We start from the raw sequence: 72089 nt of genomic DNA, 5'->3' as shown, positions 1-72089 counted from the left end.
CCTGGGTCATGCGCTAACTGCATTTTTAAGATTTTTATGAATTGCTAAACTGTTTTCCAAAGTGGCTGCTCCATTTTACACTTTTACCATCAGTGCATGAGTGTTCAAATTTTGTCCACATCTTCACTGACAGTTGCTATTTGCTAATCTTTTTTTATTATGGCCATCCTAATAGGTATAAAAATAGCATCTCATTGTTTTGATTCACATTTCCTTATGACTGATGACATTGTACATCTTCTGTGTGTTTATTGGCCAACTGTAGATCTTGTTTGGATAATGTGCATTCAAATCCTTGGCCCATTTTTAAATTGGTTTGTTTGTCTTTATATTATTGAGTTGTAGGTGTCCTTTATATATTCTACAAACACGTCTCTTATCAGATATATGATTTGCACAAATTTTCTCCTAAACTGTAGGTTGTCTTTTCACACTTTTGATAGTGTCCTTTGAAGCATAATTTTTAAATCAAGCCCAATTTCTGTTTTTCTTGTTTGTTTTGTTTTTGTCACTTACGTTTTTGTCATGATATCAAAGAAACCATTGTCTAACCCAAGGTCACAAAGTGATGCCTATGTTATCCTCAAAGAGTTTCATCATTTTAGCTCTTAAATTTAGGTCTTTGCTCCATTTTGATTCAATTTTTTGGATGGCGTGATGTAGAAATCCAGATTCATTCTTTTGCATGAATATTAACATTACCACTATTTATTGCAAAGACTTTCCTTTCCCCATTGAAGTGTCCTGGAACTCTTGCCAAAACATCAATTGAATGTAAATATATGATTGTTTATAGAATTTCAACCCTAGTCCATTGATTTATGTCTATTCTTATGCCTGTATGTCTTGATTATTGTAGCTTTGCAGTAGGTTTTAAAATAAGCATAGATAAGATCTCTAATTTTGTTCTTCTCTTCTAAGATCATTCTGGCTATTCTGGGTCCCTTGCATTCATGTATAAATTTTAGGATCAGCTTGTCTATTTCTAGAAAAATAAACAAAGCACCAGCTTAGATTTTGATAGGGGAACATATTGGTCTATCTTTGGAGAGTATAGTAGTCTTCCCTTATCTGTATTAGGGCTGCCATAATAAATAACCAAAAACTTAGAGACTTAAAACCACAGAAATTTACTCTCTCACAGTCCTAAATGAGAGAAGTCTGAAATAAAGGTGTAAACAGGGCCATACTTTCACTGGTAGTTTCTAAATGATTCATGGGAATGTTTGGGGTTCCTGGGCTTGAAGCTGCACAACTCCAGTGTCTGCCTCGATTGTCACATGGCGATCGTGTGTGTGTGTGTGTGTGCGTGTCTATGTGACTTCATGTGGTGTTCCGCTCTTTATGTGTATATGTATCCATTTCTCTTCTACTCTTATTTATAAGGACACCAGTTATATTGAATTAAGGGCTCATCCTTCTTCAGCAGGATCTCAACTTACATTTTAATTATATTTTCAAAGACCCTAGTTCCATATACAGTCACATGCATAGGTTCTAGAAATTCGAATTTCAATATATCATTTTTGGCATAAACAAATCAATCCTCAATACTTCCCATCATATTGGATTTTTTATCAATATATAGAAATAAAAGTAATGTTCCATCTTGATCTTCAACCCTGCGTCCTTATTGAATACGTATAATAGTTCCAATGTTTTTTAGTGGATTTCTTTATGGTTTTCTATGTACAAGATCATATGATCTGCTAATATAGTTTTACTTCTTCCTTTCTTGTCTATATGCTTTGTTATTTTATTTTCTTTCCTAACTGTCCTGAATAGAAACTCTAGTAAAATGTGGAATTAGAAGTGACAAGAGTATATATTCTTGTCTTGTTCCTGATCTTAGGGGGAAGATTCCAGTCTTTCATCATTGGGTCTGATGTTGGCTGTATTTTCTAAATGCTTATTATGATATTGAGTCAGTTCCTGTCTATTCCTAGTTTTTTAACGGTTTTTTGTTTTGTTTTGTTTTGTTTTAAGGAGATAGAGCCTTTAAGGAGGTAATTAAGGTTAAATGAAGGCATAAGGGTGGGCTGTAAACCCATAGTACTGGTGTCCTTCAAAGAAGAAGAGACAAGAGAAATCTCTCTCCCTCCCTCCCTCCCTCCCTTCCTCCCTCCCTCCCTCCCTCCCTCCACAGAGGAAAAGCCATGTGAGAATACAGTGAGAAGGTGATCAACTACAAGTCAGGAGGAGAACCCTCACCAGAAACTGAATTTGTTGGCACCTTGATCATGGACTTTTAGCTTTCAGAACTGTGAGAAAATGTCTATTTTTTAAGCTAATCAGTCATGTGAGCCCGAGTGGAGTAAAACATATGGTGTATTGCATTAGTTAATGCTTAGATTTTAAACCATCTTTGCATTCCTGTGATAAATGCCACTTGGTCATGGCAATTGATTCTTTTATATATTGCTGGATTCAGTTGGCTGGTATGTTATGAGGATTTTGTACCTATATTTATATGGGTAGCTTGATCCTTAGTTTTCTGTCTTGTAATTTCTTTGTCTGGGTTTGGTATCAGAGTAACACTAACCTCATAGAATAATTTGGAATATGTTCACTCATCTTTTATTTTTTGGAAGAGTTTGTGTAGGATTGCTGTTAATTCTTCTTTGAAGATTTGGAGCAATTCACTAATGAAGGATCTGGAATTAGAATTTTCTTTGTTGGATGGATTTTGATTATTTATTCAGTCTCTTTACTTGTTTCAGGTCTATTCCGATTTTTTATTTCTTCTTCAGTCAGTTTTGAGAGCTTGTATCTTTCTATAAATTTTGTCCCATTTGATCTAAATTATCTAATTTGTTGATTGTTGATGGTACAGCAGTCCTGCCCTTATTTGTCATTTCACTTTCCATAGTTCCAGTTACCTGCAGTAAATTGCAGTCCAAAAATATTAAATAGAAAACACCAGAAATAAACAATTCATAAATTTTAAATTGCACACCATTCTAAGTAGTGTGATAAAATCTCATGTCATCCTGCCTCACTTTTTTTTTTTTAATAGAGACAGGGTCTCACTGGAGTGCAGTAGTGCAATCATAACTCACTGCAGCCTTGAACTATTGGGCTCAAGTGATCCTCCAACCTTAGCCTCCCCAGTAGCTGGGACTACAAATGTGTGTCATCACACCTAGTCAATCCCGCTTCATCTTGCCCAGGACATAAATCATCCCCTGTGCTGCATATTATACCCACACATTAGTCAATTAGTTGCTGTCTTGCTTATCAGATCATCCTGACATCCAACCATTGATATTGTCGTGGCTCAGTGATCTGAGATAACCCAAAGCACATGGTCCTTCTAACATTACCAGAGGATCTGTAGTAGCCTAACACTATGCCACAACACACAAGTCATTCACCTCATTTTCTCTCAGTGGGTAGGCAGCTCATCATCTTGCATTATCACAAGAAGAATAAAGGCAAGTACAGCACAATAAGATATTTTGAGGGAGAGAAACAGACTATATTTGCATATTTTTGTTACAGTATATTTCTATAATTATTCTGTTTTTATTAGTTATTGTTAATCTCATGCCGAGCCAAATTGATAAATCTATCACAGGTATGTATAATAAGGAAAAAATATAGTATATGAAGAGTTCAATATTATCTGTGGTTTCAAGCATCCACTTGGGATTTTGGAACATATCTCCCACAGATAAGTCGTTACTACTACATTTCTTTAAATCTTTTAATTTCAGCAGTAATGTCCCCTCCATTCCTGATGTTATTAACATACTTATTCTCTCTCTCTCTCTTTTGTTTCATCAGTCTAGTAAAAGGTTCTTCAACCTTATTGGTCTTTTTCAAAGAAACAACTTTTTGTTTCACTGATTTTTATCTATTGTTTTACTATTCTTTATTTCATTAATTTCAACACTAATATTTATTATTTTTAATCTGCTTGCTTTGTGTTCAATTTGCTCTTCTTTTAGTGTCTCAAGATGGAATATTGGTCCATCAATTTAAGAACTTTTAAAAAATACAGTATTTTACACTTATAAATTTCCCACTAAGCTGTATGCCTGTTTTTAGCTGCATATTAAGTTTTGGTGTGTTTTATATTTATTTTCATTTATCTTAAAGCATTTTCTAATTCTCTTTGTGATTTCTTCTTTTACCCACTGGTTATTTAGCAGTGTGTTCTTGAATTTCAATATATTTGCGAGTTTCTCAAATTTCTTTCTGTCATTGAATTCTAGTTTCAGCCCATTCTGCTTGGTGAATATGCTTTGTTATTTCTATCCTTTTAAATTTTCTAAGATTGGTTTTATAACTTAGCCTATGGAATCCTGAAAGATCTTCCATGTCTGCTTGAAAAGAATATGTATTCTGCTGCTTTTGTGTATTTTATCTGTGTATGTGAAGTCTATTCAGTTTATAGTTTGCATAAGTTTTATATTTTCTTGTTGGTCTTCTGCTGATTTGTTCTATCCATTATTGAATGTGTAGTACTAAAGTCTATGACATGTTGAATTGTCTATTTTTTTCTTTCACTTTTGTCAGTTTTTCTTTTGTGTATTATAGGGCTCTATGGTTAGGTGTACATATGTTTACAATTGTTATATCTTTCTGATGGATTGACCCTTTCTCAATATAAAATAACCCTCCTTATCCTTGGTAATATTTTATTTTTACAATCTATCCTGCCTGTCTTAATTTTATATTGGTACTATAACAAATTTTTTAAGATTTTGTGGCTTAAAATATCAATTCATTCTCTTACTTCTCTTACTTGTCTGCAGTCAGATATCAAAAATCAGTTTCATGAGCTAAATTCAAGATATTGGTAGGCTGGTTCCCCTGCAAACTCTGAGAGAATTAGTTCACTTGCCTTTTTTAAGCTTCTAGTAACTGCCTGCATTTCTCGGTTTGTAATTCCTTCCTCATATCTCTACAATCTCTTGCTTCTGTTGTTGTATCTCTAACTTATCACTTTGACATCCTGGTACCCTCATAATGACTCTTGTTACTACATGAAGCTCACTTGATAATCCAGCATAATCTCCCCATCTCATCTGGGGAATATTCAGCCATCCTACCACTGTGTCTGATAGAAGTATGGCCACTTAAGTTTTCTTATAGTTACTGTTTGCATTTGTTATATCATTTACCATTATTCTACTTTAAACCTATTTGTATCTTTCAATATAAAGTATGTCCTCTAGAGAGTACATTGCTGAATCCGATTGCCCACGCTAATTGATTGTCAGCGATCTCTGACTTTAAATTGGACTATTTAATCCATTTGCATTTAATGTTATCATTTGGTATAGTTATATTTATGTCTGCCATTTTAGTTTTTGTTTTCTACATGTCTCATATCTTTTATTTTCTCTATTTCTCCTTTACTGCTTTACTTTGCATTAATGTTTTTGAGTGTAGCATTATTTAATTCAATTCCTTTAATAATTTTTTCACTATGTATATATTTTTTCACTATATTTACTATATTAATATACATATATATTTCTTTTAAACCGGGTTGACCAAGCTGGAGGGCAATGGCACAATCATTGCTCACTGCAGCCTCAAATTCCTGAGCTCAAGCCATCCTCTTGCTTCAGCCTCCTGAGTAGCTTGGACTACAGGTGTACACCACCTCACCAAGCAAATTTTATTTATTTATTTATTTTTGTAGAAAATGGGGACTTGCTATTGCCCAGGTTTTTCTCAAACTCCTGGCCTCAATTCACCATCTTGCCTTAGCCTCTCAAAGGGCTAGAGGAGCTACCACACCTGGCCTCACAATATATTTTTAAGTGATTTCCTTATTGGTTTCTCTAAGACTTACCATACTTATCATAGCTTATCAGAATCTACTTGAAATTTATACTAACTTAATTCCAGTGAGATACAGGAATGTAACTTCTACATAGCTCTCTTCCCTCTTTCCTCTTTTGATGATATTGTTATACATGTAAACATCTATGCATATTATAAAACCAAAACCAAAATAAATTCTTATAATTTTACTTATACAATTTTTATATTTACTAAGGAGACTTAGGGATAAAAGCAAAGCAAGTATATTTATAGAGTTTGTTATAATAGTCTTCTTACTTACCATTTTAGGTCCACTTTTTTTTCCCTGTGGATTCAAGTTACTATCTGACGTCATTTCATTATTCCATGGCAGCTTTCCTCCTACCCACTTCCTTTGTTTTTATCATCAAATTACATATTTATTTGTTGTAGACTGAATAATACAATTATGCATATATATTTTATGCAAGTTATTTACATAATTTAAGAAAAAGAGAAGAAATATGCAAGTATACTGTCTTTTCTAATTACATAATTATCTTTACCAGTGCTTTCTGTTTTTTTGTGTGTGGATTCAAATTACCATATATGATTACTTACTTTCAGTGTGAATGACTTCCTTTAGTATTTCTCGCAAGGTGGGTCCTGCTCACAAAAATTATGTTCTTGTTTCTAGGAATATTTTGTTTCATGTTCATTTCTGAAAGTTTTGTTGAATATAAGATGTTGTTTGACAGTTCTCTTTCAGTACTTTGAATATTTAATACCACTACTTTCTGTCTTCCTCTAATCAATTCTGAAGATTAGTCAGCTGTTAATCTTATTGGGGATTTCTTTATACATGATGAGTTGTTCTACTCTTGCTGCGTTCAATATTTTCTCTCTTGTTTTTCAGCATTTTTCCTTTGCTGTTTCTAGGTATGGATCACTTTGTGCTCATCCTACTTGGAGTTCCTTGATCTTGGGTGTATAGATTGATGTTTTTTATCAAATTTGGGGAATTTTTGGTCATTATTTCTTTGGATATTTTTTCTGCTCTTTTCTCTCCTCTCTTTCTGGCACTACCATTATGCGCATGTTGGTGCAGTTCTTTGAGGCTCTGCTCATTTTTCTTCACTCTTCTTTGATCTCTGTGTTTCAGATTGCCTAGCCTTGATCAAGTTTATATAAACTTTATGAAGTCGATATTCAAGTTTGCTGATTACTTCTGCCAGTTTGATTCTGCTGTTAAGCCTGTTTAGTGAATTTTTCATTTCAGTGATTGTGCCTTTCAACATCAGAATTTCCAGTTAGTTCATTATTTAAAATAATTTCTACCTCTTTTGATACTTCTCTGATGAGACAAACAGAGACAGTTTGATGTAAAACCGTTTGATGTAAAAACTCTTTTTACAAAAAGGAAATTATCCCATGCCATAGCCATCTTCCAAGTGTTTACTTTGCTCTAGAATATGACTGTAAAACTGGAGTATCTATAGCATTTAAATTGATCCAAGACACATACATTTAAACACTGCTGACAAACTGTCTTTTTTTCCTTATGACTGGATTAAAGAACCAGGTAAACAAAAGTTGAATGTGCATTTATCCATAATGTACTACAATGAGCATTCTTATTCAAAGTAAATTCATATATTTTAAAGAAAACATCCTATACTTTTGATCGACCTTATGGGAATCTAAAATGCTTTTGATTTCTATATACTTGGAATCATAGAAAGCCCTTGCTAGGCCAGGCACGGTGGCTCATGCCTGTAATCCCAACACTTTGGGAGGCTGAGGTAGGCGGATCATGAGGTCAGGAGATCGAGACCATCCTGGCTAACATGGTGAAACCCCGTCTCTACTAAAATACAAAAAATTAGCTGGGCAAGGTGGCAGGCGCCTGTAGTCCCAGCTACTAGGGAGGCTGAGGCAGGAGAATGGCGTGAACCCAGGAGGCAGAGCTTGCAGCGAGCCGAGATTGCGCCACTGCACTCCAGCCTGGGTGACAGGGCGAGGCTCCATCTCAAAAAAAAAAAAAAAAAAAAAAAGAAAGCCCTTGCTGGATGCGGCCACTACAACCAACTGAGCCAAACGCCCACTTTTCACAAGGCCCTGAAAGGTGAAATATCATCCCAAGGTCACACAACTTCTTAAATTACAGAAGAAAGAATCACTTTCAATAGCAGTTCAATCATATTTACAAGCTCATTAAATAAAATGAGACTTTTTATGAGAAAACTGTGACATTTGATAGAAATATAAACCACATTTGTAGGCAAAAAATAAACGTTTTATATAGCTTGACTTTAAATTGTTAACCGCGTCACTATTTTGACAATCCAAAAAGAAGGAGGAAAATATAAGGCTCTTTCACCACATGCTATATTTAACTTTCTCATTTTATATGTGGAACAGTGAAGATTAGATTGCAGGCTCTTTAATTTCAGGGTTCCTCTGTGTAAAGTATACTTGTTGACATCTTACAAGGTAATTCTAATCTAATCTAATATTCAGCTTGTCTTCCTCTTATTGGACCTAAGAAGCACAGCACCTTTGGTGAAAGAGTCCAGTGATATTCAAAGGAACCATGTAATGCTACCGGACGGACTATAGGCCTCAGCTTTCTCCAAAATGCTGCTGATGATCGAGGCACTCCTACCATGCCCCTCACTTCTCTCTGAATCCATACCAGAAGCCCAGTTAATGTCCACATTGCTACCAACAGTCTCTTTAAGGCAATCTACACTTTTCATAGTACATTTCTCAAAATTCTTCTAGCCCTATTCACTAACTCCAAAGCTATTTCCCCATTTCCTCTACCAAAATCTGTATTATCTCCCTATGAAAGCCATAATAAATTACCACAATCATGGAAGATTAAAACAATGGGGATTCATTCTCTGGTCATTCTGGAGGTCCCAAGTCTGAAATTAAGCACCAGCAGGACCACCCCCTCCAAAGGCTTCTGGGGAGGAGTCTTTCCTTGCTTCTAGTTTCTGTGGCTGCTGGTGTTCCTTGGCTTCCTTGTCTCTTGGTCTCATCACTGCTGTCTCCACCTCCATCTTCACATATCCTTCTCCTCTCTGTGTGTGTCAAATCTCCCTCTGCCTCTCTCTTATGGCAGTTATGATTGGATTAAGAGCCTACCCAGATAGTCCAGGATAATCTTCCCAAGTCAAGAACCTTAATTTAGTCACATCTGCAAAATATTTTTCCTTACAAGGTAACATACAGATTCCAGGGATTAGAACCAGCTACCTTAGAGCCATTATCCAGCCAATACAGAAACTAAAGAGATTTCATAACTAAATGCAACTTGTGGTTTGAAACTCAGTCCTTTTAATATAAAGGACATTATCGAGATAATTAGCAAGACTTGAAAGGGATCTTAGGGATCAAGAAATTATTTGTTAACTTCTTGATTGTAATGGTTGCATTATGAATGTATAGCATATTTTTAGTAAATACACATGGAAATATTCACAGGTGATGGTGCATTAGTTCAGGAACTTATTTTCAAAATGATTTAAAAATAATTCTTTTACTGTACTTCCAACTTTCTGTAAGTTTGTGATTATTAAAAACAGTAACAACAATAAAAAATGTGAATGGAGAAAAAAAGAAAGAAGAGGGACCGGATTGAGGGACTACTAATATCTCCAGAGGAAGAAGTAAGAGGTTCAAGCAGAAAGGGAAATTCAACAAAATGCTATAGTACTGTTTAATCCCAAGGCAGATCAAAAAGTGTGCTCCTTTCTGAGCTGCATTGTAATCTAAGCCTATATTTTCCTCACATTCCAGTATTCCTACTCCCTTGTATTTTTTTCCATCTCTTAGTAGGAGATAGCACATTTTGCTAAAATGACTTTCTTCTGAAAAATTCTCCATGATTTGCCTTTTCTCTCTTCCGGTTTTACTCACATAAATAAGAATTAGAGGGCAATGAATTATTCATTAATATGTTTTCTTGAATTTGAGGCTCTAAGCATAAATAATGATTCTAATAAGGGAAATAAATTGCACTATTAGAACAAAAATGGTTTATGTTTTAGATTAGCTACTCCCCTTATAAAATGGAACACAAATCATTGTTATTAAACATATATATTCCAAATATAAGGTAAAATTTGCACATGGAAAAATTTGAATTCTCCTTCCCTTCAAAAAAGCCTTCTATTGTTTTTCTTTTAAGTGAAAAACAGCATAAAACATTATTTTGGCCACCTACCCCAACTACCTTGTATTCCAATAAACAAAATGTCATGTAAACCAACCTTTAATGATTGCATTTTAATTATTAACATGATTGTTTTAATTACATGTTTGTGTTTTAATGATAAGTGTAACCATCACCTTGTACTGCATTATCACCTTTACGATTACCTTGAGTTTAATACCCAGATTAATCCAACTACATACTGCAGCCTTTACAAGCTTGTGGGGTGCACAATGATGCAAATGGAGACTACTGAAAGTTCTAGAGCTTTCCACTCCTGCAGAAAGTGACTTTGGAGTGCAAATGTATTTAAATATTAATATATTTCCATCAATATCATTATGTAGTGGAATATTTTCTGTATGCCAGGAATTTTTTCATTCATTAAATGTTTATTGAATGTCAGCTATGTGTCAAAGGCATTGGTCTTTCCATTGAGGAAAGAGTATTGCGCCCACCTTCACAAAATTTGTAATCTATTGGGTGAAACTCTATACTTGGTGTCTGTGTGTCTATAACTCAAGGTGTTAATGACTAGTTAATGACTAATGGCAGGATATCCAAATATAGGTAATGGTGAAATACAGAAATAGACTGGGAGGGATGGCAGGCTTGAAAAACTATTAAATCATATAAACAGAACAAAAGACAAAAACCACATGATTATCTCAATAGATGCAGAAAAGGCCTTTGACAAAATTCAACAACACTTCATGCTAAAAACTCAATAAATTAGGTATTGATGGGACGTATCTCAAAATAATAAGAGCTATCTATGACAAACCCACAGCCAATATCATACTGAATGGGCAAAAACTGGAAGCATTCCCTTGGGAAACTGGCACAAGACAGGGATGCCCTCTCTCACCACTCCTATTCAACATAGTGTTGGAAGTTCTGGCCAGGGCAATCAGGCAGGAGAAGGAAATAAAGAGTATTCAATTAGGAAACGAGGAAGTCAAATTATCCCTGTTTGCAGATGACATGATTGTATATCTAGAAAACCCCATTGTCTCAGCCCAAAATCTCCTTAAGCTGATAAGCAGGTTCAGCAAAGTCTCAGGATACAAAATCAATGTACAAAAATCACAAGCATTCTTATACACCAATAACAGACAGAGAGCCAAATCATAAGTGAACTACCATTCACAATTGCTTCAAAGAGAATAAAATACCTAGGAATCCAACTTACAAGGGATGTGAAGGACCTCTTCAAGGAGAACTACAAACCACTGCTCAATGAAATAAAAGAGGATACAAAGAAATGGAAGAACATTCCATGCTCATGGGTAGGAAGAATCAATATCGTGAAAATGGCCATACTGCCCAAGGTAATTTATAGATTCAATGCCATCCCCATCAAGCTACAAATGACTTTCTTCACAGAATTGGAAAAAACTACTTTAAAGTTCATATGGAACCAAAAAAGAGCCCGCATCACCAAGTCAATCCTAAGCCAAAAGAACAAAGCTGGAGGCATCACACTACCTGACTTCAAACTATACTACAAGGCTACAGTAACCAAAACAGCATGGTACTGGTACCAAAACAGAGATATAGATCAATGGAACAGAACAGAGCCCTCAGAAATAACGCCGCATATCTACAACCATCTGATCTTTGACAAACCTGACAAAAACAAGCAATGGGGAAAGGATTCCCTATTTAATAAATGGTGCTGGGAAAACTGGCTAGCCATATGTAGAAAGCTGAAACTGGATCCCTTCCTTACACCTTATACAAAAATCAATTCAAGATGGATTAAAGACTTAAACGTTAGACCTAAAACCATAAAAACCCTAGAAGAAAACCTAGGCATTACCATTCAGGACATAGGCATGGGCAAGGACTTCATGTCTAAAACACCAAAAGCAATGGCAACAAAAGACAAAATTGACAAATGGGATCTAATTAAACTAAAGAGCTTCTGCACAGCAAAAGAAACTACCATCAGAGTGAACAGGCAACCTATAAAATGGGAGAAAATTTTCGCAACCTACTCATCTGACAAATGGCTAATATCCAGAATCTACAATGAACTCAAACAAATATACAAGAAGAAAACAAACAACCCCATCGAAAAGTGGGCGAAGGACATGAACAGACACTTCTCAAAAGAAGACATTCATGCAGTCAAAAAACACATGAAAAAATGCTCACCATCACTGGCCGTCAGAGAAATGCAAATCAAAACCACAATGAGATACCATCTCACACCAGTTAGAATGGCAATCATTAAAAAGTCAGGAAACAACAGGTGCTGGAGAGGACGTGGAGAAATAGGAACACTTTTACACTGTTGGTGGGACTGTAAACTAGTTCAACCATTGTGGAAATCAGTGTGGCGATTCCTCAGGGATCTAGAACTAGAAATACCATTTGACCCAGCCATCCCATTACTGGGTATATACCCAAAGGACTATAAATCATGCTGCTATAAAGACACATGCACATGTATGTTTATTGCGGCATTATTCACAATAGCAAAGACTTGGAACCAACCCAAATGTCCAACAATGATAGACTGGATTAAGAAAATGTGGCACATATACACCATGGAATACTATGCAGCCATAAAAAATGATGAGTTCATGTCCTTTGTAGGGACATGGATGAAATTGGAAACCATCATTCTCAGTAAACTATCGCAAGGACAAAAAACCAAACACCGCATATTCTCACTCATAGGTGGGAATTGAACAATGAGAACACATGGACACAGGAAGGGGAACATCACACTCTGGGGACTGTTGTGGGGTAGGGGGAGGGGGGAGGGATAGCATTAGGAGATATACCTAATGCCAAATGACGAGTTGATGGGTGCGGCACACCAGCATGGCACATGTATGCATATGTAACTAACCTGCACATTGTGCGTATGTACCCTAAAACTTAAAGTATAATAATAATAAAATAATAAAAAAAGAAAAACTATTAAATCAGCTCTCATTCATCTCCAGGGCCACTTTTAAGAAAGAATTAGGATTGTTTATTGTCTTACTCACTTTGGGCTGCTGTAACAAGTATCATAGACTAAATGGCTCAAACAGAAATTTATTTCTCACATTTCTGGAAGCTAGAAAGTCCAAGATCAAGGTGCTGGCAGACCCGATGTCTGGTAAGGGCTCTCTTCCTGATTGGTAGACAGCTATCTCCTTGTATCCTCACATGGCAGAGAGAGGTAGAAGTAGCTCTCTTCCTTTCATGACAGCCCTCATTCCTCCACACTCATAAGGTCACTGCCCCACAAATCCCCACCTCCTAATACCATTGCTTTGGGGATTAGGGTCTCACACATGAATTTTGGGAGAGCACAAATAGTCAGTCCATAACATTTACTGTCTCCAGAGATTTTGCCCTTCCCACACCCTCCCTAATGCAGTCTGTCCTGTGTTTTGAGACATGCATGCTCTTTGCATAGAGGACCCTGGAACTCACTTATACCTCAAGAAATAGGCTCTGGAACAAAAGGCTAAGAAAAATGCCAGTGTCACATTAATTCAAGTGTCTGTGTCATTTCATTTGTTGAAAAAGTAATGATGATGATAAATTTTTAATAAGGGAACCATGGCTACAGGGTTAAAAGAGGCCGGGCGCGGTGGCTCACGCCTGTAATCCCAGCACTTTGAGAGGCCGAGACAGGCGATCACGAGGTCGGGAGATCGAGACCATCCTGGCTAACATGGTGAAACCGCGTCTCTACCAAAAATACAAAAAATTAGCCGGCCTGGTGGCGGGCGCCTGTAGTCCCAGCTACTCGGAAGGCTGAGGCAGAATGGCGTGAACCCGGGAGGCGGAGCTTGCAGTGAGCGGAGATCCCGCCACTGCACTCCAGCCTGGGCCACAGAGCAAGACTCCGTCACACACACACAAAAAAAAAAGTACGGAAAGAAATCAAAACTGGGGACAGTCACTATCTCCCAAACTGGATGTCCCACGACAAGGGCTTCTTTGCCCTTCCACTAATGTGCCCACCTGACTTTCTGGTTCTTCCTGTCTTATCCAACAGATCTACTTGATACTGCCACACTTGTTGATCTCCACTGATCTCTGTTTCACATCCACCATCTGTACTCTTTGCTCCTCTCCTCCCTGCGCTTACTGTTACCAGGCTCTTCTGCTCTGCTTAAGAAGGAGCCCTCAGGGAACATACGACCTGCACAATTATTGCCCCTCTTATTTTCTGCAGACTGATGTAATTACACGGGTAACTTCCAATGTTTCCACTTTAATTATTGCTTTGGGGTGTGTGTAACTTCCAGGTTTGTTGCTATTTTAGGTCTAAACTTTTAAGAAATGTAAAGTATTAAAGTAATGGCCTTCGTGCCTTTCTTCTTAAAGATGGAAGTTTGGACAAACTTTATAATCAGTGTGCACATTCTATACAGAAAATGTTATCTAGTACCACATGCTCAGCACTGTGCCAGGTGCCATGTAAGACAGGAATCACATGACATTCCTGTCAGATCAAAAGACAATATATTATAAAGAATTGAATATAATCAAGTATCAAAATACAAAATGCTTTGAGTGCAATGGGTGTTCAGAAAAAGAAAAAAAAAAGCTACGGGTAGAGCGACCATAAATTTGGTCAGGGACTCAGGGGCCTAGAGAGGTGGGAGGGAGGCACTGGATCTAGAGGTTAAAGCACCAGATATAAATAAATGCACAGAAGAGGAGTAAGTTTGATTCAAGAAAGAGAAAGAACAGATACCCTTTACAAGGTTTAGTTTGTAAAGGACCCCATAGAATGAGAACTCTGACTTTGATCTACTGAGAAATGCAGCCACTGAAAACCACTGGATAGGGAATGATACGGAGTTTTTCTGGTAAGTTAGAAAGAATGGGGCAATAATCCAGTTCATATTCAGTTATTAAGAATAAACGACAAAAAGGAGTCAGAACAATACTTTGAACACAAAAATTACCCAATAAAAATGTTGACTACTATGAAATAATGTCAGGGACTGGTATGGTAGTAGTGGAAATGTTGGGAAAATAAATCTTATTGGAAAAACAGCAAGATGTGTTTCAAAATATCAGGAACAAAAAGACAACTCCAAGATTTTTTGAGAGGATAACTCTTATGAGACTAACATCTAGATTTTCCTATAGAAACACACATTTAATGACTTTGAAAACATGTACTTTACTGTATAATACTTATTTCAATTCACAGCCAATTCTTTTGGATTCCTAAATAACTGACCAACTTGTAACCCATTTCAACATTTCTAATCTATTCCAACATGAACAAAATTTTCAAATTGTTTGGGTAAATTAGCAAATGAATAGCTGTCCTCGATTTAGAATTAGAGACCTGGATTGACATTTTGGTTCACTCTAGGTAACCTTGAGCATGTTACTGAACCACTCCAAGCCATTTCTTACAAAATGGGACTACAAATCACTCTAAGGTTTGTTCTGAGGATTCAATGACATTAACACATTCAACACCTGGGCCTTATATTTGAAGATACTCAAAAAATTTCTTTACCTTCCTCTCCCCTTAGTAAGATAGGAGTTATAGTCTCTAGCCAGATCTAATTGTTCATGCTTTTTAGTATGTAACAGAATGTAATGAAAGAGTTGGAGAGTGAAATGGGAATGTGAAAAAACTTATCTTTCAAATTTAATAAATAGTAATCTAAAAATGACTTCACCCTGGGATTCAAGTTGGCGATCTTTCAGGGTAGTACATGAGAGACCCGAGCTCCCACTAGATCTACCCATACAAAGATGGGCTCCAATACGTGAATTCTTCATCTTCCCTTCCAGGGGACCATTTAAGATTCATCTTACACTTCCTATGATCCAACTCATTCTGACATATTCAAGCATGCACATTTCTTGTTAGGAAAAGCAAGGTATAGGCCCCTAAAGGCTGAGTTAGTATCAGGTCATTTTTGATCATTAAAAACCATTAACTAAAATACAAACAAGAGGGGGGGAAAAGCAGAATTTTTTAAAAAAGCATTTTATGAAATCTGAAGGCAACATAATTATGAAGTTAAAATGTATTCATTCCTAGATTCAATTAACTAAAGAAATGCATTAGGGATTAGTCATTCACCAGTGGTTTATGTATAGTTTTAATATTAGCCTAAATTAAATATATGTAAGAGGATAATACTCTCCGGGGAAGGAAATATAAATCTAACTTCTATTTTTTATCCACACCATTACTAGAATAAAATTCATTAATTTCAGTGCAAATTCAGGAATTTTACGTAACCATTGAAGAAATTTTAATGTCCTACCATAAAATTCTAGATTAACAATTTTTAAAAAAAGACTGAATACAAACTATCTGAAGACATTAATCAAATTTTTAATGTACCAATTTATTGCATATGTCAGTACAGAAAAATAGAAAGTATATTTTAAAAGAAATTTATTGTAAAAAACAAATGTAAATGTTTGCTTGCCATGGTTAGCACACAATGTACTATGACATTCAAATTTGAGTTATAAAATTTTATCACTTCAAATAAAATATGGCAAATAACAAAAATATGATTTACATTATGAAATGGGATTAACTTATTTTATACTGAACATACTTGAATATGTTAAAAACAACTTGAATTTTCCATATACGCTGTACTGACAGAAATAATTATAAATTATGTTAAACACACACTCACCTGTTACATATGTATATACGGCACTTTTTGTAAAAAAGTGTCTCATACATAGTCCTATTTTTAAACTACATTTTAAGATACAAAATATAAATGGAGGTATATTTGCGCCATTTGGCAAAAATGTATAGACTAGTATTAAGATGACTGCATTTATCTTGCCATACAAATGAATATATTATTTCCAATTTGCTAAAACTATGTGTGTATATATATATATAGTATTAAGAATAAACAGAAGTACATTTCATTTTCTACCCTATCAATTTAAAAAATAAATGTCTGTGCTCTGTCATTTCCATCTTTACCTGAGTAATATGAAAATACCTAAATTTAAGTGGATAACCCAAAAGGGTTATTTATGACTAATTTTTCCTCTCACAGTTTTTAAAAATACATATAATTATCAAACATAATAGGAAAATGGGAAAGAAGAATGAGTGGAAGAGTTCAGTATCTCAATCATGACTTAATTAAAAAGTGACTTCTGTGACATTCTTTTTACAAGTTTACCTTACTTATCCCTATCCTCAAGGAGAAAAGGGTCTCCTTAATATAAACTGCTCTTAAGCTATCTGAGCTTGAAAGATAATTTATAAAAAATGAAATATGGCCTTCACTCTTTAATTTCTCCACACCTATTCCCACAAAGCCAAACTTACAAACATAAGAAATTAATATATAAGCATCAGATGGTATGAATTCTCAACAGGTATTACAGCGTAATTACTCCAGTGACATATTACCAAAGCTGTAATCTATGTAATTATCAAGTGTCTACAGGTAATCATAAATTTAAGCAGCCCTGTAGCAAAATTCAGAACACCATTTTTATGAAAATATCCATTTTAACAGTCAAAAACCTAATTGCAAAAACAGGGTTGTTGCAATGGCAAGTGCTCCAGTCACTTTTTGTTAGAAATGCTTTGCATTCAAATGTTTTGCATGATTTCCTTTCACCAATCTCATTAATTCATTATTTTCTACATCTAAATTTAAAAACTGTGTCACACTTTCTAGTTGTTTCTATCCTACTAGTATTCTATTACCTGTCACAAATTATTTCTTCTCTTATTTTGCAGAATTCTTTTTAGGGTCCTTTTTATATTTCTTTTTCACCAGTTTTTCCCCCCAATCATTCCCTTTAAAATAATGGATGTGAGATTTTATTCTAAATGAGCTGTATCTTGCCATATTTAAGATCACTCTAGGATCCCCAAATTTATAGTAACTTAATAACTTAAAGTTCTTTTGTAAACTCCTATCGCTGCTCTTGTATAAATAAGTCAGAAGTTAATACACAAGATAGATACATATACTTCCATTCCCACTAAGCAATGGGTCCACAGTAAAGGAGTGACTCCTGAAGAAGTCTCATTTTACTAAAACCAATTGCTTTGGCTACAAAACTAGAAATATTTTCAAAAATGATGCCATGGGCTTCATGGACCCCTGATACTAAGTTTGTTTTCCACCTCTTACCCATCTAAGGAAACAGTCTCAAATACAGATGCTAGTGGTGGTATAGCCCTAGGCACAGCCTCTGCCCTTAGCTGCAGAAAGAAAGGCTCCTTAACCCTAAGAGAATGAAGGTAGGGAACGCCAAACAAGTACTCTACAATTTTTGAAGTCCTGGCTTAAAATTTAAAAAGATAGTTTATAAACCTGGAGTATCAAAAAGAAAAAGCAGCATAAAAGCAAAATACTGATGAAGAAATAGCTTTTATACCTCATCAGCATATTTAGAACTAAAGCTGATAAATTTCTCCCTAGTGTAATGACTGATTACATAAAAACATAAGGTGTTTTTTTGTAAACTTTAAAGAATGATACAAATATAAGGTATGCCATGTAAGCTCGTGTCTAAATAAACATTTTGTTGTATTTTCTTTTTAATACATTAATATTTAGAATAGTCATTCTACATAGCAAGGACTGACAAGAATAATCTTTAATTGTGGTGAATTTATACATACAAAATATGCCTTCCATGATATGCATTACCAACTTGTTTTAAAAAGCAAGACTTTTTACAATTAGCAATGTATAGAAAAACATTATTCTTAGAAATCATACTTGCTATAATTTATTTTTTCTAAATACCGGCATAAAGTGAATAAGAATGCTATTTGGCAAAAGTATTTCTAGCCCTATCTCCATTGAAAGTTTTAAATTGAGGTCAAGATTATTGACCCATTACTTCTCTGTTCTAGTTGCTTGCAGAAAGCCACTAAATATAGCTAAAATATTCAAAATATTATATGTTAAAGCTGACATAATATTACACAAAGCTCAATTACATCTAATTTTTGAGGACTGCATGAAACAACTTGGCACAATTATGACTCATAGCGTGTATTTTTATTAAGTAAATCCTGCAAGTTTCAAGGGGCTTTTTTCTAAGTAAGATTTTCTTACTTTTCTATACATCTAAATCCTACTTCCCACCTATAGCCATTTAACTGCTAAATGTGGTAATAGGTTTTGTGTCAAAAAGCTCCAGAATTCCTTCATTCCCACACTCCTACATGTAAAACTTTTAAAATCAATAAATAAGACTTCCTAAAACTGTCTTTTGATTGTAGGAGTTCTATTTCACAGCAACTGGAACATTAAAACCAAGAACATTGTTTTGTTGTTGTTGTTGTTGTTGGATTTTGTAATTTATTTTCAAGAAGTCCAATAAATGATATCTTGCCTTTGATAGGTTAGATATAACTAGGTACTGGGATTTAAAATCAAAGGTGAGAATTTTTATAAAGTAGTATGTACAATCCTGCAATGATAAAAGACTTCCTAATTTAATTCTAAGTAGTGCTAATCTTCACTATGACTGCTATTAGTGGTTCAGCTGAAGACTTACAAAATCGATAGAAGCTAAAATTCTCTTTGCCACCAAAGTTACAAATGTTAAAAAGTTCAAATATGCACATCAAAGCTGCAGTAAAATTCTAAATTTCTATTTCTACATGCCATGATCCAGACTGTACCTAACAAAAACACGGTACATTTGTATTGGAAAACAGGGTCCCATTTATTTGTAAGAAAAAGCTGGATCTCAGCATTCACCAGAGCAAAATTCAATGGCAACCTGCACATAAGTCTCAATTTCACTTCTTGCCAAAAACAAAATAGAGTTTACATAAAAATAGATATAACCCAGATAACCATATACATCAGTATATGACCAGTGCTATTTACATGTAAAATGTTGCATTGCATAATTCAAGGAATAAAATACCATCATGCATTTCATTTAACTTTTAAGGTGAAAAATGCAGTTACAGAACTAAGTTTGCTTACCATGATTGTCCCAATATTTACTTAAGAAACAATACCCAAAGGTTTCTTGTTTACATATCTCTTTCCACATCTAGCTATTCATCTGTGTAACAGATTACACCACTTTAGCAACAAGAAACTTTTGAACAATATCTATTATACTGACATATTAAACTGAAGATATGAATACATAATCACACTGAAAGTTTTGATGAAAATGTATGAAAGAATCCCAAGAATTACAGTTTTTCCAATGTAAAAAACTATTTGGAATATCGTAAAGGAGCAGTGAAGTCCTTTCAAAGTTTAATGTCACTCTTCAGACAGGTACAGACATAACACACTTCTAAAAGGAACATTCTTTATCATTCTGCACAAATTAAAATACAATGCAATAATCAAAAAGGGAAACATTATATAATTGTTACATTAGATGAAGTTTTTGCCATTTCTTCAGGAGAATGGCTCTTTACGACTTCTTTGATGAACTGTTCAAGTGCAGTGAAATAGCCTTGGCACTGCCATGTGTCATTGTGAGTCCCATCTGGAAAAATGGCTAATCTCTTAGTCCGAGATGGGGAGAGTTCATAAAGTTGTTTCATCATTACTGGTGGAATTAATTGATCTGAGAGTCCAGAGATGAAAAGAGAAGGCATTCTGCACTGAGAGATTTTTCTGTAGGACAAAAATTTATTTTTGTAGCACCATAAAGGAAGGTAACGCATCGGAAAGAATGAAAATAAAGTGCTGGCCATATGTGGTATGCTTAAAAATGTGTTCTCCACCATAATGGCTGAAATCCTATGTGAATTTTCAGAAGCCAAATGAATAGCCACTGCTCCACCCAAGGAACGGCCAAAAAGAAAAATTTTTGTTTTATCAAGGTCAGGTCTAGTCATCACGTAGTCTAACACAGCTTCAGAATCTAAGTAGAGTCCTTCTTCACTTGCTTCTCCTTCACTTTTTCCATATCCTCGATAATCAACCAGCAAAAGGTTAACTTTGAGGTTAACCAACATAAGTAATGCATTTGGCAACCTGTGACCTATGTTGCCTGCATTCCCATGAAAATAAATTATAGTTGGGGAATAGGGTGAATTGTCTCCAGTGTATCGTATCAAAATAAGATTCAGACGTATTCCATCTTTGGTTCTGATGAAAATGTTTTCATGTGGAATGCCAGTGGGCATGGGAACATAAAGACGTGAAGAGGATGGCTGTTCTGGAAAATAAAGCAATACATCCTGGAATTTATACAGAATACCTGCTATTGATATGAATATTAACAAAAGTAAGATAATGCCTCCATACAGATGAAAAGTCACTATTAAAGGTAAAAGAGAAATACGGCAGAGAGCCCAAGACCATGAAGCCAAGGCTATTAGCCATCTTTCAACAAAGTTCCACAGCATCCAGGACTTTTCCATTGTAGCTCTCTGTAAGTATCCTAGAGAGAGAGAGGGAGAATATCAATAATTCAACATCTATCTATTCTTTTAAAAATCCACAATATAATAAACTATGGTACTAGGCCACATGTAATTGTTAAACATGGTAATAGGTACAGTCCATCCACAAAAGCAGCTGCTATAATTTCCCTTGTCCTTTCTGTTCTCAACATATCCTTTCTGTTTCTACCATATCCCTCCACTATCATATTTAGGAAACACTAATATTCTTCAAATTAACTCATTTTTAACAAGTGCTTATTTACTGCCAGCTATCTTCATATACATGTTCTCACGAATTTGACCCAAAAAAAGTTGATGCGATAGTGTCATTTTTTTTTTTTTTTAATGAGAAAACAGAAGCTCAGGGGCATAAGTAGACTGGCTATCATCTGCTTCTCAATGTAGAAGAGCTGGGAGGCAAACAAGCATGATTCTAGAGATCGTGGTACCTCTGCTGTTAGGTTACGTATGTCCAGGGCAAACTGTACTGAAAAGGCAGTTCAGAAATTCCAACATAGCAAGACCAATCTAATATACTTTGTCAATTTTTTTCACATACGGTAGCAAAAACTAAAGAAACTAGGGTAAGGAGTTGGGCAAAACAAAATAAAATAAAAAAAACAACTAGGGAAAGAAAGAATAAAAGTATCCCCCCTCTACCTCGAAGTTTTAATACTAAACTTAAATAATTTGCTTAAACATTAGATTCTAATATTGTATTAGTTTTAAGAAAATTATTAATGATTTATCTTTCATATGTAATTAAAAATAAATATCATATTGCTAGTGTCATGAGATCGGCAGTATCTTTTATATACTCTTTAATGAAGTTTCACGTCCTGGGGTCAATAGATTGCTAAAATGTATTGATAAGGCAATAAATACTTGAGGGTTCAGTGTGAAACAAATACACAGAAATCCTCTGAGAAACAGAGATAAATAAAGTAAAATGACTCACTGGAGAACAATTCTTAAAAAGATTACTAAAATATGTAACTGATATAAAGAAAGTAAAAACTATTAAAAGAGAATTTTTTGTTATCAAAAGGTTTATACATGTTGTCTTAAAAAGGCAAAAGAAGTGAGATATGTTACAAATTTTCTTATGTACTATTCGTCTACTTATGCTTATTTACTGAACTTTTAAAAATACTACATTTCCTTCTTTCCCACTGACCAAACTGCTATAAAGAGGTTATAGATTGATTATACAAATAATGAGTTGGATGATTTAACAAATTTGATTTTTTACTATTATTTCACTAAACATAGACTTTTACATTTGAATTATTATTCAAATGAACTGAACCTTTTTGAACATAAACCAACATTTTCCTGATTTCCCAGAAATCAACACTGCCACCCAGTGGTAGAAAGTTTTATTACAGTATCACGTCCTCCCTGAATAACTATTTATCACCTATTTCCAGTCTCAATTGCCTTTTCAGTAGAATGAGTTTTTAAAATGCTTACCTATGAGGCTGGTCATTAGTATCAAGTAAGATTAATAATGAGATCATTCATAAATGTTACAGACATGTTAACTTTATTTGCTTTTGTGACTGGTATTTCTGGCTCTACTACTTTCTTACTGTGTTCTGCTCAAATTAGTTCTTACTTAAAAATTATATAAAACCAGATAAAATAGCTCCAAATACACGAATAAGGCATATTTTAAAATTTGAATCTTATATTTACATTTATATCAATTTACATAGTTAAATTTTCAACTAATGAACTTTGAAAAGTTATTTTCGTTTTAGTAGCCTCTAACATCTAATTTTAGCAAACAATACTGAATTAAAATTTATAAGGCTAGGAATTGTATATCTTTTTCACTATTGCATCTCTAATGTCTAGTACAGCACTTTATATATACTTACGACTAAAACATTTTTAAAATAATCTAATTACATATACGAATTATTCAATTTATTTTAAAAAAAGTATTCTGAGCAGTGGGCATATATGTTTAAAACAACATCAGAAAAATGGGCGTATTTGTTTGGGTCTATTACTGGCTAGGAATAATAAGGGATAAACTTACAGTTTTCCACAAAACATTCCTGAAAAGTCACATGAACTAAACTGTTTTGTGATAAACAATCATAATCTTACAATGAGTTGTTGCACTATGGAAGTCGGAATAAAAGTCCATTCATCTTGAGTAATATCAAATGGAAGTCATTTTTAAGAACAGGTTAATAAAAATTGCTCTGGGGTGGCGGAGTGCGTGGGTATGGGCGTGTTTTCTCCTTAACATATTCTTATATTGCTGGTTTAGAGTAAGAACTCCACTCACAGATTGCCTTATTTTTACCTAACCCCACTTGCTAATAATCTCTGTTCCCTAGTCTGTATGATATATATTTCCATCTCAAAGGTGATCTTAAAGGAACCAGGACAAGTGAACAATATCAGGAAGGATTTTTAATTTACTGAATTTGCTGAAAGTATCAGCAAAGCATAATTACCATGCACCATCTGCTGAGATGTAAAAACAACTTCATACCCAGATGTTATGACAGTCAATAGAAACAAACACTGCCTCTAATAAAGTCGACTGCATGGATCCTACAGCCAGCATTATGTTTTCTATTGATTTTGTCAATAAATTAGTGTGAGTAAACGGTTAACAAAACCTTTCTCCCTCTTCAGATAAAAAATGACCTCTCCTTAACCTTCCTGCACTGTTTCCCTGGAAACCTGATAAAGGTGGGATATCAGCTGTGTTTCTAAGCAACAGTGTAGTAAAAATGGCTCCTACTGATGAGCTACATCTGGACTGAGAGGACAGTGAGCAGGGCTAAACATGCCCAGTGGGAAATATAAACAGGGGCTTTTCTGAATTGAATATGACTTGTAATTGGCTTGTCATTTGCTTAGTCCTGGATGCTATACTCACATGCTGTCACAAAAAGACACTGTTTCCTGTGGAGCATGAAGCAGCTAAGCCAGGGTGGTGCTCACTCCCACCCTTGTGTCATTTTCCACTAGACCTGAGCTATCATCTGGAACAATATACCTAACACTGACATGTTGGGTTTTCAAAAAAGCAGAAAGGCTGATGCACAGTACGGTCCACTATGGTATACTGGGTCTTGTGAGTATCAATGTCCAATTGACCCCAAGACCACTGCTACTAGTCATGAAGAATGAGTGAAGCAATCAAGTATGTCCTATGTGGTAAAACACCTATAAAACGTGTCTTCAGAGGAGACGTATTATTTGTTGGGTTCCTCTGCATGTGAAATCCATTTGCTGATAACATCTTGGCATCATAAAAATCAGGAAAAAGGATGCATTTAATACACTCAAACTTATACCAACCAGAAGGGCTGCTGAGTAGGAGAGCCAATTAGATCTGTTCCATGTAGAATATAGAAATGTAGATAATCAATAACTTCTCATCTTCCAGTCTTCTTTTACATCATTATTGTATGTATTTTTAACCTTATGTCTACATCTTAAATGAATACCTGACAGTCTCATTTCTCAATTTTCTGTTTGCTATGTTATCAGATCTGGTATTACATGTCAAACATTTCTAAAACCCACCAATCTGTGGTTTTAACCACTGCCAGTAACTCCTTAACCATTTACTATCTGAGAACTTGCTGACTTCTCATAATGATCTCTCATAAAATGTAAACTTCACTTTAAAATAAATCTAGTGGATTTTTCTCAATCCACACTGCAACACCAGACCCCCAAAGTGTCATCTGCTATTGGCTTCTCCTCTACACTCAAATTGCTGTTTCTCTCTGCCCTATACCCCAAAAAGCAGGCATTTTCCAAGGTCTTCTCCACTCATTTAGGATATTATGTTCTTTCCCTCAGTGATTTCATTCCTTTTCATGGCTCCAATTATCACACCTGTGTATGAATTATTCCCAATCTACAAGTCTACTTTTCATCTACAATCTCAATTTACCTGTTCCTCACATACCTGATGCTTCACTGATATTTCAAACTTATCCAAAACTAAACACATCCTGCTCCCTTCCCAACATTTTGCAGACTTTATGCTAATTATACACAAAAAAAGCATGATGTGTAAACAAATACATTTTTTAAAAACCCAGGATATGTAGCTAAGATTTAAGTATTACAGTTTATTATAACTTGTACCAGTCTTGTATTTGAATGAAAAAAAAATCAACCTTAGAAACAACTTTTGTGCTTTCTAAATGAAGTGGTTTGAGGTGTCACATTGATATTAGTGAGTGTCTCAAAAAATAATCTACTGAAAGCATGACTAATCTTTATTATCATGTACTGTATAAATTAGATATGACTGTTTTCCTTTTACAAGAATGGTTTTGCAGTATTAGTGACATCCTGCTATACTACATAAGTAGTTTGATCATCTGATGCAATTTAATATATGGTGCTCATCTTGAGGATTTATGGTCCTAATTGGCTTGTTGTAGTCACCTCTAGTGCTCCCTACTTACTGTCTCTAAATTTAAGTCCATGACGGGTATACAATAAACAATTTGAGACTAAAAATAAGAGCCATCTTGAACTGTAAAGCTCTCAGACCACCTTGCTGGCTAAGTGTTAGCTGAATGGTAAGTCAGCTAAGGGCATGAGTGATGGCCATGCTTCTCTGATGTCTACTAATCATCTCCTGTGTTCATATAGGATCACGAATGGTTCCATTTTTAAGGAAAAATATTTCATTTAAATAACTGTTACAAACTGATGCTTTAGAAAAAGAGATCAATATTGAAGTCATGCCCACTACGAATGGTATGAGTCCTCAGAATATCACTGCAGGCTCCCAGGGGAGCTGTGAAACCCAGCGTGGACCACTGAAGCAGGCCTACAGTTGATTTCCCAGCCTCTTCCGGAAGAGATGGTCATCAGATTCCAATGCATCCTAGTATACTATACAGTCCTTGCTCTCAAGTAGCTTGTGATCTACTCAGAAACGTTCAAGCAACTCTTGAGGTACTCGGGAGACAGATATGGATATAAATAACTACATATCTAACATAAGTTCATTTAATTATAGAGCAGACAAAGAAAAATCAAAGAAAGATGACAATTGTCATTACATATAGCAAAGGAAAATCAAAACCTTAGCTGTATCTTTCCTTCACAACATAATTTTAGTAGTCTCTGGATTTCATCAAGGTTGATTACTTAGAGAAACCAAGTGGAAACTTATGCAATGTTTTAAAAGCAGGACAAAACGTAACTCCAGGATTAAGAATCTCTATTACTTTCCATCAAACAGCTGTCTGTGACACTTATTTTTATTCATTTAGCACGATTATTCACAGAAACTGCAAGTATTCAGCATAATCTAAATAAATACTTGGCAAGGACAGCATAGAGGAATTTAGAGCTGTTAAACTGGATGAACTTTGAGGGCTCCATTAAATCTGAGATCTTTCTATGCCAGTGGTTCTCAAAAGGTGGTCAGAAACCTGAGGGTCCCTAAGACCCTCTAATGGGGTCCACAAGATCAATATTATGCTCATAATAATACTAAAATATCATTTGCTTTTTTCACTGTTTGACATTTGCACTAATGATGCATAAGCAATGATGGGTAAAATTGCTGGTGCCTTTATAAGAATCAAGGTAGTGGCCTCACGTGTTGGAGTCACTGTATTCTTTATCACCATGAGCTCACGGTAAATGAGGGAATAATCCAGTTTTACTTAAGAATGTCAAAGAAGAAGCAGTAAAAATTATTTTATCTCAACTAACAAGTACACATCTTTTTAACACATTGTGTGACAAATGTGTGACAACATTGGAAGTGCACATAAAGCATTTTGTGCTGTGTATTGAAATACATTTGAATTGTGAGCTGAACTAGCTGCTTTGTTCAGGTAACAACATTTTTATTTAAAAAGACAACTGACAAACTATGGTTGTTCAGACTTAGAGGTTTGGCAGATACTTACTAGAAAATGAATGAGGTTGCCAATAGCTCCTAGACACTTATGGGACCTTTTTGATGGCACTGTGGTAATCTATTAATATTAAACGTGTCACCATTTGGAAAAATCTGCATAACTCCATAAACCAATATATTCCAAATGACCAATGAATGGTGTCACAAAATCAAGCAAACGTGAGTAAAAAATTCACTACAAACCAACAGATTTTGATGTAACAAGAGACAACAATTTCTCTGATGTAGGTTTCAGATGGCACAATACAACTGACCTTTAAGGAAGTGCCTCCTGTTGGGTGATGGAGTCGTACCAACGAGTATCCACAATTCTCTACTACAGTACTCTTCCCTTTACAACTACAAATTTGTGTGAGCCTGACTTTCTTCATGTTTCACTTTAAGAGCCTAATAATCTGCCTGTCTTCTATGAGGCAGACATTAAAGATAATTACAAAAATATAATCCCACACCTCTATTTTTTGTAATTACAATTGTTTTATATAAAATTTTATTTATGTGAGTATGTAATGAACTTACTACTGCTATTTTTAAATGAATTAAAACTTCGTTTTCCAATTTTAATTTATACACTTTATAAACTTCCAGTTTTCCCATTTTAATTTATACACTTTATAAACTTCCAGTTTTAATTTCTAACACAATAAATATCTATATAATCCACATACATACAAAAAAATCTTTGGGATCTTTACATTTCTAAAATGTAAAGGGGTCTGAGACCAAAAAGCTTGAGAACCATGGTTCCATACTATTTAACCATATAACTGTACTGCCTTATGCCCCAGAGACTTGCCTTCTTCAAATTAAGAAAGATATATTACATTTATTTAAATCCTTTCTGCATTATAACATATATAAATATATTTAAGGTTTTTACCCAGTAATATTTTCTCCAAAAATTAAAAATAAATAAAAACATATATATCAAGAACTGAAACTCAAAAGTATAGGAGTAAATACATTGTAATTATTGCCGTAAGGTTAGTAGGAGAATAAATTAGACAAATCTATTATATCATAGGTAACATTTTACAATAAAAATTGTATCTTAATGAAGGTCAGAACTACCCTACAAATTAAATTCTAGTTATTCTAATTATTTTTAATTAAAAAGTGTACATTGGGCCAGGCGTGGTGGCTCATGCGTGTAATCCTAGCGCTTTAGGAAGCCAAGACAGGTGGATTGCCTGAGCTCAGGAGTTTGAGACTAGTCCGGGCAACATGGTAAAACACCGTCTCTACTAAAAATTACAAAAAATTAGCCGGGCATGGTGGCGCGTGCCTGTAATCCCAGCTACTAGGGAGACTGAGGCATGAGAATCACTTGAACCCAGGAGTCGAGGTTGCAGGGAGCTGAGATCATGCCACTGCACTCCAACCTGGGTGACACAGTGAGACTACGTCTCAAAAAAAAAAAAGTGTACATTGTTTTGCATATTGCATATCGAGCTACGGATTCTGCCACCAGCAAATGGTCTTTTAAAAATACAAAAAAGTGCATTACCCATAGTGAATTACAATGAATTTCCGAAAAACAATTTGGCAAAAGGCTAAACAATTTCAAATACAATTAAAAAGTCCTAAGTCATAAAGGCACTATTATTTCTTTAAAGATCTTTAAGTCCATCCTAAATTGATAATTTTGGGAACAGCTTGTTTAAAAATAAAAACTGTTCATACATTAAAAAAAATGTGCAGGTTCAAGTGAAGACTGTAAAAAGTGGAAAGGGAGTTCATGTGTCAATGCCGACATCCACATCCCAGCAGAGAATGAGGACCCCACACCCCATGGGCTCATTAATTACTCTGGGTGAATCACAGCTTCCAATCACATGTGAAGTAATGTGGAACTCAGATTCAGTATTCTTATATCAATCTCTCTCCTCTTCTGTTAAGCATTGGGAAGTTAAGAAACCATGCCAGCTGCACAGCTGAAATGGAAACACAAATAGCTGCTATCAAGGTGTTGGAGACGCCACAGAATGAATTATCTATTTCCCTAATGGTTACCCACATGCCATCAATAATGAAAAAGTGTGTATTAATAGTCCTATGGGACAAATGAACAGTAACTGCCTATGGAGATGCTGGATAATAACTGGATGGTTCAGACAGCATCTTTAACTAGGATTTAAATCTGTATGAGCAGATAGCTCAAAAATTATACCAGGCAGCAACTTAGTAGGTTTTTCATGCTTGAAAATCTTGGCAAATAGAGTCAACTCTGGCAGAAGTAAAATGAGAGATTATTGTTACTATGGAAGCCAACCACAATTTGTTCTGAGATTATAAATATCTGAAATGTTTAAAACAAATCCACTAGCCTAAAACTGTAGTGATGTTAGACTGATAATGAAATTCACAAAGTTTCCAATTTATAAATGGGCAATGTTCTAAAACTTTACCTATAAACTAGATGGATGAAACTTAGAATATTTGTTTTGTATAAAACCAGTGTTATATAACATTGAGTATGTGAAAGTAAGTACAACTAGAAGCCTTACTAGAAGTATCTAGATTCTCAGGCTAGCTCATAAATGCATGTAGTCCATGTACTGGAAATACTACATCTTTGCAAGGGATTTCAGCAGAATATACTGTTGTAGGAGTTCACACCATGTGAAACAGAAACATAAAATATAATAATGTATTATAAAATCTGTCATTTGAGGAAAAATATCTTACTTAGAAGAACTAGAGCATCTTTTAAGTCTACACGAAAAAAGGCTATTTAAAGGTCTTAAGACTTTCCTGGGGCAACTAAACAAGGATTAGAAAGATTTCAGAATCTGGGTAATACATTAAACAGAGAAACAGAAATAGATTCCCCTGAGATAAGTTATGAGAAGAGATCATGGGAAAATGTTAGATCCAACAGTTTCCTGCACCTATCACTAAGTTATATTGTTAGCCCAGGGCAATTTGGTTAGTAAACCCTCTTATCCACATGCCAAGAGGTCTCTGATGTGCCCAAGAAGAGGGCAGTGTGCCAAGGGCTACCTGTAGGTACCTGGCCTGCTTTCATCATTCCAAGTTAACTATCAGTGGGAGGCAGTGTGGTGCAATGGAAAGGAGACAGTGTTTTGGGTCACGGTCAGTTAAGAGATAGGTAGCTTTTGCCAACTCACTTAGCCTCTCTAAATATATATTTCCTCATATGTAAAAGGAGGATGAAAGATTAAATTGAACTACTGTGGAGATAAAATGTAATAGTGTGTTAAGTGCAGCTACTTCTATGAGACAAAATTTAAATTACTTAATTATGTACTACAGCAGAGTATGTGAAAGTAAGGACAACTAGAAGCCCTATTAGTTCTAGATCAAATAATGGATATGATTCCCTAGAGGTACCGTATCTGAACACAGGAAGTAATCAGAGCAATGCACTCTTTCTCTGTTAAAACCAAACTCAGGTAGTAGATCCTCTAGAAAGCTTTCCTTGGACCCCTATTCCCTCCTGCCACCCATTCCATATTCTGTAGTTTGTGCAAACTTACGTGGCAGAAGTTACTATTACAGCGTAATTAACCTGCTTACACAGGCTGTGAGTTCCTCGATGACACAGACCTCGTCCTATTCAACTCTACATTTTCTGTACGCAGCAGTGCCTGATGCCTAGTGGGCCTCTATTAACGATTATTTAATTGAGCAGCTGATGTCTTAGGTAGGATATCATGACATTAACACTAAATGGGCAATCAAGAAATCTTACACAGTAAAATAAAATTTGATATTTTAGTCAAAGACGAGTGATTTCCCTAAGCATGCATACAAATAAGTATTGATCCACGAACCCCCTCCCGTCAAAAGAGATCAGTGAAAAATCCAATATCAACACACAAAGCCAATATACTCATCTCTTTCCATCCAGTTACTATCACATAGTAAACATAAATAAGAGTTGTTAAATGGGGACGGACTTTTTTTTGGTTTCGATACCTTGGGTAGTAATACTAGTAATTCATTTTACTTAAATGTTGACTAAAATCTACAGCAAAATTGACTTCGATTGTATGGGGTGCTTTTTTGATGTTTCCTGAATACCCCAGAACTTCCTGCCATGATATTCACAGGTCTAAACCTGTTACTGACGTGATTAGATCGGGGCTCTCCCTCTCTCCAACCTAGTAGCTGGAATTATTCTATTTTACTTTTCATGTCTGTGTGGGAGGGTGGCGGAGCGGAGGGTTGGATTTTAGGGATCGTAGGTTTGTACACATTACTGGAAATACAATTGACATAGAACACTAAGATACGTTTTAGGTTCCAATTACAAAACGACACCCGGCGAGCCTCTGGCAATGCGCGCACCTTAGTTTCCAAAACAGGTATGTGGCTTCAGTTTGCTGCCCCTGGTGAGTGGTGAGCGGAGTCGGGGCGGCCGGCAGGGCTGCAGCCCGGACAGACACGGCGCCCCGGGCTGGTCCTCCACAACCCCCGGCGCTCGGCCCCCGCACGACCCCCAGGGGAAGCCGCGCTAGCCCCGGGGCTCCCCCCACGGCCTCCCGGGAGGGTTTCGCGCCCGCTTGGAGGAGCCGGCGGCTCCCCGCGACCCTCCTAGAAGGAGCGGACCGGCGCTCGGGCCCCGCGGGCTCGGGGTCCCCGAGCCGCACTTACTCAGACTCGCGGACAGGCTGCGCAGTCGGCCGCGGGCACGAAACCGGGCGCCGCGCAGCAGCGTACCCCCGCGTCGCTTCCGTCGCTCCTCATCATCCTCCTCCAGCCCAGGGGCCGCTGCCGTCGCCACGGTCTAGCCCGGAGCTCCTGCTTCGAGCTGTAGCCCCACTTCCGGCCCCCGCTCGGGTGTCGCCGGCAAATGCCCCCGCCGGCTCCCACATAACCTGTTCTCCGTCTCCGCTCCCGGAGTGGGAACCCTGCCCGCTCTTCCGAGCATGCGCAGAAGCCGCTGCTAGTGAGCCCCCGCGACGGTGGCCCGGACGGAAAAGATACCTCGGCGGCGTGGGCCCGGCTCCCTGCTCCAGGACCTGGGGATCTTGGCCTTCCACCCTCCTCCGAGCACCAGGACTTACTCCAGTTCCGTACCCGAGGCCTCCGTGGTGAAGAGGCGCCGGACCCGATGAGCTCGGGAGTCCACCATCGCTCTGCAAGCCGCAGGTTTGCGGAGCAATTTGTTCTGCCTGATAGGGTTGTTAAGGGTGTCGCAATGAGGTCCACGATTTAAAGCGCTTCCATAACTCTTTTTCTCCTTTTACCTCTACCAGAGTGGTCTGTCAAGGGCGAATGCAGGTTTTGTGAGGCCTGAACCTTGTGCCATTTGGAGAGCCCTTTTAAAGAAAAATAACGTAAAATTGTCTTATTTTTGCAAATTTTACCGAGGTACACGACCATGGGAACACCTCGTTAGGGCCCCTCTCAAGGCCTTGGACGTGTTCACAAAAATGGGCCCTTAAAACTTGGGCTACATTAGCTTCACTGTCAACCCCCCTGTGCACTGAAGTGTACACACTTGTTTACAGATGTGTGCCTCCCCTCCCTTGGGCTTTCCTAATTCTATGTCCCCTATTTTATATATACAGAGGATATTTCATAAATTTGTGGGGTTTTTTTTTTTTTCCTTTTGAGACGGAGCGTCGCTCTTGTCGCCCAGGCTGGAGTGCAATGGCGTGATCTCGGCTCACTGCAACCTCCGCCTCCCTGGTTCAAGCGATTCTCTCGCCTCAGCCTCTGAAGTCGCTGGGATTACAGGTGCCCGCCACCACGCCCCGCTACTTTTTGTTTTTGTTTTGTTGCTGTTTTGAGACGGAGTTTCGCTCTTGTTTCCCAGGCTGGAGTGCAATGGCAAGATCTCGGCCCACCGCAACCTCCCGCCTCCCGGGTTCAAGGCGATTCTCCTGCCTCAGCCTCCGGAGTAGCTGGGATTACAGGCATGCGCCACCACGCCTGGCTAATTTTGTATTTTTCTTCAGTAGAGACGGGATTTCACCATCTTGGCCAGGCTGGTCTCAAACTCCCCACCTCTGGTGATCCGCCCACCTCGGCCTCCCAAAGTGCTGGGATTACAGGCGTGAGCCACCAGGCCCGGCCTAATTTTTGTATTTTTTAGTAGAGACGGGGGTTCACCATGTTGGCCAGGCTGGTGTCAAACTCCTGACCTCAAGTGATCCGCGCACCTCAGCCTCTTAAAGTGCTGGGATTACAGGCATTAGCCACCGGCCCGGCCTGTGGTGTTGTTGTTATTGAACATATGTGTCTTGCTACCAGATGGAGAGCTCCAGGTCAAAGCTGGGTTCTTGAATCATAGCTTCCTAATGTTGATCACGGAATAAGTGCCAAGCATATATAAAGTAGACCATTTACATAAATAAATTAATAATCATGGCAACTCTAGAAGATACTTAGTGAAAAAAACCCTTGATTGTCTTTGAACCAAGCAACTAAAATACCATGATGAAATGGAGACTGGGCTTTGAATCAATTTGGAGTTTGCCTGGTTTCATAATTCGTGGTTCTTCTCATGTAACTAATACAAAGTCCAGCTTCTGACATTGTAGGAGCTCAGTAGAGGTTGAACAAGCTACAAATGTACACGGATAGGTACCCTCTCCTAAGATGGGCAAGTGGAGGCTCCTCTACCTTAACACTATTCATTTTTCCTCCAAAATAAATTGATAACTAAATTGAAGAGCAGATACTCACAAAACAATATCATGAGACTTTACAACATCACAGATGATTTTAGATATTCAGGCATCTTAGGTCAATTAGACATACGAAGTAAATAACTGAATGTTCTTGGGCTAGACGGAACCTCCACTACAAACTAGCACTGAATGAAATGTGTCAGTTTTGAAAAAGGAGGTTTTTATACATTACACAACCTCTAAGGGCACTTAACAGCTCTAATATGTTTTATCAGGGCCCACTGCAGCAAAATTTATTTTATTGTAAAGCAATATTTTATGCTAAAATAAAATAGTTCTAAAAGTTGTTTCCACCCCTTTTTATGAATAACTTCTCACTTCTCCATGGCGAAAGAGGACTGACCACAGCAAAAATTCGGTGGAAACCAACAGCTCCTGGAACACAAAAACTGGGGTTGTTTATAATCTCTCCACCCTGAATATCTAGCACCATTACTATATAATAATAGGTGCTCAATAAAGGTTTGTTAAATAACTTTATTTTTAAACCTTAAACAGATACTAGAAGAGTCCATAGTTGATTTCTGGTCATGCAACGGTTTATTTCTATATTGTAAGTTATGTATTGTTATGTATTATTTCTGTATTAAGAGAACTGAGACCACAGTAGCAAACATCATTTTAAAAAAAAAAAACAGCTCTATATAGTTTGCAAAAGCCTATTTTTTTAAAGTTTAAATGAAACAACCAACGTTTTGAGTTGGGAGGATGCCCTGTTCTCTCTTGGGAGTTTTCACAACCAGCGAAATCAGTATAGTTACCACTGTTTTACGTACAGAGAACAAGAATTAGAGGCTATCACTAGCCAGAGCACAAAGTGATCTTAGGTCTCCCTCGAGACAAAATCCACTGGCGTGTGGATCAACTGCTTGCAGAGAGCATCTGCTGCCGAGGCCAATAGGAGCCGTGTGTACTCAAGACCCTAACCAGGATCCTCCAGGTCCCGCCTCCGCAGCCCCACGGGGCTGCCGGCCCCCCACCTCCCATCGCGAGCCTGGCTGCGCCGGCGTGCTTGAGCCCGGTGACTGCAAGGCCCCCGGGTCTCCCCTGCGCCTGCGCGGCGAGCAGCTGGCGGAACCGGCATCTTCTGGCGCCAGCTTCCGGCTTAGCGGCTGAGCTTCAGGCTTGACGTCAGGTGGGAAGGGTGTGGGGTGGCAGGTGGGGGCGGTTGGGAGGTGGGGGCGGGGGGGTGGGGGGTGGCAGATTGACGGTGTGGGGGGAGTCAAGTGGAAGGTGTGGTCCAGCAGGCGGCGAGAAGTCTGTGGGGCAACAGACCGGGGGAAGGTCTGTGGGGCGTCAGGCGGGGTATCTGTGGGACGTCAGGTTGGGGTCTGTAGGGCGTCACGATGGGGGTCTGTGGGGCGTCAGACGGGGGAATCTGTGGGGCGGCAGGTGGGGGGTGTTCGGGGCGGGGTTTGGGGTGTGTGTGGCGGCAGGAGGCGGGGGAGGTCTGTGGGGCGTCAGGTTAGGGTCTGTGAGGTGTCAGGCGGGGTTTACGTGGGGTGGCAGGTGTGGGGTGTGTGGGGAGTCAAGTGGGGGGTGTGGGGCGTCAGATTCGGGGTCTGGGGGATCAGATGGGTGGTGTCTGGGACGTCAGGCGGGGGTCGGGGGGTCGTCAGGCGGGGAATGTGTGGGGAGTCAAGTAGGGGAAGTGGGGCGTCAGATTGGGGGTCTGGGGGATCCGGTCGTGGGGGTGTCTGGGACGTCAGGCGAGGGGCCTGAGGGGCGTCAGGCGGGGGGTCTGGGGGGCGTCAGGCGGGGGTCGGTCTATGGGGGCGGTAAGCAGGGTGTTTGTGCAGCGGCAGGTGATGGGAGTTGCCGAGTTCACAGCGCTGTAGACTGCGCCGCGTTAGAAGCCTGGCCTCCTGATGCTGTGCTCTTCATCTAGACCCAAGCCCCAGGTCGTGGGACGATTGTCCCGTTTTTGACTCCCTGGAACTGTGTTGCCTGCTTTACCTGCGTACATGTTGATTCTTTCTCATGGCAACCCCGCAGGAAACCATCAAGATCTCATTTTACAGCTGGGATTCTCTGGTTCACAGAGGTAACGGAGCTTGCCCGAGGCCAGGTATTCACTGGGAATCCGTGAAGGGTTGGGGGAGAGTAGGGGGAACGGGCAGAGGAATGATGTAGACTCCTTCGGGATTTTCCATTTTCCGAGAGGGTACAGGGGGCATTGGAGCGGGAGAGACTTTAGACTTGGAGGGAATTACTTTATTTCTCTTCTTACACTTGGTCTTTCATTAACTTTTGGGATCCCAAAGCCCTTCCAGCGTCTTTGTCTGCTCATTTCTTTCTGCTGAGATTGTCCCAAATTGTCACTAAGTGCTGTGGAAGATAGGCAACTGTAAACCCTTTGTTTCCTAGGGAAACACAGCTTGTCAAGGGTTGCATGAAGGATACTTCAGTTGCATTAGTCACTTACTCCTTTTTTTCCTCTCTCTTTTTTAAGTGCAATAGCATAGCACTTAATCACCTTCCATAGTCACTGAATAAAACCTGCCGGTTTATTTTCATGTGTCACTTCAGGACAATTTAGTCAGAACTGAATGAATGATGAATCGTTATTGTGTACTAATTGCTTGCATTCATTCTCCTGAAAGCTTTGCTTATTGTTAAAGAGTGAAGCTTCTTCCCACCTTTTTATCTCGTTAATATTTTGCAATACTTATATTTTAAATGTTGCTTGGATCAGCAAGCATTATAGTATTAAAATTATCAAGACTTACTACTTTTTAAAGCACATTTTGTAGATTATCTGATTTTTATCTTCATTCTAATTTCTACATAGTTTTTAACCCCATTTTATACTTTAGGAAACTGAAGCTTGGAGAAATTAAGTAATTGCCCAGTATCACACAGCTGTTAAATGTTACCATCCACATTTGAACTCAGATTTATTAGAGTCTAAAACCTGAGCCCTAACCAGGAACCTCCTCATTTGTCTTACTGCAAATGGAATGAATCAGCTAAAATCCTCAGAATCCAAAAAATAAAATTAGCATGTAAAAATGAATGGAAGTCCTAATCTTTGACTTTTTATGCCGTTGTAATAAGCAAAAATACTTACGCCTAGTTTATGGCAATTTTGGAATCCTTGTTATATGCGTAGCCATTTTAGGATACATGTGTATCCACACCATTACCTACATTTTGTCATTATAAAGTAATTTAAGTCCTTGCCTGGGATTTGTTGAGCGCAACTTCAACTTTGAGACCATGTAGAATCTATAGATATATCTGTAGAAACTATATACCAATATTTGAATATTAAAGAAATATTAGTTAACCTACTTTATTTTACATAGTTTATATAGAAATTGTAGATATAGCATTGTGTACCGTGTTGTACTCCCTTGAGGGAGCAAATTTTGGGAGATAGGGCAGTGAACATACATAACCAGGTGTTACAGTCAGTTATGCAAACCAGATTCAGAGAGAGGAAACAACAGTATATTCAAAGATAAAAGTTTCAGGAAAGTGGTCTGTCATGCGTTTATCCCTCGATCTAACCCACTCAGTAGAAGCTGGGTTTCCTTTGTCAGAAATTAGACTGAGAAGTGCAGCTTTTTTCTCTATAGGCCACCAAATGGCTGTTGTAAACCATTGCCAGGGCAGTCAGATCTACTGAATATTTTTAACCAAACTGAATCTCACCCACTGTGTGTCTGCGTGCGTGCGTGTGGGAGTGTGTGGTATGTAACCAGACCATAGCTTTCCCTAGTGTGCTTATCCAGGAGTCAACTCTAGGTGTTCAGTAATTCATTCAGCAAACCTCCTACATGTCTGCCACTAGAGCACAAATTACAGCACAATTCCTGGCCTCTAGAGACTGACAGTATAGTAAATGTAGTATTGTCATTAGCCATTTGATTTATTTTACTGGATACTAGATAATGTAGCCTTGTGCATGTGTGTGTTGCTCATTTGTTTGCGAATTGGAAGATGGGGAGTCACATGTTTTCTGCACTGTAATAGATCTCCCCACTCCCAGCAAAACTTCTCCGACTCCACTGCCTGGGATACATGGTGGTGTGCCAGGAGGGGTCTGAAACCACAGGATAAAACATAGTTTCTATTCATGGACCATACATTTTACTTGAAATCTTTTTTTGGAAAAGTTATTTAACATTACGTAGTTTAAACCATATTAAAATTACTCTAATATATTTATCTTCCAGTAGAACTTGTATGAATATTTAAAACTAAAGAAATTTACACTTGTGAAATTTTAGGAAATATTCTTGCCCTAGCTTAGCAAGGTACCCATTATTTCTTCTCTGACTTTAGCAGATACTTTAGGGAAAAGCTCTCCCCTCAGGACATTTTACGTTTGTTTTATTTTGTTAAAGCAGTTGGCATTTTATTATACTCAGTTTCCACTACACTCCCCCCCTTTTTTTCTTTTCTTTTTTTCTTTTTTTTTTACAGAATATATTTTCTTTTAAAGCAGAAACATGCAGTATTTTCCCCTAGCACAGTGTATGTAGCACATCTAATATGTAGTCATTAAATACTCAGGGAATAACTGGCATGGAAATATGAAAAAAGCAGCATACTAATAAATTTATACTTATAAGACAGTAAGTAACTATGGTAAAATAGATAAAGTGAGGATTTTATGGGTAGGGCATTTTGAGTTGGAATCGAATGCTGGTGTGATTTGGCGTAGCTAGCAGTGAAGAAGTGAAAGGAAACATAGACGTAGGCTTTGTTTGGCTGGAAGAAGAGGGTACCTGTTTTTTCCTTTGTTTTGTTTTTTGGTCAAGGGCCCTGCCTATGATTAGGATTTCTAGGAAGTCAAATTTCAATTCAGCAAATGAGTGATTTGTTAAAAATATCTGTTCGAAGATCAAGTTCATTTCTGGTGCTATGTGGTAGTCTGACAGGGAAAGAAGAGACATACATGAAAGGCCTTCCCTCAGAAGCTCAGAAATGAAGTGAATTAAGCCTGATGAGTTTTTTTGTCACCATTATTAGCAATATTTGTTTGTATTATGTGCTAAATAATTAATATATAGAATAACTGGAATTTAAAGAGAAAATTAAAATGATTTCTGTATTATAAATACAGGAAATACAGCTATATAGCTGATGATACTTTTCATAATAACTTCAAATTAGGGTTGGAGCAAAATAGTTATTAAATGTAGAGGTTGAAAAGATATATCATTTAGAGCATTGATCTTTTTTTTAGTAAACATTAATAAACATTTATTATGATCTCAGTGATCTTTGTAAGATCTTTACATTAAATATTTAGTTGAATCTTATCTTTTACTTAAAGTTATTCTCTTTTTGCTTTACTAGTTAAACGAGAAGATTCGTCACCGCTTTGATGGCTGCCTCACAAACTTCACAAACTGTTGCATCTCACGTTCCTTTTGCAGATTTGTGTTCAACTTTAGAACGAATACAGAAAAGTAAAGGACGTGCAGAAAAAATCAGACACTTCAGGGAATTTTTAGATTCTTGGAGAAAATTTCATGATGCTCTTCATAAGAACCACAAAGATGTCACAGACTCTTTTTATCCAGCAATGAGACTAATTCTTCCTCAGCTAGAAAGAGAGAGAATGGCCTATGGAATTAAAGAAACTATGCTTGCTAAGCTTTATATTGAGTTGCTTAATTTACCTAGAGACGGAAAAGATGCCCTCAAACTTTTAAACTACAGAACACCCACTGGAACTCATGGAGATGCTGGAGACTTTGCAATGATTGCATATTTTGTGTTGAAGCCAAGATGTTTACAGAAAGGAAGTTTAACCATACAGCAAGTAAACGACCTTTTAGACTCAATTGCCAGCAATAATTCTGCTAAAAGAAAAGACCTAATAAAAAAGAGCCTTCTTCAACTTATAACTCAGAGTTCAGCACTTGAGCAAAAGTGGCTTATACGGATGATCATAAAGGATTTAAAGCTTGGTGTTAGTCAGCAAACTATCTTTTCTGTTTTTCATAATGATGCTGCTGAGTTGCATAATGTCACTACGGATCTGGAAAAAGTCTGTAGGCAACTGCATGATCCTTCTGTAGGACTCAGTGATATTTCTATCACTTTATTTTCTGCCTTTAAACCAATGCTAGCTGCTATTGCAAATATTGAGCACATTGAGAAGGATATGAAACATCAGAGTTTCTACATAGAAACCAAGCTAGATGGCGAACGTATGCAAATGCACAAAGATGGAGATGTATATAAATACTTCTCTCGAAATGGATATAACTACACTGATCAGTTTGGTGCTTCTTCTACCGAAGGTTCTCTTACCCCATTCATTCATAATGCATTCAAAGCAGATATACAAATCTGTATTCTTGATGGTGAGATGATGGCCTATAATCCTAATACACAAACTTTCATGCAAAAGGGAACTAAGTTTGATATTAAAAGAATGGTAGAGGATTCTGATCTGCAAACTTGTTATTGTGTTTTTGATGTATTGATGGTTAATAATAAAAAGCTAGGGCATGAGACTCTGAGAAAGAGGTATGAGATTCTTAGTAGTATTTTTACACCAATTCCAGGTAGAATAGAAATAGTGCAGAAAACACAAGCTCATACTAAGAATGAAGTAATTGATGCATTGAATGAAGCAATAGATAAAAGAGAAGAGGGAATTATGGTAAAACAACCTCTATCCATCTACAAGCCAGACAAAAGAGGTGAAGGGTGGTTAAAAATTAAACCAGAGTATGTCAGTGGACTAATGGATGAATTGGACATTTTAATCGTTGGAGGATATTGGGGGAAAGGATCACGGGGTGGAATGATGTCTCATTTTCTGTGTGCAGTAGCAGAGAAGCCCCCTCCTGGTGAGAAGCCGTCTGTGTTTCATACTCTCTCTCGTGTTGGCTCTGGCTGCACCATGAAAGAACTGTATGATCTGGGTTTGAAATTGGCCAAGTATTGGAAGCCGTTTCATAGAAAAGCTCCACCAAGCAGCATTTTATGTGGAACAGAGAAGCCAGAAGTGTACATTGAACCTTGTAATTCTGTCATTGTTCAGATTAAGGCAGCAGAGATCGTACCCAGTGATATGTATAAAACTGGCTGCACCTTGCGTTTTCCACGAATTGAAAAGATAAGAGATGACAAGGAGTGGCATGAGTGCATGACCCTGGACGACCTAGAACAACTTAGGGGGAAGGCATCTGGTAAGCTCGCATCTAAACACCTTTATATAGGTGGTGATGATGAACCACAAGAAAAAAGGCGGAAAGCTGCCCCAAAGATGAAGAAAGTTATTGGAATTATTGAGCACTTAAAAGCACCTAACCTTACTAACGTTAACAAAATTTCTAATATATTTGAAGATGTAGAGTTTTGTGTTATGAGTGGAACAGATAGCCAGCCAAAGCCTGACCTGGAGAACAGAATTGCAGAATTTGGTGGTTATATAGTACAAAATCCAGGCCCAGACACGTACTGTGTAATTGCAGGGTCTAAGAACATCAGAGTGAAAAACATAATTTCGTCAAATAAACATGATGTCGTCAAGCCTGCATGGCTTTTAGAATGTTTTAAGACCAAAAGCTTTGTACCATGGCAGCCTCGCTTTATGATTCATATGTGCCCATCAACCAAAGAACATTTTGCCCGTGAATATGATTGCTATGGTGATAGTTATTTCATTGATACAGACTTGAACCAACTGAAGGAAGTATTCTCAGGAATTAAAAATTCTAACGAGCAGACTCCTGAAGAAATGGCTTCTCTGATTGCTGATTTAGAATATCGGTATTCCTGGGATTGCTCTCCTCTCAGTATGTTTCGACGCCACACCGTTTATTTGGACTCGTATGCTGTTATTAATGACCTGAGTACCAAAAATGAGGGGACAAGGTTAGCTATTAAAGCCTTGGAGCTTCGGTTTCATGGAGCAAAAGTAGTGTCTTGTTTAGCTGAGGGAGTGTCTCATGTAATCATTGGGGAAGATCATAGTCGTGTTGCAGATTTTAAAGCTTTTAGAAGAACTTTTAAGAGAAAGTTTAAAATCCTAAAAGAAAGTTGGGTAACTGATTCAATAGACAAGTGTGAATTACAAGAAGAAAACCAGTATTTGATTTAAAGCTAGGTTTCCTAGTGAGGAAAGCCTCTGATCTGGCAGACTCATTGCAGCAGGTGGAAATGATAAAATACTAAACTACATTTTATTTTTGTATCTTAAAAATCTATGCCTAAAAAGTATCATTACATATAGGAAAACAATAATTTTAACTTTTAAGGTTGAAAAGACAATAGCCCAAAGCCAAGAAAGAAAAATTATCTTAAGAGTGTAGTATTCAATGATTTTTTATGATCAAGGTGAAATAATTAAACAGTCTAAAGAAGAGGTGTTTTTACGATATCCATATAGAAATCTAGAATTTTTACTTAGATACTAATAAAATACATTTAGAAACTTTTAAAGTCATGAAAAAGCATTAACCTTCTAAATAGTATATTCTAAAAAGTCAAAACCTTAACAATAGTTTTTATCTAATAAAAGCATTGCAAGAAAATAGGGTAGAATTATTACAGCTGGACTTGTAAAAATATGTCTTTTTACTCAGGGTTTAAAATGTCCCTTTTAAATATGAAATGTAAACAAATTTGTTTTTTAAGGTTAAGGCCAAATGTAACAATAAAACCCTGTCAATGATGGTTTTAGCTAAATTAGAGGAAGTTGTATGAGACAATGATCTAAAAACTTAAAATTGAATTGGTTTGATTAAAAATAAAGCTTGCAATTTTAAAAGTAGCTCACATTTAATTTCTTGCGTGAAATAGAACATGCTTTAAAGGAAGTATTTTTATGTGAATTTGCATTCCAGTATAAATAGTATTCACAAAAAAGATTTTCCTAGATTTTATCTATTGAATAGGTGTCAATATGGCATGCATGTTGTAACTTTCATTAGAAATAAGTTGCTTTGACTTTTAAAAATGACTTTTATAGTTAGATTATTTAAAGTCAATGTATATAGTATATATTATGTATGGATTTATATACCAAATTTTGGAATACAGCGTATCTCATGACCATATTGAAATGTACGGAATTTGATCCATGAGATACTATGTGTGCATTATTTGAAAGTTATTGGAAATTTTATTCAAACCGTGGAACAAATGTGTGTGATTTTGTTATACTTCTTAATTTAAATAAAATATTTAATGTACTATTAAAATAATTTCTTATGTTCTATTCTTTATAAAACAATTCATAATAGTTGTATCACATAGATTTTTTGGTGTCAGTAAAAATTTTTTTTGAGACAGAGCCTCCCTCTGTTGCCCAGGCTGGAGTGCAGTGGCGCAATCTCAGCTCACTGCAACTTCCGCCTCCCGGGTTCACACCACTCTTCTGCCTCAGCCTCCCGAATAGCTGGGACTACAGGTGCCCGCCACCATGTCCGGCTAATTTTTTTTTTTTTTTTTTTGAGACGGAGTCTTGCTCTGTAGCCCAGGCTGGAGTGCAGTGAGGCGATCTCGGCTCACTGCAAGCTCCGCCTCCCGGGTTCACGCCATTCTCCTGCCTCAGCCTCCGGAGTAGCTGGGACTACAGGCGCCCGCCACCGTGCCCGGCTAATTTTTTTTTTTTTTTGTATTTTTAGTAGAGACGGGGTTTCACCGTGGTCTCGATCTCCTGACCTCATGATCCACCCGCCTCGGCCTCCCAAAGTGCTGGGATTACAGGCGTGAGCCACCACGCCCAGCCATGTCCGGCTAATTTTTTGTATTTTTTAGTACAGACGGGGTTTCACTATATTAGCCAGGATGGTCTCGATCTCCTGACCTCGTGTTCTGCCCACCTCGGCCTCCCAAGGTACTGGGATTACAGGCGTGAGCCACCGTGCCCGGCCCGGTGTCAGTAAAATTTTTGACTGGTGCCAATCTATTTCCTCTTTAAGAGTCTTTGTATTTCACATTACCCATGAGCTGTATTTAAAATTTTAAACTTAAGAAAAGTACAAAATAAATATTTAGTGTAACACATATGTATAAAGCAAAGTATGTGCTTCATTTAATCAGCTTTTCTCAATGAATTTTGAAAATATTTACAATTCACTAAAATATAGCTCCATCATTTTAAATTGCTGTGCAATATTTCATTGAATGCCCTGTTATGTAGCCCATTATTGTTCAAATTTTAGACTATTTCACCATGCCACCCCCACCTTTTTTTTCCTCTTTTTTTTTTTTTTCTGACAGAGTCTCACTCTGTTGCCCAGGCAGGAGTGCAGTGGTACCATCTCGGCTCACTGCAACCTCCTGAGTTCAAGCTATTCTCCCACCTCAGCCTCCCGAATAGCTGGGATTACAGCCTCCACTAGAATAAAATACATGAATAAAGGCACTAGGTCAACTATTTACAGGATAAATATTCTGAAGCCAACTGAAAAACACACTTTGTTCTTAATTCTCCAAGGCTATGGCTTCTTGCCAGAAAACAGGACAGCAGATTTACCAAGAACTGCTCCACCCTATTCCATATATCTGATGATTTAGAAGTGTCCTCAAGGAGTTCATTTCAGGCTGACGGCAACTTCTTTGAAAGTCAGGTGGCTACTAGAGTAGCTGCATTATGCTCATGTGCTTGACCTGGGATCTATGTGAACAGGGCTCCTTTGGCCCCTTGGAATTCTCACTTTTGGGAAAATACATTGTGTTTAAAATGTCTAACATGGAATTACTTGAGCCCTAGAATTTATCCTGTAAACAGCACAACAATTCACTTTCATTCAGTAGAATAAGTTCTTACTCTCATTAGTAGCCCTTTGGGTAAAAAGAGGGATAAAGCAATCCCTGCCCTCAAAGAACTCACAGTGTATTGACAGATAAAGATAATTGGAATACAAAAGGTAAGTGTATTCCCAGTTAAAGGAATGATGGGTTGTCCTGGAAAGTCATATGGTGTAGGGGAAAGAGCACAAGCTTTAGAATCAAGTCATTCTGGGCTCAATTACAGTTCAGCCACCAATTATCTGTTATTTTGAGCAATCACAACTTCTTTGAAACTTAGTTTCTCAAGTTTCAAAAGCAAATGACACCTGTCTTATCAAAATGTTTGAGGACAGAACCATAGCTCCCCCACACAGACTAAGGACTCTAGATTTTACCTGCTATTCTTACGCACACCCAGGTTAGTAAGTGAGTAACTGAGGGAAAATTGGTCGAATTTCATCAGGCATAGTGGTATGGAAGGTTTTTCCTGGCAGAGGAGAGATTATAAATAAAGCCATAGGGGAACAAAAGTGTGTGGAAATACTTGTAAAGCATTGACATTTAGGGGTGAGGGAGAGAGAGAGGTGAAAGTAGGCTAGGGTAGATTTTGAAAGGTCTGAAATGCCACACTACGGAATATGTAGTGTGCTCAAGATAAATGCATGAAGAATTGTAAGCAAGATATTTTAGCCTCTTGTGTAAGGCTTTTTTTTAATTTCATTTTTTTTTTGTTTATGAGACCACTTAAAGTATGATAAACATACAAAAAGCAGTCCGTACTTGAAGTACACAACTTGATGAGTTTGGAGGTAAGTATACACCTTTTGAGACCACCACATTCAGGTCATAAACTTATCCATCAGCTTCAAAAGTTATCTTCTTCCCCAGTATTTATTGACTGAGTCCCCACCTTGCGTTCTGTTATTTAATGATTGACAAACATGAGTGCCTCTTGAATTCTAGGCTTTGTCCTAGTTCTGGACAAACAGCAGTAATGAAAGTGGGCAGAAATTCCTGTCTTCGTTGAGTTTCCATTTTAGTGGATAAAGAGAGGAAAGAGAAAAATTCGTTTCCTTCTCTGTCTGATTCTCCCTCTTTGGAGGCTATTTCCCTCAGCATTTCAAAACCATATATTTTCTGGCTGATGTTTCTTTTCACATGCAAGCATTTCTAAGAATTGTCTAAACTTCTAGTTTCACTTTCTGGCTTTTCACTCTTAAAATTACATATATAATGTTCTAACAAAGTCTTTGACCTCTTCATTGATACACCCCATGAATGTTAAAGAGCTTGTTGGGTGTTCCACTGAAGGAACACAGGCACTTACATAGCGTTCACCGGGAAGAAACGATAACCATGTTCTGAAGTTATGTATTTGGAGTGAACATTGAAGGAAGAAGATAATCCACCCAACTAGTCAGCTAGATGAATCAAATAAGCAATAGTGATTCTGACTGATAGACATCATGGGGACGTTGCCTTTGATGGAACACATGCTTCCTTTGATATTTGAAAAATTTCGGAGCATAGAAAAAACATAGAAGCCTTCCAAATCATTTCTTAGGGCTTAGTAATCTTGATATCACCCTCTATCAAAAATAGCATAGAATGTGGAGCGACCAGAACTTTCATATGTTGCTAGTGGGAACATGCAATGGTGCCACTTTGGAAAACTGGTAATTTTTAAAGTGATATACCTACTCTGAGACTCTTAAACATGTGATGTGCTCATTTTACTCTGAGTAAATTGTACTTCAAAAAATTATTTAAATACATATTTGAAACAACTATTGATTGTATAGTGACATAGATAAAACATCCCAATAATGCATTTTAATTAATATTGCAGTAAGAGGAGCAAGAAAATATTTCCAATATTTTAAGAAATGTGAGGATAATACAATATTATATATATATTATGGCATGTAGCTGTATTAATAGACTAAATGCAGCAATAAAAAAATTGGTATATGAAATTCAAAAGCATTCTTTTTTAAGCAATAAGAACAAAAATAATTTAAATAAAAATTGGAGACTTCTTAGAAGAGATAATGCTACAAAAAAAAAAAAAAAGCCGGTAGCTTTTGGGATTTTAGGATGATGGTGGCAGTGGCATCACAGTTTTTGAATCCCTATAAATTCCCACACAAGAATGAAACACAACTGCACAGCAATCAAAAACCCATGAACAACATTTACAATAGGACTAAGTGATGAATAGATGAAAACAGACAGGTGAGCCATAATACTTGCATGACATTCATATGTGTGTGAAGAAAACAGAGGGACCTGAGAAAAGCAGAAACTCCTTAGTCAGCAAGGATTTACTGGAAAGCACAGTGGGCAAGACTGAGAGCAGCACCTGAAACTAAGAGGGATTTGGGCCAGTGGAATAGCAGGTGAGGGAAAGGAGCCCTAGGTAAATCTGAAGGGCCTAGTAACTGTGAATTCTCAGAACTGAGCCACCATTGATGCTTTCCAGCTCAGGACCTCATAATGAAGAAACACTGGTGGGAATGGAATAAAAGGTGAGCAAAATAGGGGCAACAGAAAGACAAAGGAAATAGAAGGTCCACATGAAGGTGAAGAGGAAGCAGCCAACATTTTAGGAAGCAAACCATTATGGTTCTGAAAAGTAGGAATTCTGTGACATTAGAAAAATTACCATTAACTACATTTTCTTCTAGATGTTCAGTGAAGCTAAGCTAACCTAAAAACGAGGAACCAAATGATAATGGGGCTAAATTTACACAAATAAGAAGAAAATAGTGTGATTGAAAGAATCCATTTCCACAGAGAATGAACTCACATAAGAAAGAAAAGCCCCTAAAGCAGATCAAAATTGTAACCTGTAGCTTCAAAACATCTGAAAGATTTTTTTTTTAAATACAAGATGTGAAAGAACAACGTTTTATTTCAGAACTGGAAAAACTCAGAAATTAGCTGACAGAACTTAGGAACTAGATATAAAAGAAAAAAAACTATGCGCTATTGGAAACTTAAACCCATAGAAGTAATTAATATGTGTAACATAAAACATATTAAACTACATGAAATGTTGAACCACATATAAAATATCATTAAGTCAGCATTGGTGGGGGTGGAGCAAGAAGAGGTCTGGGACATCTACCTTCTTCCGACATCACCCTTCCCTAAATCTAACCCATTAAAAGGCATGTAACCTCCTGGTCCTTGGTAGTTCAGCAGGACATAAATGTGATGATCTCTGAGGTCCTTTCCAACTTTAACATTGTGGTACGTCCAAGAACCATTTACTGGCAACCTTGAATTAATTTATTAATGCACCTCTTATATTTATTTATTTACCTGCTTACTTGAGATGGGGGTCTTGGTCTGTCCTCCAGGCTGGAGTGCAGTGGTGAAATCATGGCTCACTAAAGCCTCAACCTCCTGGGCACAAACGATCCTCCTACCTCAGCCTCCCGAGTAGCTGGAACTACAGGCACATGCCAGCAGGCCCTGATAACTTTTCAAAAAAATGTTTTGTAGAGATGGGATCTAGCTATGTTGTCTAGGCTGATCTCAACTTCCTGACCTTCAGCAATCCTCCTGCCTCAGCCGCCTGACCTTTTATTTTTATGGTGAGATCTTGAGCTAGTATCCGTGGTTGGTTTGGGAGATGGGACTGGGTGGCCAGCTGATAGAGTGATCCTGGGGAGGTGAGGGAATCTGTATACATGCATCTAGCAATGGCTTTTTCAAGTCATGGTTTTTCCAAGGAACGGCTCTTCATTTCCATCAACCTTTGGTTTGGATATATGAGATTCTTCTATCTTATGTAAATAAAATGTCTTTCATAGATTTGATACTTTCACTAATCTCTAACATCAGTATATGTATGAACAAACCACTTCCTAAACAAATGCACCTTCAAGACAAATAATCATGTCCTTTTCCCAACAATACAATTAGATGGAATTCTCTCCCTTTTGTAGATAGACTGTGTATAAAAATTCAGGAGCAGCATTGCCTAGTGATTAAAAGCCAAGCCTTACTTACATAACTCTGGCAGAGGATTGTTGCTCAAATAATAGTAAGTGTTGTTTTTATATTAGTGTTAACATGCTTTCTGTTATGGGATAAGATAAATAAATGAAACGAAAATCATGAATTCTTGAGAATCTTGATGAGCTGGAATTTAATTACCCAGTTTGAAATAATGATGGTAAAATGGCCAAAGCTTTTGATGCTCTTAGTGAAGAGCACTAACATTCCTTAGATTTTTCTACTTGCTGATTAAGGAATAGATAGACATCTGGCAGCTACTGTTAGATTTAAGGTGTACCCTTGCAAGATCTAAAAGGAAATTGAATTCAGTGACTAACATGAGTCTTCAAATTCTTACAAAATATATATCTTAGTATTTAAGGACAAAAATATCATTCAGCACTATGAATTCCTGAAATTCGTACTTTATATTATTTAAGGGAATAAGGTACATTCTTTTCCTTATGACTCTAACAGTGGTTTCTACAATTATTGGAGCAAGACTTTTGGGGTTTCTGAAACTAAATTACTGAAAGAAGTGTACTGATTATTTTTCCATTTCATTCTGTTAATTATTTCCTTTCTGCTGGAAAGTTGGTATTGGTAATAGCTGTAGAGCATGCTGTGAGTTATGTAATTTAGTCTTAAGTGACAACAAGCTATTTATAGAGTGTCTGGCTTTGGGGTAGAGCACCATTTTTCAACAGATAGTTTGGGAACCTCAAGGGTGTACAAAGAAGTTTCCATATAAAGTTAGTAATGGTTTTAATATCTTTGGCTTTTTACATAAATCGATAAATAACTAATGTTTCCTTTAAAATTGAGTAATTTGAAAGCCTCTGAGTAGAAATTCAGTAAGCACTTGTAATAGTTGAGGCTGACAAGTGGCGAATGACTCATTTACTGAATCATATCATCATTCAGCTGAACATCCCATGCTGACATAGAGGTTATGGCCATTATTCAGTTTTGAATTGTTTTTATTCCTAATCATAAACAGCTTAATTTGTCTCATAATATATATTTAATAAAAGAAGGAAAAATAAGGTACATTAAGATAACACAAGTTAATGAAGAGCATGTGCATAATATTACAAATACATATCAAGATAATTGTCACCAGATTAATAAATTGTATTCACCTGATCAAAATTCCTATATATCATATCAAATTTTTCCTAGCACTTCCAAAAGCAATGTTAGACAAAGGAGAAACTATATTGGTAATCATATCCAGTTTACCTTTTACTTGTTAGTAATAGAACACCATTCATAACCTCAATGTATTTATTTGTAGAGTTGTGTTTACAAAGAACTCCAAACATTCTCTTTTTCTAGCCACTTAGAGAAAAACCATGACGTTTTTCAAAAATCTAGTCCACTTGACTTTTTGGAAGTCCAATTTGAGAAAATTAAAAATCAGAAAATTAAAGTACTTTAATATATTCTTGGTGCTGAAACATACAGTTAATTTTTAGCAAATATTTAAATATGCAAGAAGATATAGTATGCTATTTTAAATTTTTTTTCAACAAAGCATGGCTACTTTCATAATTTATTTAAAGAGAATTCAACTGAGTTTACTTATTAAAGAAACAAAAATTGGACTTACGAATATCGTTCCAGTTACTGTTACTACACAGCAAGTTGATCCAAAACTTAGTGGTATAAAAAGCCATTTTAATTATGGTCAGGTATTAAGTTTGTTCACAGCAGGAATGTCTTACATGGTTCTATTATGTCTGGGGACTTAGCTGGGTGTAACCTTCTTCTCCCTTCTTGCTGGCTTTGAAGACGTGACAGAACATGGATCTCACAGCCTCCAAGAACTGAGTTCAAGCAACAATCATGAGAGTAGGGAAGTGATAGTTCCCTAGTTTAACCTTCAGAAGAGAAAGCAACAGTAGAAAACTAATGTAGATTTTTAGTCCCAGAAGTAGGGTGCTGCTTAACAAATACCTAAAAAGTGACTTAGGAAAAGAGTAAACGGTAGAGTCAGAAGGAATGTTGACGTGTATAACACAAGAAGGGTAAGTTACCGAGCAGACTATTATTAGAAGTCTGGATTTCAAGGTCACTGCCAGTGAAGTCTCAAAAGGAAGCAAGGAACATATTATTGGAAAGTCGGGGAAGAGGGATCATTGTCATATAGTGGTAAAATCCTTAAGCAAATTGTCTCCTGTAATTATGTAAAAATCAGAACTTGTAGGTGACCAACTCAGTTATAGAGCCAAAGAGATTTTCAAGCAAAGTGCTGGTTTCTTGTTGCTTATAAAATACGGTAAGATTTAAACAAATCTGTTTTTGTCTTTTAAACAAAAAAGAACTGCAAGTTGATGATATTGAAAATTCCCAGCATCTCCAGAAAGCAAAAACTGCTGAAATTAAGAAATTGCTTCCAAAAATACAGTATGCAGAAAATTCCAAAGGTATGATCGTGCAAACTTTGCTCTAACCTCAGATATACCTAAAGATCAGATTATTTAATTTCACAGAGTCCTTTCAAGAGATCCTCTTAGATCTTCACAAGCAAGCTATGGGGCCTGTAGGGAAGTTAAGTATGTTGTCTTTAAGCCATCTGATATGGTTTTGCTGTGTCCCCACCCAAATTTCAACTTGAATTGTAGTTCCCATAATTCCCGTATGTCATGGGAGGGACCCAGTGGGAGGTAATTTAATCATGGGGGTGGTTACCCTCCTGCTGTTTTCATGATAGTGAGTGAGTTCTCACAAGATCTGATGGTTTTATAAGGGGCTTTTTCCCCTTTTGCTTGGCACTCCTCCTTCCTGCTGCCATGTGAAGGACGTGTTTTCTTCCCCTTCCTCCATGATTGTAAGTTTCCTGATGCCTCCCCAGCCCTGCAGAACTGTGAGTCAATTAAACCTCTTAAAAATAAATACCCAGTTTTGGGTATGTCTTTATTAGCAGTATGAGAACAGATTAATACACCATCTCAGCAGGAAGATGAAGTAGAGGAAGACTTATATTGCGCTGATCTATTGTGTAGCTTTTGTTTAGTGCAACACACTCAATTAAAATCTTCAGGAGTCAATATTGTTGAGAAAATTATTTTAGCATAAACACTACCAGCTTGGAGTACAAGGAACAGAGAGACTATAAAATAAAAGGAGTCTGAGGAACCATAAAAATTCTACTGGTGGGAAGCAGTCTCAGAAAACTACTCAGCTGCAAACATTTGCTTTCTTTCATGAAAAGAAAAGAACCAAAACTGGCATATGATCTGTGACTTTAGAGATGAGTAGATATTAGAAGTTTGAGAACTGCCATGGTATGTACTCAAAGAAGGCATTTTAATAGAGGAAACAGGATATAGTTGGATTTTGAAAGGGTAAAGCATAGCAAGTCAAGAAAGGACAAATGCATTTTTTCTCTAATGCACCTCCTTTTATTACTATATATCACATCACCTCTGCATCTATTATTTTTCCTTCTTGCATCATGTACAAAATTTAATTATACAGCACAACATTCTAAACATCATCCTAATACACACACATGTGGGTACATTTAGTCCTAAAAACAACTCTATAAAATAGATACCATTATTAAACTACTTTATAGAAGAGGAAGCTAAGGCATGGGAAGTTGTATAACTTGCCCAAGTAGAGTAACCCTATTTCAAATCCAGTTTCGTTATTTCCAGGGTCTATACTCTTTATCACAGAGCTACACATGCGTTTTCTTTCTCAAGCAGAGAGGTTTTCAGCAGTGGACATCATTTCACACATGTCAGTATTAATCTCTGAGAAACAACAGTGATACTATGGATAACAAAAGAAGAAAAGTTTCAAAAAGAAATGGGATGAGACAAGACTGTGTAGGCATAGTCCAAATATATTTATGAAACATTCAGTAAACACAAGAGGCACTGAAGCATAAAAGATTCATTCACATAGAATTATTCATAGCCTCAAAGATCTAAACCCCTTCTTTCTTCCAGACAATGGTTCACAACTGGAGATGACCATCAAAAAGTATCCAGATGTTGCCACCTGCAGGGGTGTCAAGACTGGTGGTGCTACTAGCATCTAGTAAGCAGAGACCAGCAATGCTATTAAATATCTTACAATGAACAGAACAACCCCCACAAATAGGAATTATCCAGACTAAAATGTCAATAGTACTGAAGTGGAGAAAACTTATTCTAGAATCTTCTGCAATGCATGAGAAAAGACATTATATTACTTGTTAGTAATCCTTTTAAATCATGCATATTCACAGCTGTATTGCAAATCAGTGTTCCATTCATAAAACAAATGCTAATTCCTACTTATTTCCTTTTAAGGGGTTAGGATGTAGGTTAATTAGTGTTTGCAAACTCCTTTGATGATGTAAAGTCCTTTGTAAATACTACTTATTATTAATTACCATTCTGGAAGAACTGCACTGTGACCCTACTTGTTCCCTAGTAGAGCCAAGCCTCAAAGACCTGAGCAATGCTGAATTATTTTTGATAAGTTAGAATATTGATAATGAGAAAGACAGACATCAGGGATCTAAGCCAATTTTAGACAGCTGGCATATGACTGTATATAAATTGGCTCATTAAGATCAAGAAAACTATAGGTTTTGATTTGGGATTTTTGCTATACTGGAGTACATTTCTTTCAATTTTACAATAGTATATGTCAGAGAGGTGGTAGCAAGAATCTAAAATACAAATTTAAATAATTATAAACAAGCAAAAATAATTTATAGAAATACATTTATATTATTTATATTGCAAACTGATTTTCTCTGGCCAATGAGTCACTGTGTTATTTGGAGTGTGTCTGTCTGTTAAGACAATAAAATGATTTACAAAAACTTTAAAAGAAGATACAAGGTATGATAAAATTTCTTTCCATGTGAAGTATAAATCAATCATGTCATGTAAATATAATATTATACTTTGTATAAATATCTTTACATTTTAAGATAGCTCCTGTTCTTCATGACTACGACATTTTCCTGTTAGGGCAGAGTCTAACCCTACAGATTTATACAGCAATTACATTGTGATCTGCTAAAATGCCTGTAGCCCTATTTTTAACTCAGTATCAATCTGGACAAAGGACTTGTTGGTGACAATGTAAACCAAAATTAACATTTTCAGTCCCCAGTTGACTGAATGGACCTCTCCTCTCAGCCAAGGGCATTCCAAAGTTAACCTGAAAAACTAGTTCAAGCCATGATGAGAAGTGGGGTTTGGACACGCCTCATTATACTCTTTGGAATTCAGGGAGAATTGACCAGCATTAACATTAAAACAGAGATCTTAGGACTGACAAAACATATTCTATATAGCAATAAGATACCAAATTGCAAATTGACACTAGTATAGCATTACATGACAGATAGCAAACCATGAAAGAAATTTTACCCAACGTTATATTTCTTTGACGTATTTCGAAATGGCCCTGCAAAGCTCTCTCGTGGAGGAAATTTACATACTATAGTGAATCTCCTTCCCTTTCCAATCTTTTTCTTTCTCATCCTGAAGAGATTAGCTGAGAGTCTAGCACCTTTTAAAGGTCTGAATAGAAAACATTTGCCATCTATTGCCTCTAAGGACAGACACCTATGGGACTTCACCTGTGTAATAAGAACACTGGTCTCCACAACAGTTTATCCTAACCCAGACATTCCTTTCTACTGATTCTGTCACATGATCCTTTGGGAGTCACTTCGCCAGCCAGAAACCTCTGTGGCTGGTGGCACCTGTGCTTGGGTTTTGCCTGTGCCCACTGGGCTCATTCCACCCACTCGGCTTGGCAGGCTGGGCTCAGCTTGCACTAAAGGCCTGGATCCCACACCTGCCAAGGGCAAGCCAGGTGTTGAGTGGCAAGGGGTGTGTGGGTAAGTGAGCACAGGGTCTGGCCACTGTGCACAGCCAGGCATTTCAGCTGCAGTGGGGCAGGCAGCTCTAGGCACTGGCACAAGCAACCTGGCTCCATGTGAGGCTGCAGCTGAACCAGTCATACCGCAAGTGCCTTCTGCTACAGCCACTTTTGAATAAAGTGGCGCCTGAAAGCTTGGAGATGTCAGGAACCTCATAGCCCCAAAGAGGGTGTTACAGTATGTTATAGCCCAGGCTCAGGGAGTCCTGAGGTTTGGGCCCCCAGAAAGGCTGCAGCTCTTCTCTCCTTCTTGCTGCCCACAGTGCAGCAATCGGTGGGGGCATGTTTCGGTGGGGGTTCAACCTGTTTGTGTTGCACCTCTTTCATTCCCACTGCCCCACCCCAGCTCATAGCTCCTGAGCTGGCCCAGACCTGCCGCTGCTTCCCATCATGTGGGGTGGCCGCCTGGAGCCAGTGGAGTGTGGGAGGCCTGTAGTGCTACAGCAACTCTGGCTTGAGGAACTGTGAGGTTTGGGACCCCAGAAAGGTCACCACTCTTTACTCCTGCAGTCCAGCAGCATGTCACTATCTGCAGCTTGGTGAGCTGACCAGCCAGGAATTAGTTACAGTGCCTTTCACTCCCACCATTTGGCAGGTTTCAAGTTCTTGTCCTGCATCCAGGAAGAACGAGGTAATGTGGACAATTGGAGGGTGAGCGAGGAAGAGAGGAACTTTATTAAGCAAGAGAACAGCTCTCAAGAGACCCAAAATGGGTAGCTCCTTTCCACAGGCAGGTCATCCTGATGAGTTTCTAAGTTTGGCTGAGTCTGGGGTTTTTATGTGCTCAAAATGGAGGAAGTGTGTGATTGATCCATGGGCAACCACGGGTGGGCCTGGAAAAAGCACCATCTGATTGGCCAAAAGGCATCAGTGAAATTCTTACTCTGGGTCAGACTCAACCTGGAACTGGCAGCCTGGACCCCAGGTTTCAGGCCATCCCTGGCCTGAAGGTGAGGTTTCACAGGGACCTGCCCCTTCCTGCCTAGGAACCTGTCTGCCTCCTGCCACCATCAATATTCTGTCCACAGTGCCCAGTCTGTTTGCACTGAGTGGAACCCTCAAACCCGTGCTGAGCCTCCCTCTGCCCCATAGCTTCCTTTCCATGCTGATTGGTGTCCAAAGTCCAGAGGGAGCCGAGGCAGCAGGTGGATGGTGTGTCAGTGCCACCCCAAGTGTATGCACACCTAGCTGGGTCACGACAGTGCCTGGGCTTGGCCACAACTTGGCTCTGCACTGGAGTGGGCACAGACAGCAGGGAGAGGCCAGGCAGCAGGAGCAGGTATTTCTAGGCCTGTGGGGGCAGGGGTTTTCCCAGGTCCATGAGAGTGCAGGGATCCCTGGGTCCAGAGCCATGGCTAGGCAGCTGCAGTTGCACCCAGGAGCATGGGCTCCCACCCTGCCAACTTGGTAGGGCATAGGGCTCCCACTGGGATCACCTGTTCCCGGCCCCCACTGGCTCCACAGAGCACCCAGCCACACTTCCCCCACTGCAGCTGGCATCCTCACAGCGGCCGCTTCAAATAGGCCGCGGCCACCACCGATTCCAGGTCTTTAGATAATTAACTCTTTCAACCAATTGCCAATCAGGAAATATTTGAATCCACCTATGATCTGGAAACACTTGCTTCAAGTTGTTCCACCTTTTCGGGCCAAATCAGCATACACCTTACATGTAGTGATTGATGTCTATCTTTAACTTCTGCCCCCTAAAATATATAAAATCAAACTTTAACCCAACCACCTTGGGCACACATTCTTAGGACCTCCTGAGGCTGTGTCACAGGTCAAAGCCCTCACATTTGGCTCTGAAAAAATCTCTTCAAATGTTGTACAGGGTTTGGTTTTTTTCATCAGCAACATACTGGGGTACAACTGGATTAGGTGTCCTTGTTGAGGCGTAAGTCAGAGCTGTAGAGTTTGGCTTTGTCAAATCCTGTTGGAACATATTTACCTGCATGAATCAGCTTCACATGCATGCTGATGGAATTCATTCCTGGGTAACTCATTTTGGGGGTGAAATTTGAAATACAGAACAGTGATAGGACAGTTACCAGGGAAGCCTTGAAGTTTGACCAGGAAAATTTTCAGTGTACATGGCAACTTTCTTTAAATTCTGAGGAACTGACATGAGAAGAGGGAATGTGTTCTCTCCTGATGACTTCCAGAGGAGAATAGGAATACTGAAATTTGAAAATGGCAGATTTTTCCACAATAGGAGAACAGAATATCAGACTAAGTATAGGATGAACTGCCTCCAGAGCTGAGTTATCTGTATATTGGAAGCCCACTCAAGGTGGCCAAGCCCGCTGAATTCTGCAGACAGAGACAACAAAGCATGGGAGATTGGGACACATGCATTTAAGGTCTCATATGTCCATGAGATTTTTGCCATTATAGTCTGGTTTTTATGTGCTTTTCTTTAGTCATTCTTAGCTCTCCCTAATTAGACTGGGTTCTCTTAAAATCCCAAGATAAGAGTCTTCTCGTAGAAGCTTTTGATCTTCTACATTCTATGGCCAGTCACTGAAAAGTTCTATATCTATCAGCTTAGCTTATTTACACTGTTTCAGTGTTGTGATGTAATCCCATTTTCATTCACAGGTTAACTCAGAATAGGTTCATTATATACCTTCTATGTGCAAAAGCATGATGCTTGGCACAGTGTGGGTTCAGATATTAGAAAATTTTTATCCATTAAGAGTTTTTAATTTAGAAGGAGAAATATGATTGCAATATTTGATCATATATTAAACTAAGCAGAGTGATATTAAATGTGATGTGTCCATATTTGGAAGATTCTTTTTTCTGAGATGATCCAGGAAAGAAAGTGGTACTCGAGTTGGTACTTTAAGGATAGAGAGGAATTGATAAGGATGGGTCAGAAAGAGGCCTCCTGCTGCATTGTTGGATTTTAATATTTTGTTTAAGGTGGTTTGAGCCTTACAAAGAATGATTTAATTTGTTTTTGCATGTTTTAACTGCCTCTCAACAATTATTTTTGGCAATTGGAAATATTTGTTTTGGTTTCAATGAGTGAACTTTACAACTAAATGTAATAATACCTTTAATGCTTTATTTTTCTCTTATATTTTTAAAATGTACTAGCTATTTAGTTCTCTATTAGGGCTATATTGGAATTAAATATGGCCCTGACTTTTTTTTGTCTCTTCTGGCTTGTATTTTGATACAATATTCTTTACTTTCAGTTAGCACCTAAAATGAAATACCTTCTACTTTCCCTACATTCTTTCCCTTCTCTTCCCATTTTTATAATTGTATATATCTAGCATTATATGTATTGTCATTCTTATGTCCATGTTTTAAAATGTTTCAATGAATATTATTGTGTCAAAACTTCTGTGATTATTTCTTGGTGGATTGAGACTTGTCTTCTACAGATTCATCAGGTAATACTTACGGAAACAACTTCCCAAATTATTTCATTTTTATAATAGCTTTACCATGACTTTTATATCTAAAGTTTAGTTAAGAGGAAATAAAATCAAAGGCTCACATTTTCTTCATTTAAATATCTTAACTCATTATTTCATTGTATCTAGCATAATGCATTGCTATCAAAAGTCTTGGTATCTTTTTCTTTTAAGGAAGGGATTTTCCCTAGATGCCAAAATAATTTATTTTTCAAATGTTTCAGTTATTTTCTTAGAATGTTTTTTGGTGTTGAGCATTCAGAATTAGTTCTTCCAGGTACACTGTATGCCTCTTTAAAATATAAGTTCAAGTCTTTTATTATCCAAAATAGTTTCTTGGATTATACGCTTAAGCACTTTTTCTAATACTGCTTTAGTTTTCTTCTTTGAGACTCCCATTATATGTATGTTGACTACTCTTTATTTTCCATTTCTCTCACTTTCTCTAGAATACCTTTTATCTCTTATGTCATTGCTATATGATTCATTTTCTTCAAATTTTTATTTCCATTTTCATTTCTCATACAATAATTTCTATGCTCTTATGTTCCTTTTAGTTTAGGCTTAATTTCTGAAATAACATTTTCTTTTATTTCAAAATATTTTCTGGGCATACTCAACTCTCTCTTAATGTTCTCCTATTGTTCAGATATCTCAGTACTGATGTTTTCTAATTTTGATGTATATTGCTTTTCCTGCATATATTTAATTATTTCCATAATTTACTATGGCATTCTTTGAGATAATAGATTATATGTTTTTTCTTTCTTTCTTGGTTATATTCTTTAGCTGTGTCTTCATTTTCTATAGAATGTCACTGATATGGTTTGGCTATGCCCCAAATCTCATCGTGAATTGTAGTTCCCATAATTCCCATGTGTTGTAGGAGGTGCCTGGTAGGAGATAACTGAATCATGAGGGTGGTTCCCCCATACTCTTCTTGTGGTAGTGAATAAGTCTCACGAGATCTGATGGTTTTATATTCGCTTCGTTCTCATTATCACTTGTCTGCTGACATGTAAGACATCCTTTTCGCCTTCTGCCGTGATTGTGAGGCCTCCCCAACCATGTGGAACTGTGAGTCCATTAAACCTCTTTTTGTTTATAAATTACTCAGTCTTGGTTATGCTTTTATCAGCAGCATTAAAACAGATTAAAATAGTTACTCATATTTCGACCTCATCTTTCTTACAACATCTTTGTATGGATTTGGGCTGCAGACCTTGTATGGTGCTATTATAGTAAAGTAAGATTGATTTTCCTGTATGTTTAGAAAGAAGTTTCTGTTGTTCAAGATTTGGACATGAGCCAGGGTGAACTTGCTAGCTTCGTATTTATGGGGTTTCCTCTCTTGTTGTTTCTGCAACATACTAAAAATGCAGCCTTTTCATGTAGCCATCTCTCCAATACTTTAAGCTATCCATCTCCTCTTGTCTCCCCCATCACTAAACCTCCTATTTTCTTTACTTCCAGCATTTCTGTTATGTTAAATGGGAGACATGTTCCTCCACAGATCCCCCTCAATATGAGGCTCTGTCCTTCTCTGAGAATTTCAGAGATCCCTAATGACCTAGGCTTCCATAGCCCAGCCCTAAATGCTCCACTGACATTCAAGCTTTCAAATTTCCCTTCAAATTCTAAGCATGTTTTCAGATCCTTCACCCTCAGTGAGGACTCCTCTTTTTGAAAGTGAGTGTTGGTAATTTCTGAATTTCCAGTTTGTTAGAACCATCAGAAGTCCCCCTTGTCTTCCTTCTTCGTCTAGTACAGCTGCTGTGTCCACACAGTTCTTGGTGTTGTAATTGGCATAACCCCATCCACTTATATGCCACAGTTTGTAGAGATACTTTCCTCCTAGTTTTGTTGAAAATGTTCATTTTGGAGTTTTTTTGGTAATTCTAGTTGTTCTGTCTGTTTTAATGAATAATGTAGATAAGACTTGAAAGCTCTATCTCTTTTGTTGTTGCTTCCATCTTGCGTTTCCAGGAGACACATTTAGAATTTTGCCTTTGAAAGCACTGTTCTCTAACATTTCTACATTAAGGAAAGTTTCATCTTGAATTGGAAATTCACCCCTTTTTTAGAAAGAAAAAAGACAAAAAACCTGGCTGTGTATTCCCAAAGGGATTTAAGAAATAAAGTATTTCTATTTCTGTTTTTTTTTAAGATTTAAAAGCATTAAGTTTACATTGTTCTTAAAGGTTTATAATTACACTGTATGAGATCAATTTGTAAAATGGGGATATTTTATTCTAATTAGAGCAACACTGATGAGGTGCCATCTTGGTTTTTGTTTATGGCATCTTGCTTTCAGGAGCACTGCAGTGCAGGAATGTCCACACACATCCAGAGCAATGACGCTGACCATCAGGTGTGGGTCTGGGTGAACTCTAGAATCAACATTTTCTCCCTATTCCCGTCACTCATAGTGCCTCACACTCAGGACTAGTAAATGATGGTTTGGCATCAAACACACCTAATTTTAGGCATTAATGACATATGGATTTTTCTTCTCGTTTGTTAATTGCTGTTGTGTTTTTCTGATACCACCAACATTGAACAGATTGGGAAGTTAGGTTTATTTGTTCTTGAATACAAAAACAAGTGTCCCCCAGAAACAACTGCAAATGCATTAAATCAATCACAATACCGCCAGTTTATAATGTCCAGCTATAGAGTAGGGAAAATACGACTCCCTTCTTCCCACGAGATTCTAATCTGATTTGGGGTTAAACACCGGGGAAATAGAAGTGCAAAGGAGGCCGGGCACGGTGGCTCACGCCTGTAATCCCAGCATTTTGGGAGGCTGAGGCGGGTGGATCACGAGGTCAGGAGATCGAGACCATCCTGGCTAACACGGTAAAATCCCATCTCTACTGAAAATACAAAAACAAAATTAGCCGGGCTTGGTGGCGGGCGCCTGTAGTCCCGGCTACTCAGAAGGCTGAGGCAGGAGAATGGCGTGAATCCGGGAGGTGGATCTTACAGCGAGCCCAGATCGCGCCACTGCACTTCAGCTGGGCGACAGAGTGAGACTCCGTCTCAAAAAAAAAAAAAAAGTGGAAAGGAATGGGGGCTTCATTTTACCTCTAAATCTGAGAATCTCACTCATGTTATCTTTTCTGTATCTCCTCCTTTTCCATCCCGTTTGGGAGTGACCATTTATACCAACCAACCAAGATAGTGTTGTTTACTTGCATTTGCAACTACATTTTGTCCATAATATCTCAGTTTATTAATAACTTAAATGAATCTTATCTCATTTGTTCTGGGAGATAGGTGTAATTATGTTCCCCATTTTAAGGAGTAACCTAAGACTTATTCATCTAATAAAATACAGTGTTCTTAACTTGTCTACCTTCTTTCTGAATCATTTTTCATACTGCCATTACATTTTCCTTTTTAAAATACTATGTATTTTATGTATGTATATATTGTTATAAAATTTAGTCCAAAATCTGTAACATGACATACATGATGCTAATAAATAGCTATTCTTCAGTGAGTGTTTATAGTGTGTCAAGAATTATCCTAAATTCTTTACCTACACTATTAGTTCACTTAATCCTCACACCAAAGCACAAATAAGTACTATTCTAAACTTGATTTTATGGAAGAGGTTATAGGGGCACAGATAAGTTACATAACTTGCTCAAGTATAGAAAACTGGTAATGTATGTATTCAGGATTTTAACCCAGACATCTGCTTCACCATCTCTATAGTTCACCACTGCCTAAATGCACTCAATATTTCAAGTCCAGTTTATACCCTGATCCATACGTGGCATCAGCCGTTTTGCATGCAAAATGTTACATCCTCAGTTTCTCTAATACAACTATCCCTTGCATTTTTTAGTTAATTTTATCCCTTTTTCTTTTTTGCCACTTTTGTGAACTAAAAATTAAATATGTGTCTTTAACTTTGGCCATTGGCTAAACCCTACCACAGTGTTAATCACACTAAAACCCATTATGTAAAAATATTATGTCTGTGTACACCCATGGTAACATGGTAATGGGCATCAGAGTTAAAAAGAAACCTGTCCTATGAGTATTTGCCTGCAATGAAATGTACACTATCATCAGAAATTAAAGGAAACGAAATCCATGCTAGACTAAAGCAGAAATTACTTCCTGGGCTACACACTAAGAGTTTCCTACAGGTCTTCAAAAAAGAAGAGCTGGACGTTAATGATCACAATTCTGTTGTATAATATCCTTAGAATTTTTGTCTCTATTTTTAGTGTTTCAACATAGTAAAGTATGTACATAGACCTTATTCCAGATTGTGTTTTTATTGTCTTCCTAAGGATTCATGTTATAGATATCAAACGATTGTTACGTATTCCTATTTCTTCTTGGTTGGTCCTTACGTGACTGTCAAGGTCTAAATTATGTTGCCCTGGGTAAGTAAACCAGATAAGCAACACACTTTACTGCCCAGCTGCCCAAATTATGTTTAAGTTGTATCTGTGTTCATTTCATTAGATTGTAAATTCCTGGATGGCAGAGATTGTAGCTTTTATACCTCCCCAACCAAAACAAATAATATGTCAGAAAAAAGAGACTTATTATAAAAATAGTTTTAAATAGTTTTTAACCTAGAAAATAGGATTCAAAATATTACTTGAAAAAATATTATGGAAGAATATCAAGAAATATTGGAAAAGGAAGAGAAATGAAGAGGAATATTACACAGATTACAAAATTGATTTCCATTAGTGAAAACAGTGCAAGGTAGTGTAAAGTATAAAGCTGTAGTAAGGAAAACACTGTGGTTTTGTTACATGACTAAACAGATCAAGGACTTAGAAATTCCAGAAATAAACCTAATTGTATGTGAGCTTCAGTATATAATGAAGGCGACATTTCATGTCATGGCGGAAAACACGTATTATTTAATACACAGTTTGAGGATAACTGTGTAGTCATCTAGAAAACAGACAGTAAATTTGGAACCCTCTCTCATTGCTTAGACCAAAGTACATTTTAGATAAAACAGATATTTAAAAGAAAACAAAGTCATACAAATAATATAAATTTAGGGAAGACTATTTTAAGCATTAAATATATAAAACAAAACAAAAAACAGAACCCAGAGGAAAAAAGGTGACTGAATTTAATGTATAAAATTCATAAAAATGCTATGTGGTACACATCATAAATAAATCAAAAGAGTTGATGCAATAGGAAAAATTTTGTATTAAAATAGCAGAATAATGACATTTTTCTTTATTATAGGAAGAGCATCTGTAAGAAAGGCTATTCACTAAACAGTAACAATGAAAATGATATATAAAAATATTCAAAACCATAAAATATAGATTAAAGAAAACAAATGACTATAATATTTATAAAAAGATTTCCATACCATCCATAACAAAATAAGACAAACGAAAGTCATATTTTTCTTATTGTTATCAAATTTGGAAAGCAAAACTTTAATAATACTTTGTTTGGTAAGGGTGTGAGAAAAATAGATACTCTCATCCTTTTTTGACAGAAATATTTATGTTTATATTATGTGTTGATTCTGATTTACTATCGGGGGGCGCATGGCAGTTCCTATCATCAAAATTTAAAATGCATTTATGCTTGGACGAAGTAATTTAATTTCTAGAGATTTATCATATAAATATAGTTACACATGCACAAAAAGATATTTTCAAGGTTAGTTACTGTAGAATTATAATGCTGAAGAAGAGGAAGTAATTTAAATGTTAATTAACAGAATTTTGATTAAATACATGATGATATATCAGGCAATGATAATATGCAACCATAGTCATGTGTTGCATAGCGACACTTCAGGCAACAAAGAACTGCATGTACAACAGTGATCCCATGAGATTATAATACCGTAGTTTTACTGTCCCTTTCTATGTTTAGATACACAAATGCATACCTTTATGCTGGAATTACCTGCACTATTCAGTAGAGTAGCATGCAGTACAGGTTTATAGCCTAAAAGCAATAGGCTGTAGCAAATGGCCTAGGTGTGTAGTAGGCTGTACTGTCCGGGTTTGTGTCATACACTGTACGGCATTCCTAAAAATGACAAAATTGCCTAACAACCCATTTCTCAGAATGTATCCCTGTCGTTAAGCAACACATGACTGTATTTAAAAAGAATAAGGCATTTTGATGTGTACTGCTATGAAAGGATCTTCAAGATACATTAAGTAGAAAAAAACAGAAGGTGTAAGACACTACGTGGAGGCTTTCACCATTTGCATTGTTTTATAAAAGAGGAGTGAACGAGTGTGCTCACACATGGTATCAGCTCTCTTCAGAGGTGCACGGGAACTGTGAAAGTGTCCCCTCCAAAGAAGGAAACTGAGGATCTTGGGAGACAGAGGTGATAAAAAGAAGTTTAGCCTTTCTCTTTACACATTCATTTGTACCCTCTAAATTTTGTTCCATGTTTGTGTATTATCTATTGAAAATAAAAAGGACCAACAAATGAAATACCTATTTACACCAATAATTATAATCACTGCTGCCCTTCGAGCTTTCCAAAACACAGGCCCTGCTGTCTGCATAGAGGCGCAGGAAACATTATTGCCCTTGCCTGTGTGACTGTGCAGTCACCATCTTTCTAATATAAAAGTGTTATCATTGTATGAATTGTAGTATTGAGAAGCTATATCAGTTTGGTTATTTAATATGTAGAAATTAAAAATAAAAAACATGTTTATTAAAAATATTAAAAATAGCATGAAAAAGCGATTTTAATCACATGGAAGTTCTGTTGGGGTTTAAGGCGTGTCACCTAACTGAAACAGCCAAGATTAACAAGACTTGACTATTTTTATAATGATTACATTATAAAACAAGACATTTTTATAATGATTACAATTAGCTGGCATTCATGTCTGACATCAGAACAAGCCAAATTCAAATGATGTTTTGTCTTATTTTTCAGGAATAAGTAATAATTCTAAGAACTTAGTCTAATCACAACAGAGATTCACTGCTTTCTGTTCTTGCTATTATTGCACTGACAATGAACACAATTGGGCATTAGTTCTTGTACTGTAAATGTAAATAAAAAGATAAGACCTGGCATGTCAAAAATGGATACGCCAGATTGGCTCTGAGATGGGAAATGAAAGAATAACTTGCCAAATGGGTTCAGTTTCCTCTCAGCAGTGATGTTTCTCTCTGATCAATGTCACAGAGGAGATGCTTGGGTAAGATAGTTTCCCCCTAGAGTGTCTCTCAAAATGGGAGTTCTCCAAATATACTGGTTTTCTTTAGCATACACTTATTAATTGAAGGAGTTGTCCTTTTTTTTGTATGGGAATCCCCAGTGCAAAATGAATTTGAACTTTTTTCAATAGAGAGATCTAGTGATGTGTTTCTTATCATATTGCCCCCTAAGAATAAGTTCATGAGGATATCACCCCCAAAATGCTTTTTCAGACAAGCTGTGAACAGCCAGGCACAAATGCCTGCCTTGGTAGTAACAGCTGCCAGATTATGATTCACTGAACAGGACAATAAATTTCAGCCTTATTGGATTTTGTTAATTATGTAAATGAGGTCACTGTAGAGGCAGTTGCTAATTATCAGTTACTATTGAAAACCTGATGGGAGAGGTGGAGATGATATGCATAATTTTAATTATATTCATTTATTTGAACAGAGTAAGAGCGAATTACAGTTTTCATGATCTAGTTCTTGGTTAGCACCACTCTTTAAGATGAAATCCCACAGATATGGAAAGAAGTATATGCAAGGATGTTTATCACAGTATTATTCGCAATAGGAAAAAATCTAGGGTGATCTAAACAGGTGAATGAAAATAGAACATTTCATATGATACACAACTGTGGAACTATAGAGGAAGATTTAGTCACATATATGCAATACAGTTGATATAGTATGTAAGTTAAAAAGTATATTTTAAATGCATAGCAAAATAGAACTGTAATCATATGTCAAATGTGAACACTATATATAAGTGATGTAATTATGGGTGCTTTGTTTTGTGTTTTTCTGAGTTTTTCTAATACTTTTGAGAGGCAAAAGTTCTAAATAAATGGAACTGGTATGAACTTCAAAGATGATGCTGGGTATTGAAACTAAAGACCAAAAGCAGAAATCTTATTTTGTCTCCAAGTAGAATTCTTAAGATACGTCCTTTTTTCCTCTTAGCTCATTTTAATTGTTCAGTAAGTTAATTTACTAAAAAGTTAAGTTTAATTTTAACGATTTGATTTTTTAACAATTCCTTTATGTATTTCATGTTTTTATTAACGGGAAAGTGGGAGTTATGTTTTCTCTAGTTGTATGTGGTCAGGCATAATCTAGTAATTTATTGATAGTATAGATGACACCAAATAGAAATTGGAATATCACAGAGCTTCACTTATTCTTCTCTGCTGTAAAGTCTAATGTAAAAATGATGACGTGGCCCAGTCTACAAAGAAGAATTCTATGAGAATGAGCCCTAATACACACATTTTTCCTGCCTTCTTTAAACAAAGAACTGATTTTGTAGCACCACATATCAGAATGAAGTAAGATTAAAAAGTGAAAATTCACCAGGCGTTCCTTGTGAAAATGATAGAAACTATGAGTTATGAAGCTAGCAACATACATCAGATGCATTGTAACCAAATCATGTGATACCTGTTTTCTGTCTTCTCTACGCAACCCTTAGGATGAGCCTGATAACTTGGTGCAGTTTAGCATTCCTAACCCCCATGTAGATCATAAATCTTGCTTGAAGACCATGCCTATTAAGAACAACAAACAAAAATCAGAAGAGAGAGAGAGAGAACAATTTTAAAAAATGGCTTAGGGCTGAGAAACCAGAGAACCTCATTTCCTGGTAATGAAAGACACCTCATGTAATGATCCCCATTATCTATTCATCATTGCTTCCTCTTCAACAGTCAAATTATGCTTCCATTTCTCAACATGATATCCTTGTTCTAATCATCAGGCTCTCCATTGGCCCAGCTCCCTCACCAGTCTACAATAAATCATTCCTGGAAAAATACAGGAAATATACATGTATTACCATTTTCATCATTGCCTATGTTCACAGAGATTCCGGAGCACCCCTGACCCACCCCTCTGCCTGCAAATGTCCATAATATTTTGCATGTCTCATTCCTAGTCTCACCTGCTCCATTCGCCCCTCTAAACCTCCCCCTCTTGGAACTGCCATTGTGATTCTAGCATAACACATATAATTTGGTACTTAATCACTCTCTGATTTATCTAGATAGTCTCAATAGTTCTTTGGGGGAAATTCAGTCTTTTATATACATTTTTAGGTTTCTCCCTTAATTGTAACTTATAGTATAATAGTATACATTAAATATCTATTAACAAATTGCCTAGATATTATCGTTCTGTTAAACTTTTATGCTTCTATTTTTGTTTTAGTAGTGTTTCCATAAAAACAAGTTGGTAAGTAAATATTCTATAAGAGTGCTGATTTTTCATAAATATTTAGATAAAAAGAAGCTCCATGGTAGGTCAATAATGTTTAATTTCAAAGGAAAAAAATCCTGGGCCAGCAAGGATAAGTGGAGGAGGAATAAAGTTAACTTTAGAAATATCCAAAAACGAACTGCAGAAACTGAATGATTTAACATGTTTGGGTGGGGCCTGGTATTGGCAATAGCTGGATGCACCTGCTACCAATTTTAAGTTGTTGCAGTGTTGTTTATGTGCTTGGACTCTGAAGCCAGAGTGCCTGAGTAATATTGCTGGCTGAGTGACATTGGGAAATTAGTTTACTAAGAAAAAGCTGTGTGATTCTGGGCTGTTAACTTAGTAACTCCAAGGTTAAGTGTACGAGTAGGTGAAATTGTGACAACACAGGATCTCCCTCAAGGGACTGTTGTCAAGATTAAATGTGTGAATACCTGTCAAGAACTTAAAATAACCGCTTGATACCACAGACAGTTAAACTTTTGTGAGGCCTGAAACTTATACAACTTCCCAGCCTCTCTATAACAAAATTTTCAAAAATTAAGAATGTAAAATTAGATGTGAGATCAGGTGATATCACTGAGAAAGGCTGAGTAAAGACCTCAAACATCCTCCCCTCCAAAAGCTATGTAAACACTGGTAACTTGTCAACATCAACCTTTTCAGCATGCTGTTAATTAACTAAAGGCTTCAGCAATCCAGGGAAGAGTTATTTAAGAACAGCTTGTAGAATTGCTCCCAAAACGTTTTGAGGTAGTTTTATCTTTATTTTACAAAAAGAAGAAACCGAGGTTTGGGGTGGTTAAAATCTTGCCTTACTGTATTGAAAGTGGGAAACAGGCCAGGCTCGGTGGCTCATGCCTGTAATCCCAGCACTTTGGGAGGCCGAGACGGGCGGATTACTTGAGGTCAGGAGTTTGAGAGCAGTCTGGCCAATGTAGTGAAACCCCGTCTCTACTAAAAATACAAAAATTAGCTGGGCGTGGTGGCACACACCTATAGTCCCAGCTACTCGGGAGGCTGAGGTGGGAGAATTGCTTCAACCCGGGAGGTGGAGGTTGCAGTGAGCTGACATTGTGCCGTTGCACTCCAGCCTGGGCAACAGAGGGAAACTCCATCTCAAAAATAAAAAAATTAAAAAAATTAAAAATAGAAAGAAAGAAAAGAAAGTGGGAAACAACTAATGTTATGGTGGAGAAATTTGGCAGACTCTGTCTTAGGTGATGGTCAAGGTCAACATGGAAAGTGATTAACTGTATTGATAGCATGGACCCTTGATATGATATGTGAGAATCACACTCTACTGCTGTGTTTTTTCTCCCCCAAAATTCATAATCCAAGCATAATCTTGAAAAATCCATGAGACAAATCTAAATAGAGAGACATTCTACAAAATACCTGACCAATACTTCTCAAAACTGTCAAGGCCATCATAAAACAAAAAAGGTCTGAGAAACGGTCACAGCCAAGAGGAGCGTAAGGAGACATGAAGAATAATTGTAATGTGACATTCTGGATGGGATCCAGAACAGAAAATTTACCTTGATGAAAAACTAAGAACATTCAAATGAAGTATGAATTTTAGTTAATAGCAATGCATCCACCTTGGCTTGTTAATTGTGACAATACGATTTTAATAGTACCATATTAACATAAAACGTTAATAGTAGGGGATACTGGGAATGGGGCTATGGGAACTCTACTATCTTTGCACCTTTTCTGTAAGTATGAAACTATTCTAGGCCGGGTGCAGTGGCTCACACCTGTAATCCCAGCACTTTGGGAGGCCGAGGTGGGCAGATCACGAGGCCAGGAGGGTAGACCAGCTTGGTAAACATGGTGAAACCCCGTCTCTACTAAAATACAAAAACAGCCTGGCGTGGTGGCACGCACCTGTAGTCCCAGCTACTCGAGAGGCTGAGGCAGGAGAATCGCTTGAACCTGGGAGGCAGAGGTTGCAGTGAGCCGAGATCGCGCCACGGCACTCCAGCCTGATGACAGAGCAAGACTCCGTCTCAAAAAAAAAACCAAAAAACTATTCTAAAATTTTAAAAGGTTTATTTTTAAAAATCTGCCCCCAGAGAACCTAGTTAGTATGCGGGGGAATTGATATTCAGACTCAAAGTGTTTGCATTATACAAAGCTACTGCATTAGTGCCCGAACAAAATGCCAGACTGAGTGGCTTCACCACAGAAACTTTTCTCACAGTTCTGACGCTGGAGAGCAGCTGGAGACCCAGGTATCGGCTGGTTGGGTTTCTCCTGAAACCTCTCCCTGGCTTGCCGATGGCTGCCTTCTAACCATGTCCTCACATGACTTTTCCTCTACACATGCATCCTGGTGTCTCTGTGTCCACATTTCCCTTCTTGTAAGGATACCAGTGCTAGTGGATTGGGCCCGACCTAATTAACTCATATTAACTTCATCACTATCTCTTTAAAGACCCAATCTTCAAATGCATTCTGAGGTGCGGGGCTGGGGGATGGGGCGGTCAAGTTCAACATATGAATTTTGGAGACACACAACTCAGTCCATAAAAGGTACTTTCCAAATTTGGGAATAAAACCATGTTTATTTAAGAATGATTCCATGTTCCATTTTCAAAGGGATGGATGATACTTTGGCAGCTCTAATTGTGTGGGAATCCTAACTGAAGTTTCAGGCCCTGCTTTTCATTTCCTCTAAGGCGCCCAGGGCCTCTGCCTGGCATTGGCCGTTCAGCCCTCATCTTCAGATCCCTGTGTTTTCTCCTTTCCTTCTGCACACAGGCTTTTCTCTCTCAACTTGTTTTATTCTCATTGCAATTCTCAGCCCTTACCTGCAGGTGTCTAACAATGTTCTTTCCTTACCCCAGCCCTCTTCTTTTTGAGACTGTTACCATTTAGTTACTACCAGATTTTTCTTTTTTCTGTCCCTTTTAAAAGTTAGTATGTACTAGCAGTTTCAAAAATACTCCTAGAAATGTTGATGACATTTTTATGATAATCTAAACTTTCCTTTTCCTTGCTAATCCTAGGTCTTGGGTGAATCCAAAGATTCAGGTGGGTGCTGTTTTCTGAGGTTCTAACTTCTTGGAAATTATAGCTGCAAGAGAATGTTATTAGGAAATATAAAAATGTCAAAGGATGTAAAATAACAATAATTTGAACTGGGAATGTTTTAGTTAAGCTTTAAAATTATGTTATATAACTAAATTACAGGGGTTTGCATAAGCTATAAGTTTTCTCTAAACATCTAAAGGATTTTGAAAGAGCAAGGATGTCTATAATTAAAGTGGTAAATCTTTAAATAAGTAGTAATTAAATTATGCAGAAGCTCTTGAAGAACTTGCTGGAAATAAAGATGAGGCAGGAAGTTAGGGTATAAATTGCTAATTACGTATGTGTATATATATATGTATATACACGCACACATATTTGTATGTGTATATATACATATACACTCTTTGGTATGGTTTTGAGACATTAACTATATTAATATTAAAAATTAACTATAAATTCATTACTCAAGAGATAATAGAATAGATTAAACATGTTGGAATCATGGATTTTTTTTTTTTTTTTTTTTTTGAGACAGAGTCTGGCTCTGTTGCCCAGGCCGGAGTGCAGTGGTACGATCTGGGCTCACTGTAACCTCCGCCTCCCTAGTTCAAGCGATTCTCCTGCATCAGCTGGGACTACAGGCACGTGCCACCACTCCCCGCTAATTTTTTGTATTTTTAGTAGAGACGGAGTTTTACCATGTTAGCCAGGATGATCTTGATCTACTGACCTCGTGATCCGCAAGCCTTGGCCTCCCAGAGTGCTGGGATTACAGGCATGAGCCACTTCGCCCGGGTGGAATCATGGAGTTTTAGGGAGGCTTAGCAATCATGTAAATTCTTACTTTTAATTTAATAAATAAAAAAATCTAGAGACCTAGGAAACCTCAGACCCTGAGAGATTATGTGCATTTCTCAATAGTAACAAGCATATTTACAAACCCAAATGTGTTTCATAGTATTAGTACAATAGCTAAGTGAAAGGAAGAGACATTGAAATAAATTCAACTTGAAGATTTTTAAAGGAAAACAATCAATATGAATATTCCAGTCCTTGCTACTCCTCTTCTCAAGAGGTGTACAGACGTGCACAGGTTCTGGGAAGCTGATTTGCTGTCTTACAACCACTGTGGGTGATTCAGGACGACTGCACACCCTTGGCATTCTCGTCGAGAAAAGTCCAAGACCATCTCTCCTTCCCTGGACCTTGGCTGGACTATGAAGGCTTTGACTAAGAGAATATATTGTAAAGGACATGATTCCAGTTCTATGCTCACCTGTGTGAAGGCTAGCAGCTTGGCCTTAGTGTGTCCGGAATTTATTCCTTCTGGTGGGTTCTTGGTCTCACTGACTTCAAGAATGAAGCCACCGACGCTCGTGGTGAGTGTTACAGCTCTTAAAGATGGTGTGTCCAGAGTTTGTTCCTTCAGATGTGTCCAGAGTTTCTTCCTTCTGGTGGGTTCGTGGTCTTGCTGGCTCCAGGAGTGAAGCCACAGACCTTCGCAGTGAGTGTTACAGCTCTTAAAGGTGGTGCTTCCGGAGTTGTTTGCTCCTCCGGGTGGGTTTGTGGTCCCGCTGACTTC

At 37.4% G+C, this 72089-nt stretch overlaps 2 protein-coding genes across 20 annotated transcripts; one reads left to right on the top strand and one right to left on the bottom strand.

Annotated features, from left to right (window-relative positions):
- Window positions 1-18559: 18559 nt before the first annotated feature.
- On the bottom strand, window positions 18560-32047 carry ABHD13 (abhydrolase domain containing 13). The gene is made up of 2 exons (XM_001135541.6): window positions 31915-32047; window positions 18560-21355 (listed from the first exon to the last, which is right to left on the bottom strand). Exon 2 carries the CDS (start codon window positions 21333-21335, stop codon window positions 20322-20324), a length of 1014 nt encoding a protein of 337 aa, XP_001135541.1. The 5' UTR covers window positions 21336-21355; window positions 31915-32047; the 3' UTR covers window positions 18560-20321.
- Window positions 32048-32170: 123 nt separating this feature from the next.
- LIG4 (DNA ligase 4) lies at window positions 32171-43135 on the top strand. 19 transcript variants are annotated; one of them, XM_024348333.3, is made up of 4 exons: window positions 32225-32412; window positions 34835-35094; window positions 35955-36027; window positions 39270-43135. In XM_024348333.3, exon 4 carries the CDS (start codon window positions 39298-39300, stop codon window positions 42031-42033), a length of 2736 nt encoding a protein of 911 aa, XP_024204101.1. In that variant the 5' UTR covers window positions 32225-32412; window positions 34835-35094; window positions 35955-36027; window positions 39270-39297; the 3' UTR covers window positions 42034-43135. The 19 variants fall into 19 exon arrangements, with proteins under 19 accessions (XP_509726.2, XP_024204101.1, XP_024204103.1 ...); XM_024348335.3 differs by having other exon boundaries at window positions 35848-36003; XM_024348331.3 differs by having other exon boundaries at window positions 35848-36027.
- Window positions 43136-72089: the final 28954 nt, after the last annotated feature.

This window comes from Pan troglodytes, chromosome 14 (assembly GCF_028858775.2).
Source record: "Pan troglodytes isolate AG18354 chromosome 14, NHGRI_mPanTro3-v2.0_pri, whole genome shotgun sequence".
NCBI lineage: Eukaryota > Metazoa > Chordata > Mammalia > Primates > Hominidae > Pan > Pan troglodytes.
This window is presented reverse-complemented; position numbering and strand designations above follow the sequence as displayed.

Excerpts from the sequence above, each read along its gene's own strand:
- ABHD13 (XM_001135541.6), bottom strand. The coding sequence starts at position 21,335 with ATGGAAAAGTCCTGGATGCTGTGGAACTTTGTTGAAAGATGGCTAATA.
- LIG4 (XM_063792317.1), top strand. The coding sequence starts at position 35,940 with ATGGCAACCCCGCAGGAAACCATCAAGATCTCATTTTACAGCTGGGAT. Across the intron at positions 36,028-39,349 it reads CGGAGCTTGCCCGAGGCCAG|ATTTGTGTTCAACTTTAGAA; the intron begins GTATTCACTGGG and ends TTCCTTTTGCAG.